Source organism: Nicotiana tabacum, chromosome 21 (genome assembly GCF_000715075.1).
Source record: "Nicotiana tabacum cultivar K326 chromosome 21, ASM71507v2, whole genome shotgun sequence".
Lineage (NCBI taxonomy): Eukaryota > Viridiplantae > Streptophyta > Magnoliopsida > Solanales > Solanaceae > Nicotiana > Nicotiana tabacum.
In genome coordinates this window covers 12,716,291-12,788,379 of record NC_134100.1, presented here as the reverse complement: position 1 = coordinate 12,788,379, position 72,089 = coordinate 12,716,291, and the positions used below count along the sequence as shown (strand labels likewise).

Sequence of the window (72,089 nt, the reverse complement as noted above, 5' to 3'; positions counted from 1 at the left end):
GCAAAAGCAAAGGAAGTTCAAAACTGATATTAGTAACAAGATTAAAGAAGAGGTCACGAAGCAGTTGAAAGCGGGGGTGATCCGAGTGGTCCGGCACACCACATGGTTAGCTAATGTAGTCTTAGTGCCAAAGAAAAAAAGGAAGACCCGGGTATGTGTGGATTACAGAGATTTAAACAAGGCAAGTCCCAAAGATAACTTCCCTTTGCCGAACATCCGCATCCTTGTTGATAACTGCGCCAAGCATGAGATACAGTCCTTCGTGGATTGTTACGCATGATATCACCAGGTGTTGATGCAGAGAAGACAGCTTTTACTACACCCTGGGGTACATACTATTACAGAGTCATGCCATTTGGTCTCAAGAACGCCAGGGCAACCTATATGAGGGCCATGATTGCCATTTTTCATGATATGATGCACCAAGAGATAGAGGTGTATGTGGACGATGTAATTATCAAATCCAAAACCCATGGAGACCACATTCGGGACTTGAGAAAGTTTTTTGAGCGGCTGCGCAAATATGATTTGAAGCTGAACCCAGCCAAATGTGCATTTGGGGTACCATCCGGCAAACTCTTGGGATTCATCGTCAGTCGAAGGGGCATCGAGTTAGACCCAACAAAGATAAAGTCTATTTGAGATTTGCCTCCTCCGAAAACCAAGAAGGATGTTATGAGTTCATTGGGTAGATTGAACTACATCAGCCGATTTATTGCCCAGCTGACATCCACATATGAACCCATATTCAAATTACTGAAGAAAGACGCAGCAGTCAAGTGGACATATGAATGTCAAGGAGCGTTTGATAAAATCAAGGAATATCTGTTGAATCCACCAGTCTTGGTCCCACCTGAGCCAGGGAGGCCCTTGTTCTTGTACCTGACAGTCTTGGAAAATTCTTTGCGTCCTCGGGCAACACGATGTGACCGGAAAGAGAGAGCAGGCTATTTACTATTTGAGCAAGAAATTCACTAGTTATGAAGCCAAATACACTTTGTTGGAAAGGACCTGCTGCGCTTTGACATGGGTCGCTCAGAAGTTGAGGCATTATTTGCAAGCCTACACCACTTACCTCATAACCAGGTTGGATCCTTTAAAATACATATTCCAGAAGCCAATGCCCACTGGGAGACTAGCAAAGTGGCAGATCCTGCTTACGAAATTCGACATAGTATACGTCACTCGCACGGCAATGAAAGCCCAGGCATTAGCAGATCATCTGGCTGAAAATCCGGTCGATGATGAATACCAACCTTTGAATACTTACATCTCGGATGAAGAGGTAAACTCAGTTGAGGCAATATCCGAAGACATCAATGCTTGGAAAATGTTCTTCGATGGAGCGGTAAATGCAAAAGGTGTCGGAACTGGGGCAATCTTGATCTCGCCCATCGGTCAGCATTACCCGGCCACCGCTAGGCTTTGGTTTTCTACACAAACAACACTGCCGAGTACGAATATTGCATTATGGGCATGAACATGGCAATCGACGAAGATGTTGAAGAACTGTTAATCATTGGAGACTCAGATTTGATTATCTGACAAGCTCAAGGAGAATGAGAAACCCGAGATGTCAAGCTTATTCCTTATAGGCAACATGTGGAAGAACTTGGCAAACGATTCAAGTAAATAGAGTTCAGGTACATTCCTCGCTGCCACAATGAACTAGCTGATGCACTTGCCACTTTAGCCTCAATGTTGTCGTACCCAGGCAATGCCTACATTGATCCATTGGAAATCCAAATTTAGGAAAGGCATGGTTATTGTAATACGGTTGAAACAGCACCAAATACTCAACCATGGTATCATGACATCAAAAAGTTTTTGAAAATGCAAGAATATCCCGAGCAAGCCAGTGGAGACCAGAAGAGAACCATTAGGCGGAACGCGAGTGGTTTCTTTTTGAGTGGTGATGTCTTGTACAAGAGAACTCCGGACCTCAACTTGTAGAGATGTGTTGACGCGGAAGAGGCTGGAAGAATCATGCATGAGGTACACGCGGGAGTATGCAGACCCCACATGAACGGGCATGTTTTAGCAAAGAAAATCCTTCGAGCGGGCTATTACTGGATGACCATGGAAAAGGACTATTTCAGCTTTGTCCGGAAGTGTCATCAGTGTCAGGGGCACGGTGATTTGATTCATGCACCTCCCACATAACTACATCATATGTCAGTACCTTGGCCATTTGTTGTTTGGGGTATGGACGTCATTGGGCCAATCGAGCCAAAAGCCTCAAATGGGCACAGATTCATACTAGTTGCCATTGACTACTTCACGAAATGGGTTGAAACCATCACTCTCAAATCTGTCACTAAGAAAGCTGTGGTAGATTTCGTGCACTCCAATCTTATCTGCCGGTTTGGCATTCCTGCAACTATTATCACAGACAATGCTGCAAACTTGAATAGTCATTTGATGGGAGAGATATGCGAACAATTTAAGATAACGCACCGGAACTCCACTCCTTATCGGCCCAAAGCCAATGGTACCGTCGAAGCAGCAAACAAAAACATCAAAAAGATTTTGAGAAAGATGATTCAAAGTTTCAGGCAGTGGCATGAAAAGTTACCATTTGCATTATTGGGATATCGCACTACTATGCGCACATCAATTGGAGCCACCCCGTATCTTTTGCTTTATGGCACTGAAGCCGTAATACCCATGAAGGTTGAAATCCCCTTTCTTCGGATCATCGATGAAGCTGAAATTGAAGACAGTGAGTAGGTTAAAACCCGATTGGAACAGTTAACCTTGATCAATGAAAATCGAATGGTCGTGGTCTGCCATGGGCAGTTGTACCAACAAAGAATGGCCCGTGCCTACAACAAGAAAGTGCGGCCTAGAAATTTCGAAGTAGGGCAACTCGTTTTAAGGCGCATCCTTCCCCATCACCGGGAAGCAAAAGGAAAATTTTCTCTTAATTGGAAAGGCCCATACATCATCAGAAAGATATTGCCAAGGGGCATTGTATCTGGGCGATATCGAAGGGAAAGATCCCGAAGCAGCTGTAAATGCGGATACAGTCAAAAGGTATTATGTTTAGCTTTTCTGTAGTGACAACTTTGTCCGATTGGGATGACGAAGGCTTTCATTCTCTCTACCCAAACACTCCCCACCCTTTTCAAACCTATTTGAGTCGGTTACTCTTCTTTGATTACCCTCTTGGGAACCGTAAAGTGTTAAAAAAAAAAGAGAAAAGCAAGCAAAAAGCAAAAGCAAAAACAACAAAACAAATGTTTCCCTGAACTACGTTCGACTTGATTCCGAAAGGATACGTAGGCAGCCTCTCCTTGGGGTTCAGTCACACCAAAACAAAAATCCAATTTTCCCAAAAAATGAAACTACGGCAGATGTTAAAATGGTTCGGCAATGAGCCTACCTGAACGGTTCCAAAGTTGTAATTTCATCCAGATTCTTTTTACCCAAACCTTGTTCAAGTCTTTTTGATCAATCAGTAAAGGCGTCGGAATTAGAAAACACAACTATTTGGATCCGATGCAATCAAACGTGAGAAATAAAATGAGAGAGTCTTATTGGTGAAAACCCACACGGGAACCATGAGGCGATGGTAAGCAGAGAAATGAAAAATGAGAGAGTCTTGTTAGTGAAAACTCGTAAAGAGCACTATAAGGCGACGGTGAGAAGAGAAATGAGAGAGGTCGATTGGCGAAAAACCACAAAGGGCGTCGTTGATCGAAAAGAAAAAATCCCTCACCACCAATTGTATTGAAAGAGTCTTGGCAAGGTTTCTCGGTTTAAAAACACGGGTCGCAATGGGTATGTGAGAAGTTGGATAGTTGTGCGGATCGGGCATCCAGTCCAAGAAGTATGTCATGTCTATTGAAATCTGCATGCACCCCAGATAAGTCTGTCCTTCCTCCCCAAAAGGGACACTTCTCTCTAAATTCATTTTCTTGCCTTTCGCTTACTTTTCCTTGAATACCTTTCGGTCTAACTCTGTTTCCGAAACTAATACAAAGAAAAGGTGGCAACATTGGCTTTACAGGGTCCTGCCTAACAGAAGCTAAAGAAAAGTACCCAGCCTCAGCAGGTGCATCAAGTCTATCCCGACTGGCCATGATGGCTGATGCTTTGAAATCAAATTTATTGAAAAGGAAAAGAAACCCAAAGGCAAAAGCCTAAAGGCGGAATAAAGTGAAAGGGTCGAAGCCCCACATGGGTAAGCCGTCATGAAATCTTAAAAACTAAGTCCCTCGGTTTAAAAGATAGATCAATCTTCAGAAAACCACTAAGCAGCATAGGTTCTCAACAAAGGTTCGGGCAGAGATCGAGTGATTGAGACAATCAAGGCCACAAAACCAACCACCATTTCAAACTAACAATTGTTCTTTGTTTAAAATTGAAACAGGTGCAACCCAAGGCAACCGTGCAAAAGCAGGTGCAGCCAAAAGAAAAGTTGCGCAAAAGCTAGAAACAGCTTCGCAGAAACAATCATTCCAAAAGGGAAGTTTTCCTCCAAAATTCTTTTCTGCATTTTATTGAAATAAAAGAAATGAAAGGGAAAAAGAAAAAAAAAGAGAAGGAAAGAAGAAAATCTGAACAAGATGATAGTTCAGAATCCCTAATCTCAACCTTCTACGCCTTTTACCAACATTAGGGCTTCAATCCCTGAGTTGAGTCTTTTTAGACATAGGACCTCCATTCCCTAGTCGCTTTTTGCCAATATTAGGGCTCCAATCCCTGAGTTGAGCCTTTTTAGACATAGGGCCTCCATTCCCTAGTCGCCTTTTGCCAACATTAGGGCTCCAATCCCTGAGTTGAGCTTTTTAGGCATAGGTCCTCCATTCCCTAGTCGCCTTTTTGCCAACATTAGGGCTCCAATCCTTGAGTTGAGCCGTTTACACATAGGGCCTCCATTCCCTAGTCGCCCTTTGCCAACATTAGGGCTCCAATCCCTGAGTTGAGCCTTTTTAGACATAGGGCCTCCATTCCCAAGTCGCCTTTTGCCAACATTAGGGCTCCAATCCCTGAGTTGACATTTTAGATATAGGGCTTCATCCCCTGATCTTTTCCTTTCTGGATAGATGCAATCCTTATTTCATTTGATTTCGGGAAAAAAAGAAGGAAAAAAAGAGGAATAGTTTAGATTTTGTTGCAAATAACTCACGAAATTTTCCTAGTGAAAACTGAGGCAGAAAAATTTCGTTCGTTTGTTTGTTTTTGGTGTTTGAGCAGGTTTTACCTCAAGTCACAGGGTTCGAGATGACCAAAAGAATGAGTCTCAATCCAGAATAAAGAAAAGAAGAAAAAGAACAAAACAAAAAAAGTGAATTCAAAGTGCTGAGGCAGACGAAGATGCAGACTGCTCAAAACTTGATTGAAGTCACAAGCTTCGCCTGTCCCACCTTGATCCAATGCTGAAGAAAGAACCAGCACCTACAGTTTGCGAGCATCAAGATTCATATCGGGGTCCACAGCAAAATCAGCTAAGACTCAAGATCAAGCTTCAAGAGATTTATAGATAGGAATCTTGTAACTCGTAGCTGATAGGCCTAGCTAGTTTAGCTTTCGATTTTCCTTTTTGGTGTAATAAGGAGGTCAGCAAGCAGTAGCAGTAGCAGCAGCAGTGAAATCACAGCTCCTGTAGTCCCATCTACCAAAACTTCTAGAACTACACTGACCTGATTCCTTTATAGCCAATGATATGTAGGCAACCTCTGAAGCAAGGTTCGGTCAGACATTTTTCAAAAATGCTTCTCATGGAGTGTCAAGTAGGCAAAAATCCCTCATAATTGCTCATTTTATCTTTGCTCGAAAACCCTTCGTATCTCCGAGCAAAGAGGGGCAGCTGTGAGCACGTGATTTTTGCCTCGCGTGAATTACTCCTACAGAATCTCCAAAATTAGGATTTTTCTTTTTATTATTTGGGTTTTAGGAATTAATTGCTCAATTTTCGTATTTGTTTACATTTTGTGTACAACAACAACAACAACAACGACCCAGTATAATCCCACAAGTGGGGTCTGGGGAGGGTAATATGTATGCAGACCTTACCCCTATCCGAAGGGTAGAGAGGCTATTTCCAGGAGACCCTCGGCTCAAAAGAAGCAATAGGAGATGATACATTAGTACCGTAAAAATGCGTAATAAAACAGCAACAATATATAAGAGATATGAAATATGAAATACAGGATACGACAACGAAAATACGAAATAGATGGCTGGTATAGTAAAACTAGAAGGTAAAGACCTGCATCAATAGATGCCTAATGACATTCCTAGTCTAACTCCTAACTGGATAGTCTCCCTCTATTGTGCTGTAGAAATATTCACACTCTCCCCTAACCTACAACCCTAATGCTCAACCTCCATAAATACCTATCAAGGGCCATGTCCTCAGTAATCCTAAGTCGTGCCATGTCATGTCTGATCACCTCTCCCCAATACTTCTTAGGTCTCCCTCTACCTCTCCGCGTGCCCACTACAGCCAGTCGCTCAAACCTCCTCACCAGTGCATCAGTGCTCCTCCTCTGAATGTGCCCGAACCATCTGAGTCTCACTTCCCGCATCTTGTCCTCCATGGGGGCCACACCCACCTTCTCTCGAATATCATCATTCCTAATCTTATCCATCCTTGTATGCCCGCACATCTACCTCAACATCCTCATCTCTGCTACTTTCATCTTCTGGGCGTGTGAGTTCTTTACCGGCCAACATTCAGTTCCATACAACATGGCAGGCCTAACCACTGCTATATAAAACTTTCCTTTTAGTAACTGTGGAACTTTCTTGTCATACAAGACTCCCGACGCTAACCTCCACTTCATCCACCCCACCCCTATACGGTGTGTGACATCCTTGTCAATCTCCCCGATCCCTTGAATAACCGATCCAAGGTACTTGAAACTACCTTTCTTGGGAATGACTTGAGAGTCAAGCCTCACTTCAACTCCCGCTTCCGTCGGCTCAACTCCAAATTTTCACTCGAGGTATTCCGTCTTCGTCCTACTCAACTTGAAACCTTTAGACTCAAGAGCATGTCTCCAAATCTCTAGCCTCTCGTTGATGCCGCCTCTTGTCTCGTCAATTAGAATAATGTCATCAGCAAATAGCATGCACCATGGAACCTCCCCTTGAATATGATGAGTCAGTGCATCCATCACCAGGGCAAATAGGAATGGGCTGAGCGCAGACCCTTGGTGCAACCCCGTAATAACTGGAAATTGTTCAGAGTCGCCTCCTACTGTCCTAACCCGAGTCTTAGCTCCATCATACATGTCTTTAATCACCCTAATATAGTTACTCGGTACCCCTTTATCCTCTAAGCAACTCCATAAGACCTTCCTAGGAACCTTATCGTACGCTTTCTCCAGATCAATAAACACCATGTGTAGATCCTTCTTCTTATCTCTGTACTGTTCCACCATCCTCCTAATAAGGTGGATAGCTTCTGTGGTAGATCATCCCGGTATGAACCCGAACTGGTTGTCTGAAATAGACACCGTCCTTCGCACTCTCATTTCTACCACTCTCTCCCAAACTTTCATGGTATGACTTAAAAATTTGATGCCCCTATAGTTGTTACAGCTCTGGACATCACCTTTGTCTTTATACAACGGGACCATTGTACTCCACCTCCACTCTTCAGGCATTCTATTAGTCTTGAATATAACACTAAACAATGCAGTAAGCCATTCCAAGCCTGCTCTACCCACACACCTCCACAGTTCAACCGGAATTTCGTCTGGCCCCGTAGCTCTACCCCTTCTCATCTTACGCATTGCCTCCATGACTTCATCGATCTCAATATCCCTAAAATTACTTACTTCATGGTGAGTGTCGGCATTCCTCGATTCCCCAAGTATAATATCCCGATCCCCTTCTTCACTTAGAAGTTTATGAAAGTAGGTCTGCCACCTCCTCTTAATCTGGTCATCTCCCATCAAAACTTTGCCGTCATCATCTTTTATGCACCTCACTTGGTCCAGATCTCGAGTTGTCCTCTCTCTCGCCTTAGCGAGTCGGAATAACTTCTTCTCCCCACCTTTGTTCCTTAGCTCCTCATACAGACGAGCAAAAGCTGTCGTCTTAGCCTCCGTCACTGCCATCTTCACCTCCTTCCTAGCTACCTTATACCTTTGACTGTTCACTCTCTTCTCCTCCTCGTCAGTGCTCCCTACAAACCTTAGGTAAGCCGCCTTCTTTGTTTCCACTTTACCTTGGACAACTGCATTCCACCACCAATCTCCTTTGTGTCCACCATAGTGACCCGTAGATATCCCTAACACCTCTCTCGCCGCCTTTCTTATACAGTCCGCCGTCGTAGACCACATTGTGTTCGCGTCCCCACTACTTCTCCAAGCTCCCATTGCCGATAACCTTCCTTCCAACTCTTTAGCTTTATCCTTAGTTAAGGTGCCCCACCTAATCCTGGGGCGTCCTTGTACTGACCTCTTCTTCCTCCTTATCCTAATACAAATGTCCATCACCAAAAGCCTATGCTGCGTTGAGAGGGTCTCACCTGGGATAACCTTGCAGTCCTCGCACAACCTTCTGTCACATCTCCTGAGTAGTAGATAGTCAATCTGAGTCTTCGCCACCGAACTTTGGTAAGTAACCAAATGTTCATCCCGCTTCGTAAAACTCGAGTTTGCAATGACTAGATCTAAAGCCTTGGCAAAATCCAACAGCGCAATGCCCCCTACGTTCCGCTCTCCGAAACCAAATCCGCCATGCACCTCAGTGTACCCACCTGCAGATAACCCAATATGACCATTGAAATCTCCTCCTATGAATACCCTCTCAGAAGGCGGTATACTACGAACAATCTCATCCAACCCCTCCCAAAATTTCCTTTTAATATCCTCATCCAAGCCTGCTTGTGGTGCGTACGCACTAATGACATTTAAAGTACCCTCACCCACCACCAACTTAATAGTCATTAGCCTATCATTCACCCGCCTGACCTCTACCACGGACTCCCTAAGATGGCTATTTTGCATTTTAACTCTTTAATTTTGAATTTTATAGTTTTTCTTTGAATTTAGGATTTAATTATATTGTAAATATTGTGATGAGTGATTAATCTAATTGGGTAGGTTAATTTAGTTTAAAAAAATTAATTTAGGTTTTACTTAAATTTGAAAGGAAAAGGATTTGAAATTGGAAAAAAAAAAAGAAAAAGAAAAGAAATCTGATTTTTGGGCTATTACAATTGAATTTCCCCAGGCCCAAGTGTTAAACACTCATTACCCGTCCAAAACCGGCCCAAACCCGCGTCTCAACCCGGTCCGGTCACCCCTTCATCTGAAACGACGTCGTTTGATTACCCTTTGATCACGGTCGTTGGATCTCCTTAATCCAACGGTCCGGAACAGGGGAGTCAATAATATATATATACGTCCAAATGTTACCCTACCTCCAGGCTTCGTCTCCCCCAACCCCTTCTCTCAGAGACCCTCACCCAAAAACCCTAACGCCGATGTGAGATCCCACCGCCTCAGGCTGGCGACGCCACCCTAAATCACCCCAAATTAACACCGTAAAACCCTCATGGCTTCCTCTCCCCAATCCTCACTCCATTTCCCTTGAATCTTGCCGGAACTTCTCGAATCTTAGATCGAATGTGGAACCCTAAAATCCCAAAAACGCCAAATCGAAATTTCGTTGAAGATTTACGCCTATTTTGACATTATTCGTGTGTTCTTGATAAGAACACACGATTAATATCGAATTGGACCGAAAATTGAAAGATTTTGAAGACTCGGTCTTCGTTTCTTACTGGTCCGAGATTTTCTTTTAGGTATTTTTCTTTTCTTTACCTTTTGTTATTTAATTTTAATTTTTTGTTCTCTTCTCATCTTCTTCTACTCTTTCTTTTATTTTTCTGATTTTTATTTTTTATCTTTTCATCTCTTCAAATCATCTGTATTTGCATGTTAGTTTTAGAACTTGTTTACTTAGTATTTGTTTTTTGTTTTTTTTTTAAGTTTCTTTGGGCCCAAAATTGCACGAGTCTTTAAGACTCTGTAAACGAACTGGTAAAGGTCTCTGAGCTTTCAATTTCGAAATGGGGCTTCGATAAAACCAAAAGCCCAAGAGGGGATTCGACCTGAATTTACAGACCCATAACATTTGAATTGAGTCAATTTGACCCATGTGTTGTCTGGTCTCTTAAGGTAAAAACAGGGCTCATAAGGGGTGATTTAGGAATTTAAGCTAAAGGAATGATCTGTAACTAACTGAGGAAGCTTCCTAGAAGCTGGGATGGGGACTTAACTGAAAATCTGATTTTTACACTAAGGATACTTAAGCAAGAATAAAAATTCAAAAAGGGTTCAAGTGCAAAACTGAACTCATTCTATGCTGCCCTAAGGCTTGCCTATAAAGGCATTGTAACTTCATTCTCAAGTCAGATTTTGAAGAAGGACAACACTAAAAAAAGCTTTTCAAAAGGGCTGAGCTAAAAGAATTTCAAAAATTCTGGCATTTTTGGTAGAAATTGATCCAATTCTGCGATTAGTCTTTCAATCTTGAAATCTTCAAAGGATTTCTAGCTTGTTCTGAATTCAAAGATGGTGTAAAGGCTGTTGTGCATTGTTCCATTGCTTTTGAAGTATTGTTGTTGTTGACTGAACTCCTCACCTTGCAGATCTTTAAGCATATCTTCTCCTTCTTTTCTTTGCTGTAACCAGGTACTCACTGCACCTCATTGACATGTTGAAATGAAAGGCTTCGAAGCTGTTTGATTGAGCTTGAAAATTAGTGACACGTTTGTTACATAGATGTTATTTTGCAAATATTTGCTCCTATAATTAAGTAAGTTTTCTTCATATGCTTGTTTGCTCTTTTCTCTTGTAGTTTCAGGTTCTGTTAGAAACACCGAATAAGTATTTGCTTTCAATTATTTGGTTTTGGATGAGTTAATACTCTGTTCATATGAATGGTTTGTCCTTCAGTTTGTTTTGCTTGAATGAACGGAGATCTTGTTTTTATGCATGAGATATGGGTTCAGTGCAGTTATGAAGTCCAGTAGAATTAAATTTGTTTAGATCTATGTTAGTCTGTTGGGAATCAGAGTTTGTTTGTGGTGATTTGGCTTGAGTCTGCTGGAGTGATGTGCATAAGTGTGGGATAAGAATTCTTCAGTTGCAATTTATCCTAGTGAGCTATTCTGCCATTTGGAAATCATGTAGTATTTTACTTTATAAAATTATTAATGGTTTTAAAGTTAATAATTAGTTTATACTCATTTGGATAAGGAGATTGTCTAGGTGATTACTTTAAGGGTCGAGCTATTTATAGAATTACTCTTGGTGTGATTCTAAGCATGTTTAAGTAGAGTTTGATATTAAATTCAGATTTGTTTATTTGACAATCCCATAAAATTTTTATCTACTGTTGTATGTGTGGAAAAAGGGCTTAATTAAAGTTGGAATCTTATATAAATGTCCATTGAGTTAGCTGGAACTGATTTAAATCGGATGGCACGTATAGTTGTGCATCGTTGACAGCTAGTTGGGTTCATGGTTATACCTTTTAATTTTCAGATACTGTATACATGCCGTGGGGACTCGATCTCAAGTCCTGCATTCCCTAACTCTTTGATTCTGGGAAGATTCGGGTCATTCTTTGGGGCTTGGACTTTAAGGACTCCTGAAATATGAATCATGGCCCTCATCGTGTTTGGGCCTACCTTCTTTAAATTCCCTTTTAATTGTTGTAGATGGCACAATCCATTTGTTAAACAAACAGATTTGCTTTCTTCTTTAATGCAACAGTTTTTTTGTTTATGTTAGTATGAACGTTAGTTTAAAAAAGGGTAAAAAATCCCAACTCTTTTAGTGTTCAATTAATTAGATTTCCTTAATTAGTGAGGTGCTCCATAACAAATAACACCAATAGTCTATGGCCCTCGTAATTTTAAAAATAAGAATTTTGACAATTAGATTTGAGGCGCGCCATATTAAGTAAGATATAGTTTACGGCCCTCAAAAGCTTAGTTTGAGTTTCCGTTAAAAATCGGAATCGAGGTGTGCCATGCCAAACAAAATCTCAAAACCCATGGCCCTCACTTAATTAATTTTAATTCTTTAGAAATCGAGGTGTGCCATTTAGTTGAATTTTCCATGGCCCTCGCAAAGTTAACAACGCGTAGTTGCTTTACGCACGTCATTTTAATAATATTACCTTCTTAAATTCGGTGCGCATTTCATGTGACCCAAATTCAAAATCTTAATAACGTTGAATAAAATGTGTTTAGGATTGCGGGTGCATTTCATGTAGTGCGGTCCAAAGACATATTTTAGACGACGTTAAATCTTCTTTAAAATTAATTAAAAGCGGCTAATAAATCTTAAATATACCATAGGCTAAAACATGTATTAAAATCATATAATAGGTCAATTATAATAGTTTAAGCGACCGTGCTAGAACCACGGAATCCGGGGGTGCCTAACACCTTCCCTCGGGTTAACAGAATTCTTTACTTATAATTTTTGGTTCGCAGACTTCAAAAGGAAAGTCGAAATTTCTCGATTTGGGATTTTAAAATAAACCGGTGACTTGGGACACCAGAAAACAAACCATCCCAAGTGGCGACTCTGAATAAAAATGAATAAACAATCCCATGTCGAATAATGTCACTTTAATTGGAAAAACTCCCTATATATATACCCTCGGGTGTGTAAAAAAGGAGGTGTGATAGATAGAATCTGAGTCAGGGCCTCCTGAAGGCCTGAAATCACAATGGGCAAAGTTGGTGCTGCAGGAGCGTCCACAACTGGGACTTGATCCCGAACTGGGGCGGCTGGTGAATCTGCAGGTGCTGCCCTAGCTGCTGTGCGGGCCACATCCCTGCCCCTACCGTGACCACGACCGTGTCCTCGGCCAATAGTGGCCACAGCTGGTGAGACTGGTGGTCGTCCATCCTGACCGGTAGGGCATGTCCTCACCATCTGTGAGAGAATAGAATAACAAAAATTTAGTTACTCGGATCAACATATTCGCACAGCAAGAATTTCAAATATACGAAGTTTTTCCTAAAGGTTCTACAGTCTCTTGAGGATAAATACAGACATCTCCGTACTGATCTGTGAGACTCTACTAAACCTGATCATGACTCGTGAGACCTATGTATCCTAGGCTTTGATACCAACTTGTCACGACCCTAAATTCGTACCTGGTCATGATGGCGCCTATCATGAAACAAGGCCAGCCGACACAACACCCAATCATTTTAAACAATTATAATAACACAATTTAAGTCATTAACATACTAATAATCCCAAAATAAAAGTGAACTAGTAAACTTTGCGGAAAAACCAACACAGCCCAACATCAGGGTGTCGCCAGTCAAGAGCATCTAAACATATGTCTAAGAGTCTGAAAGAGTTTATACAGTCTATTAAAGAACTAGAAACAGAAAGTAAGATAGGAGGGAGAAACACTGGACTGTGAACGCCGAGCAGCTACGTAGTGGACTCCGAATAGCCTGCTGGGAGCAATCAACCCTCACTGGCGGGACCTGAAGCTCCTGAATCTGCACACAGGGTGTAGGGAGTAAAGTGAGTACTCCAACTCAGTGAGTAATAAAAATAAATGAAGACTAAGCAATAAGAAATCACGTAAAGCACAACAACATGCTATACAGAGGCAGTATAAAATCAATACAATGAAACAAAACAGTGAAAACTTGTAAAAAACACCTCAGTTCAGTAAATACCTCTTCAAAACATCTTTTAACAGTTAAACAAGTGAATGAAAAACAACGAGAAATGGTAAACACATAAAATCAGCCCCTCGGGCAATAACATGGAACAACCTCAGCCCCTCAGGCTATGTCACATATCTCACTAGGTACCCGCGCTCACTGGGGATGTACAGACTCCAGGAGGGGCCCTTTACGGCCCAAGCGCAATATCAAGTCATCCTGTGGCATAATTAATAGGCTATCGGCCTCATATCAAGCCACCTTGTTGCGTACAACTCAGGCCCTCAGCCTCATAGTCATGAATCAGTACAACACTGCAATGGCGTGCAGCCCGATCCCATAATAATCCTTACAACACAGGCCCTTGGCCCTACTCAGTCAGAAACCACTAAAAGCCACTCGGGCACAGTAAAATATGATGCTCAACCCAAAATATCATTTAAAGTGTTAAAAAATAGTAAATATGGCTGAGTTATGAAAACGGTATAATATAGCATGACTGATTACATATATAAAATTAAAACTGTGAGAAAATAGTAGTAAAAACTCCCCTAAATGTCCAAAACAGTTGGCACGAGGCCTAAATATGGCATTCAGCCCAAAACATGATGATAGCAAACAGTTTTCAATTGAATATGCAGTAAAACAATCATTCGGGATGGACTAATTCACAATCCCCAAAGGTGCACGATCCCACGCTCCTCATCTAGCGTGTGCGTCACTGCAATACAGCACAACGATGTGATTTCATACCCTCAGGACAACATTTATAATCATTACTCACCTCTATCTAGTCCAAACTCTAGCCCGCGATACCTTTGCCTCTCGAATCGGCCTTTGGATGTCCAAATCTAACCAAAATCAGTGCAAAACCATCAAAATAAGCTAACGGAACAAAGCTCACTCGAAAGAAATCAAATTACACCACAAATCCCGAAATTGGCCAAACCCGACCCCTGGGCCCACGTCTTGGAATCCAATAAAAATTACATCAATAGACTCCTTATCACTCCCTGAGTTCCTTCATATCAAAAGAACCAAAATCCAACCACAAACGACCCCCTCAAATCCCAAATTCTAGGTCTCCAATTACAAGCCCTAGTTCTTCAATATTTAGGCTTAAATTCTAGAAATTCCATGATTAATTAGGTATAAATCACATTATTATTGAGTATTAAGTCCATAAATCTCCCCTTCAAAAAGCTTCAAAATCGCCCAAAAATGGAGGAACTTAGACCCAAAATCGCGGAAATGGGATTCTACCCAGTTTTTAAATTTCCTTAATCGTGATCGTGGGACCCTCATCACGATCGTAAATAACAAGCTTCCCAGACCCCAAATTTACTCTACGCAAATGCGGATAGACCCACGCGAACGCGATGCACAAAACCTTACACCTATACGATTTCGAATAGAGCCACACATTTGCGATTCATAACTTGCCCAACTCACGCGATCGCGACTCAAGTTACGCGATCATGAAGCACAACCTGAACTTCCCCCATCAAAGCTCTACGCGATCGCGAAGAAGAAAAACCTGCAACAGCTGAAGCCAAAAATCTGCAACTTCTCACTATGCATTTTGGTCGTTTAACCACCCAAAACTTACCCGAGGCCCTCGGGACCTCAACCAAACATGCCAACATAACCCATAACATAATTCAAACTTGTTCCAACCTTCGGAACACTCAAAACAACATCAAAACACCAAATTTGCATCGGATTCAAGCTTAAGAATTTCCAAATCTTCCAAATTTCGCTTTCGATCAAAAAGTCTATCAAACCACGTCCGAATGACTTGAAATTTTGCACACATATCCCAAATGACACAACGGACCTACTGCAACTCCTGGAATTCTATTCCGAACCCTATATCAAAATCTCACCTACCAACCGGAAAATGCCAAAATTCCAATTTCGCCAATTCAAGCCTAAATCCACTCCAGACCTCCAAAACACATTCCGATCACGCTCCTAAGTCCCAAATTACCTCCCGAAGCTATCTGAACCATCGAAATTCGCATCCGATCCCTTTAACATATAAGTCAACATTTAGTTGACTTTTCCAACTTAAGCATACTCAAAAGAGACTAAGTGTCATAAACCTTACCAAAACATCTCCGAACCCGAGCCAACCAACCCAATAACGCAAAATACATCTGAAGAAGGCAATAATAAGTAGAAATAGGGGAAAGAGAGTGGTAACTCATGAAACGACGGGCGGGGTCGTTACAGGTTTGGAGCCCCGAGGACTCGGGCGAGTTTCGGGTAGGCTTCGGGATGTTTTTATTTTGTAAGAAAATTCTGCTGTCATAACAGTTTTTGGTGCATTGGTTCTCCATGCTTGTTCTTCAAAAAAAAAAGAAATCATATAATCCAACTTGGGCAGCAACCATTTTTTTTATATTTTCGAACTAAAAAGACCTAAAGGCAATTTTCTTTACACAGGTTCATCCCCAAAGTATTGGTAAACAATTCTAAACTCTTCTCTTTTGATTACCCAATGTTTTTCATCACTTTTCAATCAAAAATCAAGAATATTCTTGACAAAAATTAGGGGTTTGGATAGAATTAAAGAATTTTGTAGAAATCAAATTTTGACCTCGAATTGGGGTCGGATTTCGAAACTAATTGCATACTCGGGATCAGGGTGGATGGGTAGATGGAATTTGGTCCAAACCCCGAGTTTGGACCAAGCAGGCCCGAGGTCCGTTTTTTACTTTCTTTTTTACAAAACATAGGAAAACTATAATTTTTCAGAAAAGTTAGTTCCTTTAGTATTAATTAATGATATTAAGTTAATTATGATTAGATTCGAGTATATTGGAGGTGAATTCAAAAGGAAAAGCTATAATTGAGCAGTGAGTGGCCTGCGAATTTGAGGTAAGTGCTTGGTTTAACCTTGACTTGAGGGAATAGGAATCCACAACCTAATTGCTATGTGAATTTGCATGTGTGTGGTATATAGGAGAGGTGACGAGTATCTATGCACTACCAAATTATCTCTTAAACATGATCCCTTCCCCGTTTACAATTTAATTCATCCTTGGATTAATTATTTTATGATCATTGATGGCTATATGCTTACTTGGTTTCGTTAAATTGTTGTTAAGTATTGTTTCAAGTATTTTGGAAGTGTTTGTTGTTCCTTTGGCTTCACTGTGATACATAAAAATGGTGAGCTAGTTGACAGTGTTTTAATATATACTACGGTTGGTTTATTTGTGAAATGATAAATGATGAAGTTATAAGTGGTACGATTTACTGTTTACAATTGTTGAGGCAAAAATATTGTGAAAAGCATTGAATTGAAAGTTGTGAAATCTTTATACATAAAAGTGATATGATTGTCTGGTGGGAGCGGGTTGCACGCAGCAACAATGAGTGATAAGGGTGGACAGGTGGGATCGGGTTGCATGCCGCAATAGGAGAAATAAGGGTGAGATTTGTATATAGGGAGGAGGAATAAGGGTGGACAGGTGGGAGCGGGTTGCACGCCGCAACAAGGAGCGATAAGGGAGAATATTTATGACTTATTGATTTTTAAATATAAGGAACGGAAATCTCTCTACTTTACTCTAGTGTTTATCTCATATTTCACACATACGGTTATTTTGAAAGCGAAATTTGAAATGTGGAAGCTTATGTGAGAATTTGGTTATAGCTGAGACCTGGCAAGAGGTGGCTAAGTTATTTTATTTATTCCTATAGTTATTGTTTTTGTTTAGTTTAGAATTTCTTTCTTGCTTTATTATTTATATGTTGTTACAGGTTATATTATAATTTCCCCGCCATAGCCTCATCACTACTTCATCGAAGTTAGGCTCGGCACTTACTCAGTACATAGGGTCGGTTGTACTGATACTACACTATGCACTCTTTGTGCAGATCCAGGTACCGTCCAGCGTTAGAGACTTTAGTAGTTGTCATTCATCACTCGGAGACAAGAGGTAGATCTGCTAGCGTCCGCAGAATTCCTAGAGAATTCTCTTAGTTTTATAGAGACTATTTATTTTACTCAAAAACAGATACATTATTTCTTTCACTCATTATATGTAGTATTCTTAGAAGTTCGTGAATGTGACATCAGATCCTGGGGTAGTCTTAGAGTTATATATTTAGTTTGTGACTTGGTTTATTTATTCGTTTATTATTCATTCATGAAGTTATTTATGGAAACTAACAAATTTAGTTATTTTTAAATTGTATTAATGTGTTTTATTCAAAGGTAAATGGCTAATCAATTTATAACATTGGCTTGCCTAATAAGTATAGTGTTAGGTGCCATCATAGCCCTAAGGTTGGGAATTTGGGTCGTGACAGTGCTTTTATGGGTCCCCCTTGTCAGCATACCTCTCTCTCTCCTACATTTCTAAAGATCCTTCTAATTTTCCCATATTACCTTTGCAAAAAAGGTACATTAATACCATCATTTACTATTCCTCTATTCTTTTCTCTTCATAGTCCTTGTGCTTTCACAAATCCACTTGGTTGACTTACCCCATAAAAGAAAAAGTTAGAACCTTTGAAATATTCCAGTTCAGATCTCAATAAACCAGGCCCTAAGGGAATCCTAAAAAATGAATCTTAAACAAGAAACTCACACAATATCAATTAGCAGTAATCACTAGGTACACGCCAAAGCGTGATTGAAGGGAAGAAAAACAAGGAAAAAGAAGAGGAGAAAAAAAGGAAAAGGGTGTAACTAAATCCCTTAATTGAAGGCATTAGTAATGGATTTGGAGCCTTTTAAAGTGAATATATATATTTTGTAAACAAAATTTGTTTAGTTCAGGTAATTAACTAAACATGGACATTTTTGGTAATAATGTTTCAAATAGTGTATAGGTATGTAAAAAATGATAAAATCTAAATTTACTTGTGGATTTAAATTTAATAAAATTTTAATTGTCTACAAACCTATAATACCAACAATATAATGGGTTAGATAGTAGGAACCTAAATATTGAACTGTTAAATTTAAATTATGAATTCACGTATTCATAATAATGCACCTATTCTCGTAAAATCCTAAATCCACCTCTAATTACATAATTCAAGGATTAACGACTTACCTATTTGACCCAAAAGATATTGAGATCCTTTTGATTAAATCAATTAAAGAAGATGAAGAGGCAAATCTCAGCTAAGTATAATAAACTCTAGAAAAAAAGATACAAGGGCTGAACAAGGTGGAAAGTATTTCTTGATCTCATGAGACTGAATGATTAAGCGGCAAATATGCCAACCTAGAATGTAGAAAGATATTACAATAGGTGTTCTTAGCCCAAAGTTAGTGTGTTTTACAAGGTTTTTTACTCACTATATATAAGGGACAATCTCCTCCTGAGCCCTAAAAGACATATCATAGAAATATTTTCGAAAGTATATTCCCACTGCCTCCTATTGGGCCTATGCTACTGCAAAGGTCATGCGTCCTTTAACCACTGTCGATCATCGCCGTCTTCGACGGCCACAAGACATCGTGTCGTGAAGATTTCGTCTCTTGTCGTATTCGTCAGTTGCCACGATCGTCCAGATTTGGACCTATACAGTTAATCCCTCCGCTTGTCGAGGTTGCGGCTTGGTGGGTCCTCGATAAGAGGACATCGCCCACACCTGCGAAGAAATTTGTTTTTACAAATCGCCATGGTTTGGCTAACAACGGAAGGTTAGCGTGCCCAACGATACCCTGGGTGGTGTGTCTTATCGAGAAATGACATCACTTCCACGTACGTCATCATTATACATGTTTTCGAGATAGAGGCTGATGGTTTGTCGCTTCGATTTCAGTGCCATTTTGCAGCCTTCCGCTTCAATTCTGGCGCCACCCAATCCTATAAATAGGTGGAAGGTTTGTTTTTTCAAAAACTCTTGGCCATTTCATCTCTGGTTATTCTTTCTCATCCCTCCCGTGTTTGCTCCAACGATTTTTTTGCTTTCCCTCTTCCATTTTCCATTCTTAGCTTTTTCTATTATATTAACACATCTTCTGCCATAGAGATGCCTAGAACACACCGATCTCGTGAGGGGGTTTCTGACGCCACCTCGTTATCCATGGTGCTCCCCTCTAGTGGTGAGGACATGAAGGTGGAGAAAGGGGATAGCTTTCCCACCGTGGAGGAGTTACTGCCGAGACACCCCATGTCTCGAAGTGACTTTCTTAAAGATCCTCCTCCTACTCCCACCTCAGTATTCTTTGAAACTGAGAAAGTCCATATCGATGCCCTCCGTGCAAAATATAACATTCCGGGCTCATATTGAGATGGTTCCAGTAGGAAGGGACTTCGTAGAAGTCCATAGACCGGGGTAATGTGCTTTTTATGAGTACCCCTTTGTGATTGGTCATTCCTTCCCCCTTCTCCCGTTAGCGGAAGAATTTTGTCGATTTTATCAAGTTTGCCCGGCGCACCTTTCCCCGTACACGCTCAAAATACTCCTGTTGTTGACAAAATACGCAGAGTTGGCGGGGTGCGAAGATACCATTCACCACCTCCTACACTTGTTTTCACCCAGCTTTCATACGGGTACTATGGTGCATCTGAGGCACCGTGGTACAAAAGGGCTGGTGGTCGAAACTGATGATCGGGTGAATCACAATTTTTGGCATAAGTACTTCTTCGTCATAGTTGAACACATCGTGTCTGACCCCGCTAGATTCCTAGAGCGGTGGAACGAGAATTGTAAGTGTTGTCACTCGTTTACTCTTTCTTTTCTACTTCATTCACCTTAGTGTTTATTTGCGGCTCTCTTTTGCATCTATGGGTTGCCCACCCATCCCATTGCAGGTATAAGGGATCGGGTAGCCCGTCTGCTACCCCGTGCGGCAGAGACTCAAGACTGGACCGCTTTCGTAAAACATTTTGGGCCGAAAGTTTCATCTGGTAAGTGTCTTCTTCTGTATCACTCTTCGGCCATATAGCATTGTCTATTGATACAACTCTTTATGATGACAAGTCGCGGAGCTTCTAGGCGGAGGGCCCCAGTCCCTATATTTCGTCAGGATGTCGCCTCCACAGGAATGCAATTCACTTTGGATGAGTCTTCCCGAGCGGGTCATGATCAGTCGGTAAAGGCGAGGTGTTACACCCCGCAATATTACGACAATATTACGTCTTGCAATATCATATTACGATGATGTTATGCCTTGCAGTATTACATTACGATGATGTTACGCTTCGCAGTATTAAATTACGACAATGTTGCACCATGTAGTATTGTACGTTAAATTTGTCATAAGGTAATTGACATCAGTCTAAGGAAAAGATTATTTGGAGATTAAAAGGAATATGCTATTTCAAACAAGTGATGGGTAAATTCGTGAATGTGATAGGGAGCAAGTCAAGGAAAATGAATTTTCGTCTGAGTTTGGCATTTTGGAATAAAATACGACCCGAACTAAAATACCCGATATTTATGGACTAGTACCATACAAGGTACCACATGGCCGTGATAGCAAGGTGTATAAAGTATGTGAAAAGAGAGTAGTATTTTAAGTAAGTGGAGATAATTCTTAATTATGTGGATAATTGGTTAATTATTGGGTAATAGAATATTACCTAGTTAATTAATAATTGGTGGTGCATTAATTGAAGTCTTTGGATAAAGACTAAAGCATAAAAACGTGGAAGCCCTTTGAGATATATTAAATGACTCATATCTTGGAAGGGAAAATGTCAATTTAAGTGTCATACACATGACACATCCGTAGGATATCAAAAGTTTGGTCATCTCTATCTTATCTTTAAAGCTTATCAAAGTTATTTGTTATAAGGACATATACAAAAGTAAACACAAGGAATGAAATGAGGAATTATATATCCAGTGAATAAAGGATATGCCTACAACTAAGATGGTGTGATGTCCATGGTTTGGGTAATAAATGGGATAAACTCGTGATTTCATTATTTATGATCTGTTAGTGTTCTTAAGAGAAAGATTCTAGTTTATTAGGATGTTCCAAATGTTTCTTTACTTTAGCACATTATTGGTATACAAGATTCCAACCTTTAGTCTTATGGTATAGCACTAGTTGGAATTTTGAAATTTTTGTAAATGCATTTGAGGGAGGAAGGCGCTTAACTTGGAGGAAATTCTTGAAGATTCATATAAGACGTTACGTTACAATACCAGCGGCAATTCTTAGATTTATAAAGAACTTCATACGAAATTGCACTGCATAATAACAACGGGATTTTGCAATTCTAAGGGAGTACGGTGCAATCCTTCTCAAGAATATCATACGGATTTTTTGCTACTCCAGGTATGTTAAGGCTATCCCTTCTTTCTTTTGGCATGATCCATACAATATGAACGAAACGTGCAAATGCACACATTCCATAAGTGACTCTACTCATAGAAGTAATAGAAATATCTATGTTCTTTAATTTCCATGTGCCATAATATTTTATCATCTGTTCATGGGTCTCAGAAAAATACGAAAATTGAAAAGATGTTACTTTATGATATTGCTCAAGAGGCAAAATGGTCTTATGACATTCCGAATGATTTTATTGACGTACTTTTCATGCATTGCATTCATGTGCATTAACTCATGACCAGATGGCGTTATATATGCGTATATATGTAAATATATGTATATGGGATATGGGAAAAGGTTACGGCATTATATACGCACCACCACCTTATCAGCTGGTATATGATGATGATGTTGCCCACAGTGGCTGAAATATGATTCAAACGGCATTATATACGCATATATATGTATGTACTCAAACGACGTTATATATACGCGTATATATGTATGTATATGGGATATGGGAAAGGTTATGGCGTTATATACGCACCACCACCTGATCAGCTGGTATACGATGATGATTTTGCCTACAAGTGGCCGATATGATATGATGGGATGCCCTCAGAGGCTGATGATGTTATGAAACACGTACCTATGCACGACATGACATTCATACACATATGCATGGAGTTAAAAGTAATTTATGATTTACTAAGTAATTCAGACTTACAGGTTGAGTCATGTACTTTATATGTCTTCCATGTCTCTTATGTATTTATTTATATGTCTTACATACTCGGTACATTATTCGTATTGACGTCCCTTTGCCTGGGGACACTGCGTTTCATGCCCGCAGGTCCCAATAGACAGGTCGAGAGCCCTCCAAGTAGGCTATCAGCTCAGCAGAAGATGTTGGTACACTCCATTTGCTTCGGAGTTGCTCGTTTGTTTGGTATGGCGGGACTCTGTTCCGACCTTTATGGCATTTATGTATTCTTAGAGGCTTGTAGACATGTGTCGTGTATATAAAAGATTGTACGGCCTTATCGGCCTATGTTTTGAGTTTATAAATAATTATGTTGGCCTATTAGGCCCGTATGTCACGTGTATATGATGATGTAATAAGAAAGATACGTCACGTTGCTACTCGGTCGAGTAAGGTACCGGGTGCCCGTCGCGGCCCATCGATTTGGGTCGTGACAAAAGTGGTATCAGAGCAGTTCTATCCTAGGGAGTCTACAAACCGTGTCTAGTAGAGTCTTGTTTATGGGTGTGTCGTGCACCACACTTATAAGCAGGAGGCTACAGGGCATTTAGGATTGTCACTTTTTCTTCTTACTCTAGATCGTGTGGTAGAGCTCCCTTATAAGAATTCAAATTCTGAAATTCTATTTTATTCGTAATAAGACGATACCTACATCAGGAAAGAAGGTTGGAAATAGAGATAATTGTTGAAGAGCTGAGTCAGGGGAATTGGATTTTTGTATGATGCCTATGATAAGTAAATGTGAGGTCCTTTACAGATCATGGGTGTACTGAAAGGTGTAAGCTTCCTGATAAGAGGCTTTAAGGAAAGAATACATATCCACCTTAATGGTGAAAGATAATGAGAGATTCAGAAGATAAATACAAGTTTCAACAAGCAAAAGAAGCAAGATGAAGAAGAGTACGAGGCGCCCAATTAATGAAGGGAAACAGTGTTTATAATTCAGGCAGAGGAATATAAGCTTTTTGAGTTATATTCAACAGTAACAGAGGTATGTATAATTGGTCATACCCATCTCAATTATGCCATATGGGGGGCTAACATGTGTAGTTTAAGAAAAGGACGGAACATCAAGATCCAGCGGGGGTTAGAGTAACCCAAAATGGTGAATGGATTGTTTGTGTTAGTTGACATTGCCGAAGGATATTGAAAATGTGCTAATAGATCTCCTTGTGAGACACCTAAATGGTGTACTCCAGAATATTACAATTAGATGTGAATACTAGCATGAAAAAAAATCAGAAGATAGGCACTGAAAGCCTGGATGGGATAAATATTACCTTAATGTGACTCTCGTCCCTAGTAGATATAGGAAATTGAGCAACCCGAAGAGCCGATAAATGAAGCAAGGAGAGCTAAAAGCGAAAGAATGTCGTGTTGAAGTTTTCACAAGAAAAGGGATATGCAGAAATATTAGCAGAGTAATGAAAAGAGAGATAAGTATAATTCATAAGGTGCGATATATAGATAACGACGGTAGGAAAAAAAAGAAGAAGAAATGACGGTATTAAGAGTCTAGTCAAGTGAATGAAGAGACGAGAGGTAATAGGCCTTAGGACGACAAAAGGGTATAGGCCATGAAGTCATGTCCTCATTTTAAGAAGTAAGTTTGTGACTCTAACGTGATTACCAATAGGAAAAGCTAGACCCCAGAATAATAGAGATCAGTATGGGCCGGTGAACAAGATAAAGTAAACATGAATTAGGAATTTAGTGATTTGATAATGGGCGACATCATGAGAATTTCAAATTTTGTGCCAGCAATAATAGAATAGACAACAGAAGAAGATTCATGAGAAATTCAAAGAATGATCATTCAGGAAGACGCTTCCCTAAAGCAAGCAATGTGAGCAAAGTTAAGCTTAAGCGACTGTATGTGCCAATTACACTAAATGTCACCATCGCGAGTGAGGAATTTTGTTATCCTTGGTAGAAAAGGATTACCGCAAGTTGAGTAAGGGCTATTGATAATGGGAAAGGACACCAAAGATGAAGTGGAAAAACATTTGTAGGCAAGTCGTCATAGCTCCAAGTCTTAGCACTCCCCTAAAGGGGGAATATGGGAAAGGTTATGGCGTTATATATGCACCACCACCTGATCAGCTGGTATACGATGATGATTTTGCCTACAATGGCCGATATGATATGATGGAATGCCCTCAGAGGCTGATGATGTTATGAAACATGTACCTACGCACGACATGTCATTCATACACATATGCATGGAGTTAAAAGTAATTTATGATTTACTAAGTAATTCAGACTTACAGGTTGAGTCATGTACTTTATATGTCTTCCATGTCTCTTATGTATTTATTTATATGTCTTACATACTCGGTACATTATTCGTATTGACGTCCCTTTGCCTGGGGACACTGCGTTTCATGCCCGCAGGTCCCAATAGACAGGTCGAGAGCCCTCCAAGTAGGCTATCAGCTCAGCAGAAGATGTTGGTACACTCCATTTGCTTCGGAGTTGCTCATTTGTTTGGTATGGCGGGACTCTGTTCTGACCTTTATGGCATTTATGTATTCTTAGAGGCTTGTAGACATGTGTCGTGTATATAAAAGATTGTACGGCCTTATCGGCCTATGTTTTGAGTTTATAAATGATTATGTTGGCCTATTAGGCCCGTATGTCACGTGTATATGATGATGTAATAAGAAAGATACGTCACATTGCTACTCGGTCGAGTAAGGTACCGGGTGCTCGTCGCGGCCCATCGGTTTGGGTCGTGACACGAGGGACCCCTCTCGGGATATGGTTGTAAGGGGGGAGATCCCTTCTTTACCAATCTATCACCTCGTGGATGAGTCCTCTAATGGGTAAAAATATTCGTTGAGAAAAAAGAGGTGGATAGAGCTCGGAAAGAGCGTGGTCGTTGATACCGGCAAGAGTAGGACGGGTACATTGGAGACGGCACTGGTACCCATGTTTATGGACGATGCCATCTTGGTGGGGAGGTCTCCCCAAATAGAAGGGGTTTATCAATGAGAGGGGTCTGCGCGTTCCACTGAGGGTGGCGCATCATCCACTGCAGCGGGGGTTTAAGCCCAGAGGGCAATGGGTCAGGCTCTGACGTTGACCCAGGGGATGTTAGCGAGTTTTTGGAGCATCATACTCACGTATGGTTTAGAATAGAGGGTTCTAATCAACACATAGTCCTTCCTAGGGACTACGACTTGTTGTCGGACTATGATCAGGTGGCATCCATTTTTGCCCCTTTGTGTGTTGCCCCTAAGAGCGAGGCACTTAAAATGATGAGTGATGCGGAGTTTTCTCGGAGTGTTTCTGGCATGTCTCTACGGGTAAATGTCTTTCTTTTTATTTCATCGTTGGATATGCGTTACTATTTTTGGCTCATTTGTTCTAACTTTACTTCTTGTGCTATACCCTCATCATGGAGGTCGAGCGTGAGCATCGGGAAAGGAGGAGGATGACCATCTATGAAAAGATGTCTTCCAAGTACCAAGAATATCGCACCAAGCATCGTGCGATGGTCGACATCTACTATCAGGATCGCGACTTCCAACTGTTCCTTGAAGGGCTCAAGCAGAGGGAGGATCAACTGGCGCGTAAGGTCAAGGAGTTGAAGGAACGAGATCAAGACCTTATGAAGGCCATTTCCCGTAGCAGTGAGCCTGAGGCAACCCTCAGAGCCAGGGAAGATGAGCTCGAGCTAAATAGGGGAGTAGTGGCCAAAAATGCTGACCTTCAAGAAAAGGTAGCTAGTTTAACTACCGAACTGGATATGAATACGGTTGAGGTCAATGAGCTTAAGGGTGAGTTGAGTGTGGATGTTGATAGATTGGCCCATGCTGAGAGGGAGAGGGTGACTGCCATTTCTGAGGTGGCGGTTTCAGAAGACGCCCTATGTGTTTGTAGGTTAGAGCGGACTAAAGAGATGGAGTCATCTGCTCTTAAGACAGGAGAACTTGAGGGGCGTATTTAAGAGTTAGAGGCGGAACTGTCTGCATTGAACAAGCAAGTGGATTCTTTGAAAGCGGAGGACGTACGACGACAGTCGCAGCCTTCTACATCTTATGCTCCAGTTGACCCTGTCGTTCCTTGACATTTATATGAGTTGTGGGTTCATGTCGAGGCTCAGCTTGATGTGTAAAGGTTCTTCATGTTGATGGGATGTACGCGCCAAGGCTCGTGTAGATCGTGAGGCATGCGGGTACGATCATCTCACATCTGACGGAGATGATATTAATTTTGATGATGCGAACACACTTGCCTCTAACTTTTGGTACAAAGATATGTATGCCACCGAAAATGATGTGTAGTATTTGTTTTGTACTTACTTTTTTCTTCATGATTTTTGTAAGGGCATCTTTGAGCCATTTGTAAAGACAAATATTTGTAACATATTTGTTGTAAATGAAGGTCGTTTTGGTCGTACATCTCTGAGTCATTTCCTTTCTTTGGTTTGTTTGACAATGACTTCTCTCGCAGTTCCGTCACTCCGACGCTTTGTTGAAATACTAAACTTATTGTATTGAGTTTAGTTGAACTCTTTTCATTAGCAACGACCTTAGCTGTAGGGATATTACTTCCGAGTTGGTGCCGGAATAATGCCCCGTCGTGGTTTGAATGAAATTGAACAATTTTTTCTGACGATGGCCTTGACCATTGGGATGTTACTTTCGAGCTAGTGCTGAAGTAATATCTCGTCATGGTTTGAGTGATATCGAACTCATCTTTTTGTCGATGGCCTTAGCCATTGGGATGTTACTTTCGAGATGGCGCCGAAATAATATCCCATCGTGGTTCGAGTGATGTTGAACTCATTTTTTTTCGATGGCCTTAGCCATTGGGATGTTACTTTTGAGCTAGCGCCGAAGTAATATCCCATCGTGGTTCGAGTGATGTCAAACTCGTTTTTTGTTAATGGCCTTAGTCATTGGGATGTTACTTTCAAGCTGGCACCGAAGTAATATCCCGTCATGGTTCGAGTGATATCGAACTCATTTTTTTTTGTCGATGTCCTTAGCCATTGGGATGTTACTTTCGAGCTGGCGCTGAAGTAATATCTCGTCGGGGGGTGGCGCTCTATTTTATTTGTTGGCATATCGTGGATTCCATTTTCATTCATACATTGGAGACGCGTGTTGATTTCGTATACATAATGGAGTGATTTTATTCATATGTCGGATATACATGTCGATTTCATACATATAATGGAGATTATAGCTAGTCCCTTCATTGCTCGGTCGGGAGATGTAATCGGTAGGCGGGGCAATGAACAATACTTCGAACCTCGAAATGTCCCCCTTGTCGCCTCATTAATAACATCCCCAAGAAAACCCGATTGGTACAAAACCTGGCAAGTGAAAAAGAGTACGACTTGGGCGGTGTCTTTTTTCAGAAGTGGAAGTACTTGAGGTGGGCGACATTCCAGTTATTTTGTAATAGTTTTCCTTCCATTATTTCTAGTTGGAATGCTCCTTTACTTGTTATTGTTGTGATTTTGTACGACCCATCCCAATTTGTTCCCAGTTTCCCTTCATTCGGGTCCTTCGCTGCTTGTGTTTTGGCCTTTAGTACGTAGTCCCCGACTCTGAGTGGTCGTACTTTGTCCTTCTTGTTATAGTACCTTTCTGCTTGTTGTTTTTGGGCCACCATTCTTATGTGTGCTATATCCCTTCGTTCTTCGACCTCATCCAGGTCTTGTAACCTGCTTTCGTCGTTGCTTAATCCACTCTCATTGGAGTATCTCAGGATAGGTTCCCTAACCTCAACGGGTATGACTGCATCGGTGCCGTAGACCAGTGAATATGGCGTCTCACTTGTGCTAGTTTTCGGCGTTGTGCGGTAGGCCCATAGCACCTCCAGTAGCAGTTCCGGCCATAGCCTTTTGGCATCTTCAAGCTTTTTCTTTAATATGTTTAATATTATTTTATTAGAGGATTTCGCTTGACCGTTGCCGACAAGATGATATGGCGTAGAGAGTATCTGCTTGATATGCCATTTTTCGAAGAACTCAGTCATCTTTTTCCCGACAAACTACGGTCCGTTATCGCAACTGATTTCTTTGGGGATGTCGAAGCGGCATATGATGTTTTTCCAGATGAACGTGATGACTTCTTGTTCACGTATTTGAGCGAATGCACCTGTTTCCACCCATTTGGAAAAATAGTCAATTAAAACCAAAAGGAAGCGTATCTTACCTCGCCCTGCTGTGAGGGGCCCGACGATATCCATCCCCCATTTTATAAATGGCCAAGAGAGAGGTGACGGAATGCAAGTGCTCCAAAGTTGCTACCAAAACGTGATGTTGGTCGATTCATCGAGCAATCATAGAGTGAAGACGCAGCCCCCTACACCATTCTAAAGACCTTCAAAATGTCGCCCTACTTGAAGATATATGATGGTACTACCGATCTAGAAGACCACATCATCCACTACGTTACAGCCGTAAAAGGTAACGACTTCTCAAAAGAGCAGGTACCATCAGTGCTATTGAAAAAGTTCGGCGAAACCTTAACAGGCGAGCTTTGACGTGGTACTCTCAACTACCAGCATGCTCGATAGCAACATTCGAGGAAATAGCAGACAAATTCGTCACCGCCCATGCAGGAGCCAAAAAGGCAGAGGCAAGGGTAAATGATATATTTGCCGTCAGACAGATGCACGGCAAGTGACTCAGGGACTTCTTAGCTCGGCTCAACAGGGTGAGAATGAGCTTGTTGAATGTACCAGAAGGAATGGCGGTAGCAACCTTCTCGAATAGATTAAACAGAAACGGGTCAAGAGCGACCAAAAATTGCTAAGCAGGCTCATGAAATACCCTCCAACTACTTGGGAAGAAATCCATAACGCCTACTGCGCTGAGGTACGAGCCAATGCAGACGATCTAAACGGCCCAACCCAATGGTTGACGTCGCTTCAAACCAAAGCAAGGAAAGATCGTCGCAACGACGGTCAAAGAGATCAGTTGGGGTCCCTCCCCGGTCAGGAAAGGCATTAACCCTACGTCAGGACGTCTGCCCTGCCTCCACCATGGTGTACGGATGCTCCTCCTCGACATACGACACCATATCAACACAAGAAAGGTATGCCTCCACTCCTATCCGCTCACAATTTTTGTGTGTCTCCTTCAGAAATAGTGTACGCCCTAGAAAAACTCAGTCCAAAGGTGTAATGGCCGCAAAAGATGAGGTCAGACCCCAGCACTCGAAAGTCAAGCGCTTTCTGCTAATTTCACCAAGAAAGGGGTCACAAAACCGAAGATTGAATAGGACTACGACAGGAAGTAGTACGAATGCTAAACTAGGGTCACCTGAAGGAGCTGTTGAGCGATCGAGGATGGACAAACTTTGCCCGCGGACGCGAATAGCCCCAAGGACCTCCAAAACCGCCTTCTCCCGCTCGCACTATACAGATGATCATCGGTGGGGCCGATGGCGCAGCGATCAATTATGTCAAGTTCACCACCACACATAAACTCAAACGATCAATCACCCATGAATGGTATGATGACCTCGAAAACAGTATCATCTTCAATAAGTCAGATGCCAACGGTTTGTCTTTCCCTCATTATGATGCTCTTGTTATCACTTTACGTATCACAGATACTGATGTAAAAAGAATAATGGTAGACGACAGGAGTGGCACGTGTATTATCCATCCTCAAGTCCTCGTGCAGATGAGACTCGAAGATAAAATAATACCATGTTGTATAACGCTAATAGGTTTTAATAATGCAGTTGAACGAACTTCCGAAGAGATAGTGCTACCCATCCTAGCCGGAGGAGTCACCCTGGAAATGACATTTCATGTCATGAACTAGGACACAGCTTACAATGCCAATAGTGCGCCCGTGGATACACGCCATGCAAGCGGTCCCTTCCAGTCTCTATCAAGTGATCAAGTTTCCTACCCCATAGGGAATATTCAGCATTCGAGGGGAGCAATGCACCGCAAAAGAATGTTATCGCATCGCCCAAGATCGCGCACACGCCAACAGACGCCGCCAAATTGTTTGACCCAAAAGATATTGAGATCTTTTTTATTAAATCAATTAAAGAAGATGAAGAGGCAAATCTCGGCTAAGTATAATAAACTCTAGAATAAAAGATACAAGGGATGAACAAGATGGATAGTATTTCGTGATCTCATGAGACTGAATGATTAAGCGTCACATATGCCAACCTTGAATGTAGAAAGATATTACAATAGTTGTTCTTTCATTTGGTCACGGAGGGCCTTATTCTCATTTTTCATCTCCTCCATTTTCTTGAAAACGGCTGCAAGCATATCGTTGCCTGCATCATTAGCAACATAAGTGTTACCTGTACGGAGGGCGTCTTGCTCACCCTCGTTTATCTTGACATCTGCATGTGCCACATTCCTATCATCCCTTTGGGCGGGTTTATCAAGCATGGTGTTCAGAGCACTTGTTAGTCATTCTTTCAGCAATCTTCTTACTATCGGTGGTGCCTCTCCTATTGCAGATGTGGAGGCTTCCCTTTCGCGTGAAGCAGTCACGCTTTCGTGCAGGGGACGTGAAGTGTCTCCCCCGGGTGTGGTGTTTGGTGTTTCATTTTCGCTATCCTCTCTACTATCTTCGTTGATGGTATCTAGGAGGTTGGTTGTGACGCCTACTATGGCTTTTGCCTTGCATCCCCTTTCCCTATAATTGTTGGTTTGTACCAAGCTCGGAAGAAGTGGTTATCCCTTTCAAGAGTCTAGATGAAACTATAATCTTAGCTAAAGAAATCCCCATAGACGGCGCCAAATTGTTTGACCCAAAAGATATTGAGATCTTTTTGATTAAATTAATTAAAGAAGATGAAGAGGCAAATCTCAGCTAAGTATAATAAACTCTAGAATAAAATATACAGGGACGAACAAAGTGGATAGTATTTCTTGATCTCATGAGACTGAATGATTAAGCGTCAAATATGCCAGCCTTGAATGTAGAAAGATACTACAATAGGCGTTCTTAGCCCTAAGTTCGTGTGTTTTACAATGGTTTTTACTCACTATATATAACGGACAATCCCCTCCTGAACCCTAAAAGACATATCATAGAGAATATTCGAAAGTATATTCCCACTACCTCCTGTTGGGTCTATGCTACTGCAAAGGTCATGCGTCCTTTAACCATTGTCGATCGTCGCCGTCTTCGACGGCCACAGGACATCGTATCGTGAAGATCTCGTCTCTTATCATATTCGTCATTAGATGTGGTCTTCCAAATTTGGACCTATACATTACCTATTAGGTAAGGTTGGCGTTAAATGTTCTCAAAATGGAAATATACTGGGTAAAATCAATATAATAGACGCCTATTTGCATTGTTTTATAAATTAAAAGCAGATTAGAATCTCCTTTTGTGTTGCGGTAGAGAAGCAAATCACATGGAGCACTATAAGCAATGTAAGTAATGGAATTTGCTTTTTGGCTTGGTTCCATGTGCAGGAATTTATTTATAGACGTATGTCAACTTTGTTTAATTTTAGACATTGAGAATTCTATCCTTCATTATTTCTCGCTAAAGAACGACCTTTTTTTTTTTTTTTTGCTGAATGGATTTCAGTTCCAGTTTTGGACTACTATAAAATTATAATTTACAAAATAGGATCAATCAAAATGTAGTTGATAAAGTTGTAAAATTCCAAATAGAAAAAGTGAAAGAATTGGAGTCCATGTTTTTAAAGTTTTTTCTTTGCATGACTCTTTGATTGTGAAATGAGCTTCCTCCACCTTAGAGAAAAGGAAACTGAAGTTGACTAATTAATTAATCACACCAGTCCTCGTTATCTTTTTCTTTTCGGATTGTTATACAAATAGTCGATTAAATTTATTGTTTGCTCTTTTTAATTGATATACATGCATTGTCACATATATTACAGAGATATTTATAGTCTATTTGACTGATTTTTTTTTGGTCAAAAGTATTTTCTTTTCAAAAATAGTTTTTCTTAAAAGCAATTTTGAGAAAAAAACTAAATAAATTAATTTTAAAAGCTTGGCTAAACAGACTATTAGTATCGGTAGACCTTTTCTTTTAGTGGAGACAAGTTTTCTTATAGCTGTGCCAAAGTGAGAACAAAGTTCATGGGGGAAACTTGAAAGTCTAATATACTACTACTAATTAAAAAAAAAAAAAAAGTGCACTACAATTAAGTAAGATTTTTTTAATTTTTAGCCCGCGTCCGAAATTATTTGTATTCGATAGCTGAAAAAGTGTATAATTTTTTTATAATATTGTATATAACATACAAAATATATATACAAAAAAAGATTTTTTTTTTTAATTATTATTTTAAGAATAACTATATAATGTCATTTTCCTATTAAGGTAAAGCAAAAAAGTAAAGATAAAGTAAAAACAGGACCATGGTGCATGAGCTTGGGAGGAGAAATTGTCACATGTTGAAGGAATAGGCCAGTTCATTTATAAGCAACTATAGCAAATGTTAACACCTTATTTATTTTAAATAAATACCATTTAAAAAAATTATATTCTATAGATACCTTTTAAGGTTTATAGCAAAATATTTAATTTTGGTTGTCTCCTAGTCCTAAGCCACTAAATACGCTATTCAGTTACACTATTTTCTTTCTCTCTCTACTTTGATACATCCCAATCTCTTCCCTCATTAACTGAAAACACGATGCTCAATCTCAAAATTCCTCTCACCCACACTATTTTCTTTTCATTCCGATCAATGCTTGCACCGAATTGATGCAGTAATGCAGATAATGAAGTACCCAAATTAGCTGTTTTTAGTGATAATGTTAGTACAATTCATCTAGCAATTTCTTCCATTAAAGTGGCTCTATAGCATTCGGATTAGAAAATGTTCTAGGTTTGGCTTAATTTTTATTTTGGAAGATAATTTGTGTTTGTATTTGGTTTTGGAAGAAGAGAAGATGCCGGCCTAGTTGTTGTATAGACGCTGCTGTTAATTTCCCTCCTCTCGGCTATGCCTTCTCGCGGGATAGCTTTCTTCCCGCGTCGGAGTTCTTTACCTCCGGCGTACCTCCAACAAATTCGCCAGAAATTAGGGTTTGTTCTTGAACAAAGACGATGCAGTTTGGAGCTGAGCAACTTGATTTTCTATTAATATATTTCAATGTGTTTTCATGTATTTCCTTGTATTCATTGTCATTTTTTTCATTGTAATTCAATGTATCTCGTTGTATTCCATGTATTTCATTATATTCACTGTCTTTTTTTCATTGTATTTCAATGTATCCCGCTGTATTCTAAGTATTTCATTGTATTCACTCTCTCGCTATATGCCATGAATGTATTAATACTTTTTTAATTAATATAATTTATGTATTCAGATGTATTATATAATTTCTCTGAAGATTGCTATGTTTTTGGGGTATTTTTCGGTTGAGAATCTTTTTTATAACTGAAAATACAAAATTTGTGTGTTATAATTGAGTTTGTTGAGTTATATTAGGAGTCTATTATGTTAATTGATTTACTTTCCGTTTTAAATATAGTGTAATCCCCTATTTCACGTTGTGAATACAGTCGAATATAATAATTTGTCCAGCTGTAATCACATGTTTCACTCCATGAATACACTCGAATACAACAATTAATTAGCTGGACTTCCCTGATTCACGCCTATTTTTGCTACTGTATTCATGAATACAATAACTTAAATACATCAAACACAGCTTATAACCACAGAAAACGTATCTATAATCCGTAATATACCAAATGGTATCTATAGATGGCTAATTACTACTAAAAGATAGTGCTTTATGAAAATTTCACTAAAAAAATCAAGATTTAAGTAGCAACTTATAATATAATCGCTTAAACTAAAAATAATTCGATAAATATATAATATACGCATAACTCATGTATAATATGCATAATTAGTGTATAATCTATATATACCATTTAGGAAAAGTAAACAATGAATTCAACGTCCATTTGTGTAAAAAACTTTAAAAACAAGAGGATATTATCTCCCCTAACCAATTACAATTTGAATACAAAGGGTGTGTTTGGTAGGAAAATATTTTTCGGAAAATATTTTTTAATTTTCTCATGTTTGGTTGGGTTAAATGTTTTGGAAAACATTTTCCCCATGAACTTATTTTCCTCCAATTTGAGGAAAATATTTTCTCGATCAAGAGAAGGGAAAATGTTTTCCAAAACTTCTTCTCAACCTTCCCCGCCCTATTTCCCATCCCCACAAACCAACCCACCCCCACCCACCCAACCCAACCCCAACCCCCCCCCACCCCCTCAACCCCCACCCTAAATAAAAATATTATTAATAGTGCATTCTTTTCATGTCATAGCTAGATAGATTTTTTTTTTCATTTTGACAAATGAGTATTTTGTTTTCATGATATAAAAAAGTTTTTTTTATTTTAACGAAAAAAGTATTTTCTTTTCATGATGTAGCAAAAATATTTTCTTTCATTTCAATAAAATGAGTACCTTATTTTTCATGTTAAGAAAAAGTACTTTCTTTTTCAACCCAAAAAAGAATATTTTCTTTTTAGTTATAAAGCACAAATTTCAACGTTATTTTTGCGTAAAAAAATAAAGTAGCACATTAGTTTCTTTAGGTTTTTAGTGAATTTTTAGAAGAATAATTAAATACGTGAAGAAAATAGAGTCTTGAAAACATGAAAACATGGGGACTTGGGGGGGGGAGGGGGAGGTGAGGAGAGTAGCATAAAAAAATATTTTCTACTCACTAACCAAATATTAAAAAAAAAAGAAATTAGAAAAAATTCACTCATCAACCAAATAAGGAAAAATAAGTGATAAAACTACTCATTTTCCATGAAAATATTTTCCTTCGTACCAAACACACCCAAAGTGTAGATTGTTTTGTACTAGAGTTGTCAATTCCCAATTCCCATTTTTAAAAGGAAATCTTAAGCCGAAATCTGCGCTTTATTTAGACAACTTTTGCTCTATAATGTATATGATATGATATTTTAACTTTTTTCCAATTGGACAAAGATAAGATAGGGATTATAGACGCATATAGGCTATTGGCAACGATGGCGAAGAGATTCCGTTTTCGATTCAAATTATCCAAAATTATGTAAACAATATTTGTTTCCACTCTAACTTGCGTAAAGATTACTAATTTATCACATGCATAATTGATAATACTATCTGTTGTCAATTTTAACGGCTAATTATGAGAAATTTTAATTTTTTTTTTATATCCAGCGTTTATTTCATATTAATTATGCAAGTGCCTTACATTATGTACACGTATCACTTTGCATTTTCACTTTAGTTTTTTAATTACTAAAATTAAAAATTGCTCGATTTGGTGTCAACATAATTTTTACTGTTACATAACCAACATAACTTATGTGAAGCTTTCTTATTAACATAAAGCCAAAAAAGGTAATTCTAAAGTTCAATTTTTCTTAATTAAGATATTTAATGAAAAGACCACAAAAGGCAAGAAGAGGGTGAAAGTCTTTTGTAGTTTTTTTTAGAGTTGATATTTCTTACAAAAGAGTGAATCAACTGCTGTTTCAGTTCAAAATAGACTTAAACTATTCTAAATATCTAAATATATTTTAACATATACTTAACAAAAGCGAGATCATTAGATGATCGATAAAAACTTATAAAAATTATCTTGACCATGAGTGTTAATAATATCGTAGTTTTGATGAGTAGAGTCATCAGATATCTTCGCTCTAGCTAGTAATTCAGTGCCTAATCAAGATACCTATAAGATGGTCTATATATCACCTTAACAACGAGAAGAAAAACATATAAAATTTTGTTTATAAAAGTTAAAGGCCTCTTCTTAAAGTTTGGCTTTAGGCCACCAATTTTTTGAGCCATCTCTGATGTGAATCACCACATTCTTCAAACAAATAGAAACAGAAGAAAAAAGAAATAAGAGAACAGAAAAGTGAGGAATAAAATATAGAGAAAATGGTTAAATTTGTTCATAAACTATGTGAAATGGTACTTTAAATTTATCCCTCATTAATAGTTGGGGGTCATTACGTCTATGTCGCTGTTAAATTAGCCTATGTTTGTTCTTTTTTTTGGTTCTCACTCGGTGTCCGGTATCCGCATTAGAGCCCGATTATATCCGGATTCGCATTGGGTAAGGCTCCATTCGAAGGGAAGCGCTCCCTACCAAGGATTTTTCCATACCCAAGACTCGAACTCGAGACCTCTGATTAAGGGAGGAGTAGCCTCATCCACTGCAGTTCACTTGATGGTGCCTATGTTTGTTCTTATTAACGAACAGAACTTATTAGCACTAGAAATTGTCACGTGTCAAAGGTAATTGGGTCAAATTTGCCCTTGATGATGCTAATGGCCTAAATTAGGGGTATATATGGATCGGGTTGGTTCGGTTTTTATCAAAACCGAACCAAACCAACTATATCGGGTTAGATTGGTTCGGTTTTGGCGGATTTTTCGGGTTTTCGGATTTCTTGTTATTTAAATATTATTTCAATCTTATTTTGTTAAATTTTTTATAAGTAAACATATGTTTAGTAAAAATATAAAAAATTGACAAACATATTATCTATTAAATATTCTTACGAGAGAATCTACTTAGTAACACATGAAAGTTATTTTTTTAGTCGTCTGACAATAAGTTTTTGTTGATGTACACTTTCAAGGTTAATCGAATTTAGTAATTGAACATAAAAATCAATATGATACCTAAATAATAATAACCACTTCAAATTCGAAAAAGATATAAGAATTTAATAGATCTTGACATATGAATATGGAAGATTAAAGAGATTGACGCGTTTCAGTAATATTTGCTAAGAAAGTGATCATACAACCCATTTTTTAAGGTTAATAAATATGGAGCACTTCATATTTTATTAAATATTATATCACATAAGAGAATCCCAAATATTTCTAGATATTTTTTAAAGAAAATTCTATAAAAAATTTTGAAAGTATATATAAAAATTATATATTTATATGTCGGTTTGGTTCGGGTTTTTTTACTCAATACCAAACCAAATCAAACCAAACATAGTCGGATTTTTTAATCGGTTTGGTTTGACTTTTCGATTTGGTACGATTTTTCGGCTCGATTTGTACACCCCTATCCTAAATATACTATCCGTAAATAGTTTGGTCAATTATATCCTTGTTGTTACACTTTGATTACGTGACATAAAATAAAATTTCTCGTTAATCATTTGAAAAGAAATACAAATTGACTGACAGTTGAATCAATTGGGCAAGACTTCCTAACTTTTGTCGCACGTAGTGAAATCAAATCAATCCATCCTTTTTTCTTCCTTTTTTGGAAAAAAGTTTCTATCGTCTTTGTAATTTTAAACTTTTATAATTGATGCCTTCAAGTTGGAACATAAAGTAAAATTGATACAAATGATCTAAAATACTGTGTCCTAATTGGACAGTCTATAAGCTCGCTTCTTTCTCTTATCTCAAGAGATAAAGCTAAAAATAAATAAATAAATAAATAAAAGACAACTTTTCACACTACATATGCGACACATTATTTGGGAGCCAATCTTTTTTGTGCCTCTTCCTCAACCCTTATTTTAGAGTGGTTTTGTTGGTGACAACACCTGCCTCCATGTTTGACAATACCATGGACTTCATTACATAGGCAACCCAAGATTTAAAAATGACGGGCACCATTATGGAATAAAATTTTGAGCAAATGTTAAGGTAGGAATCGAACCAGACAACACTCTAAAATCAAATTATACCTCCAAATTGACCAATGTAGTTGCATAAGCTTTCTTTTTCGAAATTACAGGGGGCGGTGACCCCCTATACGAAGGTAATATTGAGCTAATAATTCTAGATACTCGATGGTCAAAAGAAAAACTAATTCCACTTTATATGATATAATATATTTTACGAAAATTCACTTTCATATTAATACTTATCATCACTAATATAATGTAGTTATTTCTTATAGGTATCATATTTGACAATATTCCACTCATGAACTAGTTTTCATAACTGAACTTGGTCAAACGTCTAATTTTTACATGATATTAAAGTCAAGTCCATTTGTATTTCTTGACTTGCACTATTGGCTCCTATGTTATATTGTTCATGCTACAAATATTTAATCGGTGTCACTTGTCTCCTTATATGGTGTTAGACAATACTTACCATATTAGTTACGTAACTTATAGTATTGATTTAGGTGATATATCAATTTTTATTTTTTACTTAATTTCCCTATTACATTGTTGTTGCTATTTCTTGTTGCTTTATTTTTACTGTTACTTGAACCGAGAGTCTATCAGACACATTCTTTCTACCTTTATAGGGTAGGGGTAAGGTCTGCGTACACGCTACCCTCTTGAGACCTTACTTATTGGATTAAACTGGATTTGTTGTTGTTATTGTTATACTTAATTCATACTATTATTTTTTTTTTTACATAGAGCTTTAGGTTGTCTTACCCTACCACCCCAAACCACCTTCCCTTCAACCCTCACAACAACTCCATCTGCCCACTATATATTTATAATATCCACAGCTGACTGACCTGACACTTATATATATCTTAGCTAACTCTGTCCTTTATCCTTAACGACATTTCAACTTCCTCTTGAAATATAAAACCCCTTAGCCACAATTATTACATCTGTCGCTAAATTATGACTCGACCACCTAGATTCCTGCTAAACACCACCAACTCTTCCTCCACTTCACCGCCGCCGCCAAATCCCGCTGCAGTGGAAGCGGACGCTGAGCCACCGTATTCTGTGACAGCCGAATCCGACTTCGTCGTCATCTTAGCCGCTTTACTCTGCGCAGTAATCTGTGTCTCAGGTCTCATTGTAGTAGCTCGTTGCACTTGGCTCCGGCGAGGCACGCCGGAAAATATGCCGCCGGCGAATAAAGGACTGAAGAAGAAAGTTTTGAAGTCCTTACCGAAGTACAAGTACGATCCTTCTTCTACCGTTGCGGGGAATGGTGCGTCGGCGGTCACGGCGGAGTGCGCGATTTGTCTGGTGGAGTACGTTCAGGGAGATGAAATACGCGTGCTGCCGCAATGCGGACACGTGTTTCACCTTCAGTGTGTGGACACGTGGCTTGCGTCGCACGCGTCGTGTCCTTCCTGCCGGCAGATCCTCGTCGGTACTCGTTCTCGGTGCCGGAAGTGCGGCGAATTTACTCCATTTTTCGGCGACTCTAACGGTGGTTCAATTCTACCGCCGGCCGAATCTCGTTCTTGTCATATATCTTCCAGTACAAGCTAAGTAACCTTTGGCTGTAAGAAATCCGAAAAGTAACGGAGTTAACACGAAAAGTGTACCGACTGTTATATTGTAACTGTAAACGGTAACGGACTTTTGTCCGCTGTTGGAAATGGTGCCCACATGAGCTCGAGGAGAATTGGATAAGGATGAAGATATTCCGGTTCTGATTGTAATGAGAGTCTAGAAGGCGACAAAAATGGAATAATTGACCCGAAGAAAGCTGCAGGAGTGTTACATTTATTTTATTTTAATTTTCGGCTAAAATGTCTGAAATTTATTGGTCCTTCTAGTTCGAGATTTATGTGAAATATCGACATTAATGGTGATAATTATTGTTCTGTTATAAAATAAAGACTATAAAGTAAAGACAAGTATAGAGAGAAACTGTTATATTATTCGAATTCAAATTAATGTACATAAAGAACTGAAATCTCTTCTATTTATAGAAGAAAGGAAGCTGCTGTGTAAGCTGATACTATACCAGATATGGATAATCTTCTACGGAGAGCAATGTTTATCCATAATAGAGTACTGAAAGGATAAGTTTATTATACCCGGTATGAATAATCTTCTACCGGGGGTAATATTTATCCATAACCGGATACCGAAGTGATAAGCTTCTTCAGGAAGCTTATTTTCAATAGAGTACTAAATAGATAAACATATTTACGGTGGAGTCCCATATGGATAAGTTTCTTCAAGAAGTTTATTTACAACGGAGTACTAAATGAACATCCATAATATAATATATTTATAACACTCCCCCTTGGATGTTCATTAAAAGATAATGTGCCTCATTAAAACCTTACTAGGAAAAACCACGTGGGAAAAAATCCCAGTGAAGGAAAAAGAGCACATATTTAGTCAGACGCATTGCTAGGTGCCTCATTAAAAACCTTATAAGGAAAACCCCATAGGAAAAAACCTTCGTAAGGGAAAAAGAGTGCATCGCGTATTTTACTCCCCTTGATGAAAACCTTGTTTCAAATATTTGAGTCTCCGCATTCCAATCTTGTATACCATCTTCTCAAAAGTTGAAGTTGGCAAAGATTTAATGAATAAATCTGCTGGATTATCACTTGAACGGATTTGTTACACATCAATGTCATCACTTTTCTGAAGATCGTGTGTGTAGAATAATTTTGGTGAAATGTGCTTCATTCTATCTCCTTTTATAAATCCTCCATTCAATTGGGCTATGCATGCAACATTGTCTTCGTATAAAATTGTGGGTCTTTTCTCACATTCCAAACCACATTTTTCTCGAATAAAATGAATTATTGATCTCAATCATACGCATTCCCTACTTGCTTCATGAATAACTATTATCTCAGCGTGATTTGAAGAAGTAGCAACAATAGATTGCTTTGTGGAGCGCCATGATATGATAGTACCTCCATATGTAAACACGTAGCCGGTTTGAGATCGAGCTTTATGGGGATCAGATAAATAACCTGCATCTGCATAACCAATAAGGTCTGCACTATTTTTGTTAGCATAAAACAAACTCATATCAAGAGTTCCCTTTAAATATCGCAATATATGCTTAATCCCGTTCCAATGTCTCCGTGTAGGAGAAGAACTATATCTTGCTAGTAAATTAACATAAAATGCTATGTCAGGCCTTGTAGCATTAGCAAGATACATTAGTGCACCAATTGCACTGAGATAGGGTACTTCGGGACCAAGGAGTTCCTCTTCCTCTTCTGGAGGTCGGAACAAATCCTTATTCACTTCAAGTGATCGAACAACCATTGGTGTACTCAATGAGTGCGCTTTGTCCATGTAAAAGCATTTTAAGACCCTTTCTGTATAGGCAATCACAGATTGATGGATAAAGATCCCGTCTGCTAAATGTTCAATTTGCAGACCAAGACAAAGTTTTGTCTTTCCAAGATCTTTCATCTCAAATTCTTTCTTAAGATATTCAATTGCCTTTTGGAGCTCTTCTGGAGTTCCAACAAGATTTATGTCATCAACATAAACAACAAGTATAACAAATTCTGATGTCATTTTCTTTATAAAAATACATAGACAAATAACATCATTTATATAACCTTCTTTCAGCAAATATTCACTAAGGCGATTATACCACATGCGCCCAGATTCCTTTAAACCGTACAAAGATCTTTGTAATCTGATTGAATACCTTTCCTGAGATTTTGCTTCATGCATTTTAAATCCTTCAGGGATTTTCATATAAATTTCATTATCAAGTGAACCGTACAGATAAGCTGTAACTACATCTATTAGATGTATTTCAAGCTTTTCATATAGTGCTAAATTGATGAGATATCGAAATGTTATGGCATCCATAACAGGTGAATATGTTTCATCAAAATCGACTCCAGGTCGTTGTGAGAATCCTTGTGCAACAAGGCGAGCTTTGTATCTTTCAACTTTATTTTTATCATTCTTTTTTTTGCACAAAAACTCATTTATGACCAACTGGTTTTATACCAGCAGGTGTTTGGACTACTGGTCCAAAGACCTCTCTTTTAGCAAGTAACTTCAACTCCGATTGAATTGTCTCTTGCCATTTTAGCCAATCAGATCTTTGTCGACATTCAAGATCCTCACTATCATGCATAATATTAAGCGCAACATTATATGCAAAAATATTATCCACCACTATTTAAAATTGATTTAAATTAATCCCATCATCGATCGAACTTATTAAAAGTTCATCACTCACATGAGCTTCGGGTTCATTGATTTCTTCAGGAATCTCAGAACTAATCAGATTTTGGTTCTCTTCAGGAGATCCCTTCATAGTATCGTTTTGATCATTTGTCGATTTTCTTTTTCGAGGATTTCGATCCTTAGAACGCAAAGGCCTACCACGCTTCAGGCGTGCTTTAGGTTCACTATCTCTCATGCTAGTAAATGGTCCTACTGGGACATCAATTCGGATAGGCACATTCTCTGCTGGGATATGTGACTTAGTTATCCTTTTCAAATCAGTAAATGCGTCTGGTATTTGATTTGTTATATTCTGTGAAGGGATGATCTTCTGGACCTCCTGATTACATATAGGGGTACGGGGATCAAAGTGAGATAATGATGAAATTTTCCACACAATTTCTCTTTTGATTTCTTTTTTTCTCTCCCTCTAATTGTGGAAAATTTGTTTCATCAAACCGACAATCTGCAAATTGAGCAGTAAATAAATCTCCTGTCAATGGTTCAAGATAGCGAATAATAGAGGGTGATTCAAACCCAACATATATTACAATCCTTCTTTGTGGTCCCATCTTACTACGTTGTGGTGGTGCTACTGGCACATATACAGCACATCCGAAAATTCGTAGATGGGCAATATTTGGTTCATGACCAAAAACTAACTGTGACGGAGAATATTTATTATAATGTGTCGGTCTGAGACGGATAAGTGATGCTGCATGCAAGATAGCATGGCCCCAAGCAGTAATGGGCAATTTTGTTTTCATAAGTAGTGGTCTTGCTATCAATTGCAGGCGTTTAATAGATGACTCTGCAAGGCCATTTTGAGTATGAACATAAGCTACAGGATGTTCAACTTTTATCCCAACGGATAGACAATAATCATCAAAAGCTTGAGATGATAATTCTCCAGCATTATCAAGGCGAATAGCCTTTATAGGATAATCTGGGAATTGTGCCCTTAATCGAATTATTTGGGCTAACAGCTTTGCAAACGCTAGGTTGCGAGATGATAGTAGGCACACATGAGACCATCTTGAAGATGCATCTATTAGGACCATAAAATATCTAAACAACCCACTTGGTGGGTGAATAGGTCCACATATATCCCCATGTATACGCTCTAAAAAGGCAGGGGATTCAATACCAACCTTCATTGGTGATGGTCTAGTGATCATTTTTCCTTGATCACAAGCATCACAAGAAAATTCGTCATTTGTAAGAATTTTCAAGTTCTTTAATGGATGCCCACTCGAATTTTCAGTAATTCGTCTCATCATTATTGATCCGGGATGGCCCAAACGGCCATGCCAAAGCACAAAAGTATTTGAATCCGTAAACTTCTGGTTTATGATATAGTGTGCTTCAATTGTACTAATTTTTGAATAGTATAAGCCAGAAGATAAAGTTGGTAACTTTTCTACAATGCATTTCTGGCAAGAAATATTCTTTGTAATACAAAGATATTCCCTGTTCATTTCATCTATTATCTCAACATGATACCCATTTCGGTGGATATCTATAAAACTCAGCAAGTTTCTTCGGGACTTGGAGGAGAACAATGCATTGTCTATAATAAGTTTTGTTCCCTTAGACATAAATATTATGGCTCTTCCGGAGCCTTCAATCAAGCTTATATTACCAGAAATTGTTGAAACATTTGTTTTTTCCTTATGCAAATAAGAAAAGTATTTCTGATCGTTGAATATGGCATGAGTTGTTCCACTATGAATAACACAAATATCTTCATGATTTGTCTTTGATCCAAACATAATTTGAGGGTTATCCATATTCTTCAAAATAACATAAATAAAATATATTATAGTAAACATCATTATCAAAGCATAACTTTTATTTATGTACAACAATTACATAACCATACTATCTATTACAAACAATAAAAATTAAAATATTTACATTTCTACAGATTCACTACCGATTACATGACTTGTTTCTCCTTCTGGGAGTGCAAAGTAATCAGCTACATCCAAATGCATGAAGTCTAAATTATCTTCAGAAATAAAATTTGCTTCAGCATTTTTCTCTGTCTTCTTCAGGGAGGCTTGATAAAGCTCAACCAGGTGCTTTGTCGTACGACAGGTACGTGACCAGTGCCATTTTCCTCCATATCTATAGCATGCATTTTCTGCATTTGGCGCTTGCACCGCTTCATGCTTTTGTTCCTTCCTTTTCCATTGTTGGTGGTGAGGAGGCTTTTTTGGTGCATTATTATTACCATGATTGGGGTTTCTTCCCCGACCACGACTATGACCACGACTGGGGCCACGACCTCTTCCATGTTTAGCTTAGTGGAAGTTCGTCTCATTCACTTCAGGGAATGGACAAGAACCAATAGGTCGGCTTTCATGATTTTTCATTAATAGTCCATTATGTTGCTCTGTTATAAGAAGATGTGAGATAAGTTCAGAATACTTTTTAAATCTCATCTCTCGATATTGCTGCTGCAGGAGCATATTCGAGGCATGAAAAGTGGTGAAAGTTTTCTCCAACATATCCGATTAGTAATATTATCACCACATAATTTCAATTGGAAAATAATTCTGGACATAGCAGAATTATACTCACTGATAGATTTAAAATCTTGTAGCCTTAGATGAGTCCAATCATAATGTGCATGTGGAAGAACGACCATCTTCAGGTGGTCATATCTATCTTTCGAATTATTCCACAGTATGACTGGATCTTTAATAGTGAGATATTCCATTTTCAGGCCCTCATCAAGGTGATGGCGTAGGAATATCATTGCTTTGGCACGGTCTTGGTTTGATGCCTGATTTTTATCCTTGATGGTGTCTGCCAGACCCATCGCATCAAGATGAATTTCAGCATCAAGCACCCAAGACATGTAGCTTTTGCCCGATATATCCAGAGCTACAAATTCAAGTTTAGAAAGATTTGACATTATTTAGGAAAAGAAAGTTCTTACCTCTAATACTTTCAAAGTATTTGCTCGAGATGTCAGAGTCTCGTGCTGATAACGTGTTATAAAATAAAGACTGTAAAGTAAAGACAAGTATAAAGAGAAACTGTTATATTATTCGAATTCAAACTGATGTACATAATGAACTGAAATCTCTTCTATTTATAAAAGAAATGAAGTTGTTGTGTAAGCTGCTACTATACCAGATATGGATAATCTTCTACTGAGAGCAATGTTTATCCATAATGGAGTACTGAAAGGATAAGCTTATTATACCTGGTAGAGATAATCTTCTATCGGGGGTAATATTTATCCATAACCGGGTACCGAAGTGATAAGCTTCTTCAGGAAGCTTATTTCCAATAGAGCACTAAATAGATAAACATATTTACGGTGAAGTCCCATATAGATAAGCTTTTTCAAGAAACTTATTTACAACGGAGTACTAAATGAACATCTATAATATAATATATTTATAACATGTTCCTATTAGTTCGAATTTATGTGAAATGTCTGACACTAGAAAAGGTGAAAACTCCCTGCAAGGAGTATTTTTATTAACAGTGGTTAAATTCGAAATCTCTCGTTAATTTCAACCATCTTCAACTTTTGTTTTGGTTATTTGAATTTGCTTATGAAAGTTTCACATTGGGGTACACTATTTCTTAACAAAGGTGATTCTATAACAGAACTCTGCACTCAAAATTTTTAGTTAAATATGAAAGACTACTCACCACTCTATCACAATTTTTGTTCGTACCATCTCCGATCTAATTGGTTTAAAGAAATGGTTTAACCATTAAAATTCCGATTAACGAGAGCTCTAATATGTGAGGCGTTGACATGACCATTCAAAAGATATGCCTCAATATGTGACTGATCAACTATAGGTGAATGTGTTGGGAGACGACCTCCCGCTTTTCAGTATTTCTTGCTTGAGTTTTGATCATTACTTGACCTCACATGAGAGGTACTCTCTTATGCAGTGGTGTACGATCGCTAAGAAATTCTATTGATTTCGTGCAGCGAAAGGGAAAAATTCTTGTGTTGTACCAAATATGTTGAATTGAGAAAGGTAGGAAATGGAGGATGTAAATTGGGAATCTGGAGACATTGTTTGCCCCAAGTTGAAGATTTCATTTTTATTTTTGTATTTCCAAGCACAATTTAGTTTTCCTAACGAACCAAAGCAGAGAGGCTTCTCTGTCTGTACCGTGCCTTATTTTCTTTTTTCTCTTTTGACAATCCATGTTCAAGGAAAATATTACTCTCAATTGTTGAGAAATTGATACGTGGGTCGAATTAAATCCATATTTTTGCTCTTTTAATACAAGGTTTAGTGTCTCACTATTTAAAGTCAGATTTATTAAATAAAAGTTAATAAATGAGATCATATACTCCATCATAAGAAGAACAAATATTATCAACTTTTCAGACATCGCGCAAGCAATCGCATTAGATAGTTTGCCTTAAAAGAATGAAGACATTGTTGGCCTTAAAAGACAAAATTGAGTTATGAATAAACGTAAGTAATAACAATAACAAATTCACCGAATTCTCACAAGTAGAGTCAGGAGAGAATAGTCCTAGGAGGGTAAAGAGGCTGTTTCCAATAGGTCCTTGGCTCAAGAATAGAGCAGTGTCAGCAAGCACTAACACCAGCAAGATATTAAGAAAACTGACGCGAAAGATCAATCAAACAACAGGTAGTAATAACATCTAAGTATAAGAAAGATACCATACTAACACTAGTATTATCAATTTTGGAAAAGAAAAAGAAAAACGTTTGACTACCTACTAACCTTCTACCTTAATTCTCAACCTCCACACTCATACCCTGCCTAATCACCTCTCCCACTACTTACTTGGCCTACTTTTACCTTTAGGCCAACCTCTCACACCTCTTAACTGGGGCATGTGGGCTTTCTCATTTTCACATACTCAAACCATCTTTAACTTTTTGGTAATAAAAAGATCTTAAAAAACAGACTTTAACTTTTTGGAATTGAGGTTAGTCGATTGATTAATCAATCAAACAAACACATTAGTTGAGTGTAAATGTTTTAGCATCCAGAGTCATCGATCGCCCTGGTGGTCCGGCCCTTTTCGAACCCCGCGCATAGTGGGAGTTTAGTACATCGGACTGCCTTTTTTTTTAGTCATCGATCGCCCAAAGCTAAAGATGCTTCTATACAGGAAACAATTGTAGACCAATCCCATTTCTGCCAAAAAGCAATGAACCAAAAGGATATGTATAGATAGAGAAGAAACCCACTTATCACAAATACCACCTATCATTTCATTGTGTTATAAATCAATAATTGAGCTAAAAGGCAACTAAAGTTGAATCTTCTTAACTTGTGTTGTCAATAGTCAATATCATCAACTTGTGTAGGTGAATGGAAAGTTGGAAACAAATCTAGCAAAGATTCCCACTAATCAATTATTTCAATGCAAGTAACCACTAGAACAAGCAGAAGGATACTACATATAAAAGGGGTTTGGATAATAAGACAGAAAAAGTGCATAAGATATATCAGTACCACTCTAAGACCTTTCTATATCTGAGTGAATAAGACCTGCACTAAGGTTTTGAGCTCATCACTTTAAAAACCTAAATCTCTTAACTGTTTATTTCACACTATTAACTTCCACTAGTAGCAGTTTGACAACTTCCAAACCATAAGACTACTGGTGGAAAGTTTCGTACGCTCCCAAAAAGGAAAGAGCAGACCCATTGAAGACGAGAGTGAGGTACAACATGGCCATATTTGTCCAACGATGTTACGATGTTCCCACCTCCTTGAGTGAAAGCATATATGTCAGAGATTTCAAACGCGATTGGAAAACATAACAAGGTCACCCAGTGGATAAAATATTCGAGGATCTTCTCTTTCCTTTCCATAAACAAAGTGAATGCTACTTTTAGCCCTTTCAAGAATGAAGGCCCGCACTATAGCGACATACCAAGATAAAAATGAGTGTGACGCCCGTCCCCTTTAGAAACTTGGTTTTTCCATTGCCTTTATATAAAACCAGAAACCACTCCGTGAAAAAGCTTCATTTGAGACAAGAAGCAGGGAACATTCTTGAAATGTGCCATTCCTATATGAGGTTAAATTTTTAGTGGACTTGAAATGTGTCACCAGGATTTAAGGCAAATGGGAACAGCGAGCAGAAACTCGCTGCCAAACACTGTTAAATAGTTAGACAAACCCATATACAGATTCATGAATTAGAGTTAGTGTGATCAGAATGAGTATAATCCTACTATATGTGATCCATGATCCGCCTGCATTAACACCATTTACTCTTAGGCTTGCCCACAAGAGAAAACAGCTAATTCTCATAACATAACCAGAAGTTCGATAAATATAGTCGCAGCTGATCTCATAACGTAACATACTAGACTTGCTAACAACACACACATCGTTTCTGGGAGGTAAATCTGAAAAACTACATAGAAGTCAGAACATGCTAAAAACATTTCTATCAACTCCAATTACCTCTTAGGACTCGTAAATATTGCTTTGTCTGTGGATCATAACCACACAAATAAAGCATCGGATTCTGTAGCAGAGGTCTTTGACAGATAGCTCAGTGATCTTACCTCACATGAATGCACAACGCGCTTATCAGATTCCTTTAGATTATGAACAGCTTCGTAAGAAGTGAAACTGAGGGGTATTCCTGATCAGTGAACTGTATAGGGCGTCTCCTATCAATCAAAACCTCCTTCATCGCCACTGCTATCACCAAACATGGCAGCCATTTTCATTGCCAAGTTTGCAGCCATTTCCCTCCTTTGGAAGTCTGGCATTAACCTTAAGCTGTCTCGGACGTTCCCGATCTCAGACATTAACTGTTCCAAATTCTCAAAATCAAATGCTGTTCCTTTATCATCCTCTGGTTCATCATCAGCTGCATCTACTCTGGGCATTTCTTTTCTTTCACTTTCTCCTTCCAGTTGAGATGCAGATGATGACGGTAGCATTTCTCGTCCGATTAACTCGGTTCCACTCTTTCCACTGGGAACTGATTCCTTTGTTCCACTGGTTTCACCGGGAACATCTGCAGATACCCATCCTAAATCTGTGTCATCCCAGGGATCGGCTGAGCCAGCAGATAAGATTTCGTATTCAAGTTCAAAATCAGATTCTTCATCTGACAATTCTGAAAGGCGAGCCACAGAAAAACATTTGGTCATTTGAATAGGCCCTCAAAAAAGGTACAAACAAGAAAATTGCATCATCGACAGAAAATATAAAAACCTTGTGGTTCAGGTAATGAAGGTTCAGTAATCCTATCACCAGACTTCAAGATCATTCCAGGCCACATATAAGCTGAAAGTGCCCCAAAGAGCCGTTCAACGCCCTGAGAATCACCATCCACAGAAAGACCTGTAAAAAATATTTTTTATTACTGAATTCTAAAGAATAGAAGTCAAAAAAGGTGGAAGAACACTTCCATTTCAGCTAGCATCATTGAAAAGGCAAACCAGAACCAGCTCATGAATACAATAAGAAGTGTAATCGGCATGACGCCACGATGTGACATCATGTCCCAAAGCTTTGCAGCAACTGATATCACAAAATGTGTTGTATCATGGATTTTTCGTGAATGATATTAATGTGGGCATTTAGTCCGAGGGAGTGAACTATTGGGGTATGCAGTTGACCATTACATTACAGATTTTTCCAATTTGCCTATACAGTAGATCGCCAAATGCAGATTAATACAAATGCATACCAAGGGACATATTCAAGTAAATATCTTTCTAAATACAGATTTAATGAAAACAGGCAACCTTGGTACGGCAAAAGACTCCAAGTGGATCTAGACTGCGAAACCTAATGTATAGATAATGATTGATGTTGCCATAGATCTCATAAATGGTAGTACAGTAAAATAACTTGGAATTAAAGTGAATAAAAATCTCTAATGGGAACTTTCAGACACTCCCCTTAGCAATTATATGACCAAAAAAGCAGAGTAGATAACCTTAGCCACCTAAATTCTCTTCCTTTAACTCTTTTTCTCCCGTATATAAGTGGATACAGCAAATGATTTTATCATCCAATATAAAAGATTCAAAAGAAGGGGATTAAGAAAAGTTGTGACAAAGCAGGACAGAAATCTCATGACAAAAACAAGAGACATACACTTGTCAAAATCAACATTTGATGCACAGGCTTCAACATATTCTATGTTGTGTTCGAGACACCAATCTAAGCAGGACCTCTTAATCTCCAATGATGTATCATCATCTCCTAATAAGCTGCTTCCTTCTGTTTCAGAAAATCCAGAGTCCAATTCTGTATACGGGGTACCAGAGGACTCTGCACTTTTTAACAGGCGTCGTCTGTATTCAACATGAGCTGAATGACCAGGAAGAAGGTCCACTTTGTTGCCAATGCATAACAAAATATCAAATTTAAGGATGTCGGTGCGAGAAACCCAATCTTTCAGCGCAACAAAAGATGAGAGCTGCAGATGGTGGCAGACGAGAAGTCATCATTTCTGGAAGTAGAGTCTATAATCTCGTGGATCACCCTTCAGAGAAGCTTTGGTAAAGTAGGAAATGAAACGAAGAGGAAAGATAAAGGTCAGGCTTACATCACTAATATCGAAGACCAACACCAATGCAATAAGGTGGTCAAATGCTGGCAAAGCTCCAATGGAGAAGTCCTCATGAAGATGGGCCATCCAAATAGAAACATCAGCATTATAATACTTTGTGTTGATTGTCCACCTGGTCAACAACTCAATGATGCATAATATTAACATAAAAAGAGAGTTTTAGATACTAGAGCATCTTTTACAACAATATAGCAAATAAAGGGGGAGGGGAATATACATTGTCAACTTACGGATAGGCTAGGATGTCAGAAGATGAATCAAAGGCATCTTCAGAATCTATTGAAAGTAGTCCTGCATTCAATAAAAATTGAAAATTATCTAGCAATGCAATATGAAATAGAATCACCTCCACAGATAAGATAACTTTTATAAATGGAAAACATGCACTGCGCCAGACCCCACTATGTGGAATTACACTGGGTATGTTGTTGCTGCTGTTATATTGTTGTTGTTGTTGTTATATTGTTGTTGTTGTTATTGCAATTCCCCTAATAGATCAATTATTGCATCTACATCTTGTACAATGGTAAGGTTGGACCAAAAAGCTAACAAAGAGATGCATCTATGTTAAAAGGCTAAGAATGTTTCGAATTTTGTCTTCAAAAAATCTGTTGTTTCTCGCTTTAGTCCACCAGATGGAAAGGGGTAGGATAGTCCAAGTCTTTAGGGACCTTTTGCTTAATCCCGATCTTTTCCAATGAAGTAGCAAGTCGAATGGGATTTTGGACTAATTAGCAAGTCAAAGTAGCAAGTCACATCCCTGTCTTCTTCAGGACTCGACTAACAGGAAAAATTATAAGAATTGGGTCCTTCAGGAAAACTTTAGATTGGCATCATGGACATGTATTCAGAATCCGCTCCATCTTAAGCGACTTACTTCACTAGCTTTAGACTCCCATATATAAGTGATATACCAAATAGTAGAGAATCCAAAGAACCAATAATAGACCAGTTTTAACCCCTAAAAGGAAAGTACGTTTGCATAAGGCTATTTGGTTTCCCCAGTTCATATACTTGCATAAGACTCTACTTTTATATACATCTTATGCTCGATTCTCCCCCCTTCCTGTGAATAAACCTATGGAATACATCAAAAAGACTCTTTTTTTCCACGTTCACATAATATAAGGTAAGATGATCAGCCTCTCTGTATGAATCATCTGTATTTATTCCGCTCTATTCGGCCCATTTAGTTAGAATCCAGCTAAATATCTAAGATATTCCCAACAAAAACAAATGCAACAAGAAAGATGAACTCGACCCAAATTGGAATTACCTCAACTAAACACAGATACACCAAGATCCATATAAAAAACTAAAGATTACAACTTTATGTACCGATCAACCTCTCTATATGAATCGTCCATATCTATTCTGTTTTATTCAGTTAATATTATTACAATATAACTATACATGATAGTAAAGGAAACATGGGGTTGAATTGAACTCAGAATTTTAAAAAAAAAACAATAAATGCAACAAGAAAGTTGAAACTCGACCCAAATCAGAATTACCCCAATTAGACACAAATACACCAGGATTAATAAAAAAGGATTAAAGATAAAAGGATTAGCTGGGGCCGACTATATAAATCATATATATATATACCTATTCTGCTATATTCGACCAATTTTTATTACAATTCAACTACACATAATAGCAAAAGAAAAATTGGGGTTTACTTACGGGAGAGAAGGGTACGTTTGCCGACGTTGGGAGATCCAAGAATTATGATTCCGGGTTTATTTTCCAGCGATTTATCATCAACTGTTGGAGGATTCTGCTGCTGTTGTTGATCCATTTTGGTTCCTTTACTGCGGAGAGTCCACTGCCATCGCTGTAACACACTGTTAAATTTGTTGCCCTTTTAACATAATTTTATGTTATAAAATAATGCAACTTTAGATTTAGAAATTTTTATGGCTACATACTATATTTAAGATCACAAGATTAAAAAAAACAATCTTTCTAAAATTAGATCATTTAAATTGAAATGGAGAGAGTATGATAGTGATTGACTCTAAAAATTTATTCATACCCGTAATGTAATAACATAAACTTCTTTCACTTAATTAATTAATATATAATTATTTAATCATGATAAGTTGATATAGTTAGTGTAATTATTGGATACTGTTTCAACAAAAAGTATCGGGTACAAATAAAATTTGTATCATAATTCATTAGGCACAAAATTTGAGAAAATGAAAACTTTTGTTGTATAAAGTAATGTACAACTATATATTGTAAGATGATTAAAATTTTATATCTTTATAAGGTAAACCAAAAATATAAATATTAAAGAGTTTTTGAATATAGAAAAATATGCTACAGTTATTTTTTTTCCTTCAAATTGATAAAATGAAAGTGTTATATAAAATGGAAGAAAAAAGATAGTGCATTAAGTTAGACCGTCTACATTACACCTTTAAGGTATGGCTTTTCTCGAGATTCTGTATGAACACGGGAAATCTTATTCACTAGGCTGCCCTTTAAGAAGAATGAATCGATTACTATGTCACGACTCAAACCGATGGGCCGCGACAGGCACCCGATACCTTACTCAACCGAGTACCACATAACGTATCTATGTCATACTATCATAGATAATTGAGCCGGAAAGCTGCCGTGAGATAAGTAGAATACAACATGTGATACCAACTTATACATAAAACATAATGGCCTATAAGATCAAAATAACCACTCGTATACTGAACATAGGCCGACAAGGCCATATAATCTTTTACGCATATGACATCTGTCTACAAGCCTCTAAGAATACATAATTTTCCTAAAGGTCGGGACAGAGTCCCGCCATACCAAACAATACACGTCTAAATCATACTAACCAAACAAGCAACTCCGAAGTAAATGGAGCGCACCAACATCTTCCGCTGAGCTGATAGCCTACTTGGAGGGCTCTCGGCCTGTCTATCAGGACCTGCGGGCATGAAACGCAGCATCCCCAGGCAAAAGGGACGTCAGTACGAATAATGTACCGAGTATGTAAGACACATAAATAAGTACATAATAGGTATGGAAGAAATATAGAGTAAATGACTCAACCTGTAAGTCTGGATAACTCTGTAAATCATAAAATAATTATAGTGTCATGCATATGCGTATGAATGTCATGTCGTGCATAGGTACATGTTTCATAATATCATCAGGCATCTGAGGGTATCCCATCATATCATCTCTGCCATTGTGGGGAAAATCATCAACGTATACCAGCTGATCAGGTGGTGGTGCGTATATAACACCATGACCTTTCTCATATACCTATATATACGCGTATATAATGCCATCTGGTCATGGGTCAATGTGCATGTATAAATGCATATGAAATACGTTAATAAAATCTCTCGGTACGTCATAAGGCCATTATGCCTCTGGTTAATATCATGAAACAAACTTACCAACTTACGTATTTTTTAGACCCATTAACAGATGATAGAATAATGTGACACACGGGGAATCAAGAACATAAGCATTTCTAGTATTTCTATGAATAGAGTCATTTATGAAAGTTGTGCATTTGTTTGTTTCGTTCGTGTCGTATAGATCATGTCAAAAAAAAGAAGGGATAGTCTTAACATACCAGGAGTAGAAAAAAATCTGTATGATATTCTTGGAAAAGGTTGCACTGTACTCATTAAGAATCGCAAAATCTCACGGTGTTAATTGTGCTAAGAACCTCATTGGATTTTGGTTGAAGAAATCACGTTATCAATGTAATGTTTAGAATTTGATTGAAGTGTTTTGAAAATGAAATGTATTGAAAGCTTATATAAATGGCTAACCCCCACTTCTGATTGTAATCTTTGATATGGAAAATATTTGAATGCCAAGCTTCATCCATAAGCTTTTTTTGGGCAAATTTATGCAATTTTCTCTTAGTTATACATAATCATCCTCGTAAGCCACCAACTCCTCTACACATGCCACATAGTATGTAAGTGAATAATCATCATGTGGGCTTTATATGGCTACCACATCATGCTTAAGAGTTATCCAAATCATTATTAATTATCAATTTCTTGATTAACTTGGTAATTCTCTACTAATCTAATAATTAATTAATTATCTACATAATTAAGAATTGTCTCAAATTACTTAAAATACTACTCCTTTTTAATACACTTTATACATCATATCGACATGGTCATATGGTATCTTGTATGGTACTAGTCCATAAATATCGGGTATTAACGTTCGGCCCATATTTTATCCCAACATGCCACACTTGGACGAAAATTCATTTTCTTTGACTTGCTTCCCCTCTCACCTTCACGAACTTACTCATCATTTGTTTGAAATAGCATAATCCTTATAATCTTCAAATAATCTTTTTATTGGACTGATGTCAATTACCTTACGACAAATTCAACGTACAATACTACAGGGTGCAGCATCGTCGTAATTTAATACTGCGAAGCGTAACATCATCGTAATGTAATACTGCAAGGTGTAACATCATCGTAATGTTGCGGGGCGTACCATACTATTTTGGAAAGTCAAATAACTTTTTTTAACATATTTTTATAAATAATTTTTAAATATTTTGAATTGTTAGCTATTGTAACTTGTAGCACTTTTTATGTAGTTTTTAAATATGTAAATTGTATTTCAAATTTTTTAAAGAATCTATATCGCAATTCATACCGAAAATTAGTTAATTTAACCCTCGTACTCCAAAGATTCAAACAAAATGAAACATAGGGAATATTAATTCTCATGTTAGTAATTCTATTTTGTATGAACGATTATCTGTAGTTATTTTTTAGATAATTTGGTATTATCAGCAAAAGTGTCTTTATTATTTCGGTGACTACATCATATGGACACAGTGAGAATTTAGTTAGTAGGTTCTCTGATTTATTTCTTATAGAAATAGTGAAGTTACTAGCTTGTGAGTTCTGTCTTGTTCTTCCTGTTTAACTGTCACGATCCCGGTTCGCTCTTCATGAACCATCGTGACGATACCTAATCTCTACGACTAGGTAAGCCTATATTGTGGAAGATAAACCAATTTGCGGAATAAAAACAATTTAAAAAAGAAATATAGTGATATAACAACGTTTAAAAATGCCGCCCGGCATATACAATATAAATTCTCGAAACTAATACATTTTCCCAATACCTTGAAACCCAATCACAAGCTACGAATATAATAAAATGCTCTAACTCCGGAATGTTTACATCAACAAAAAAAGATATAAGGGATGTCACTACAAGATAGAATGAAAAGGGACTTCTCGGTCTGCGGACGCAGCAGATATACCTCGAAGTCTCTAGAGCAGTCGCTTCGCCTCAAGGGTGATAGGACTGAGTCGCAGTACCTGGATCTGCACATGAAAAACATGCGCAAAAAGGGCATGAGTACGCCACAGCGGTACTGAGTAAGTGCCAAGCCTAACCTCGGTCGGGTAGTGACGAGGAAGGCCAGGGCCCTACTGAGATAAAATAAAAATATAAGGTATGACAGTATAAGATAAGTAGTACAATTGAAAGCTAACAATAAGAATTTAATACAGGAACACAAGGAATTCAATAACTGAAACAGAGGCAAAACAATCACAAGGAAATAACCGGGGATCTCTCAGTATCCCGAAGATCTCTTAGTACCCTCAATATGTGTCAGGGATCTCTTGGTATCCTGAGGATCTCTCGGTATCCTCAATATATGCTAGGGATCTCTTGGTATCCTCAATATACGTGCTAGGGATCTCTCGGTATCCCGTGGATCTCTTGGTATCCTCAATATACGTGCTAAGGATCTCTCGATATCCCGCACCTCAGCTCAAATCATAAATACGTGTAGGGAATCTCCCGAGATGTCGTCACGTAGTCCCAAAGTAAAACACACAACAACAACACAAGGAATACTCATTTAAGCTCAATTTCGTACCAAGTAAACATGTAATTCTAACCTAACATGCTTCACGTAATACAATTAAGGCAGGTTAAGCAAGTAAGCAATTAAGTCAATTAAACATGCTTTTCTAGGCTAACAACATGCTTAAATTGCAAGTAGTATAAGACAGAAAAAAGGAACACAATTAAAATTACTCAAAGAAAATCGAATTTTCAACAATTAGCTCAAGTCACCTCACGTACAAGGCATTTCAATTATCAGATATACCAAATCCTAAGGGGAAGGTCCCCCACACAAGGTTAGGCAAGTCACTTACCTCGAACCAGCTCAAATCAATCTGAAATCACGTTCTTGCCACGAGTACTCAACTCTAAATGGCCCGAATCGATTCAATTCAATTTCATAATGTAAATAACACTTCAAGTAACTGATTATGCAAAGAAATTCTAAGCTAATAGGCGAAATTAGGTAAAATGACCAAAATATCCCTCGAGCCCATGTCTTGGAATCAGGTAAAATTTACATTTCCAGAATCCTTACACTCTCACGAGTTCAGTTATATCAAAAGTACCAAAATCGGACCTCAATTGATCCCTCAAATCATCACTCAAAGGCCTCTAATTAGTCAAGCCCTAACCCTCAAATTACCACTGATTTTCCTTAATTTTTCATGCTTATAATGATAAAAATTACTCCAATAACGAGTTTAGGGACCAAAGACCTTACCCCAATGAACTCCTCTGAAAATCCTTCTTGAAAAATGCTCCCCACGCTTCTTCCCGTTTGAAAAGAGGTGAAAAATAGCTAAATTTAGTGAAGGCAAGCATTTATATGTTTCTGCCCAACGATTATCGCATTTGCGGAAGAATGTATCGCAGGTGCGAAAAGTCACTTAACGGGCTGGGTTCGCATCTGCGGTCGCTTGGCCGCAGTTGCGGCACCGTATTTGCGAAAACCCAGCCGCACCTGCGGATCCTAGAGCTCTGGGCCAATCTCGCTTCTGCGGCCACATAGCCGCTTCTGCGGCGCCGCACATGCGGTCCTACACTCGCAGGTGCTGTTATGACAGAAAACCAGCAGCTGAAGCTGCAATTCCAAACTCCAAAATCCTTCCGTCAACCATCTGAAATCATCCCGAGGCCTCCGGGACCCCAACCAAAGACATCAACAAGTCTAATACTACTGTCCAAACTTATACCAATCCTTAAAACACCTAAAACAACATTAAAACAACGAATTAACCACGGATTCTAGCCTAAAAAATCCAAAACTCAAAAAAAAATACGCTTTCGATCAAAAAGTCTATCAAACCTCGTCCGAATGACCTGAAATTTTGCACATGCGTCACATTCAACACTACGGAGCTACTTCAACTTCCGGAATTCCATTCCGACCCTCGGATCAAAATCTCACTATCGAACCCGAAACTTCAAAATTCGACTTTCGGTATTTCAAGCCAAAATTAGCTACGGACCTCCAAAACACCATCCGATCATGCCCCTAAGCCCGAAATCACCCAACGGAGCTAACAGAACCATCAGAATTCCATTCCGAGGTCGTCTTCACACTGTTCCGATTACAATCAACTTTCCAACACTTAAGCTCTCATTTAGGGACTAAGTGTTCCAAAACTCTCCGAAACTCAAAACCGAACATCCCGACAAATCAAAATAGCAGAAATAAACACGGGGAAAGCAGTTAATAGGGGATCGGGACATAAATTCTTAAGACGACCGGTCGGGTCATCACATTAACTTGCAACAAATACACAGATATCGTACACACATAAATGCCTTTTTCTTCTCTACATTTTCACTTTTCAAGTTTGATGTCTTTGATACTTCAACCAAAACTTCCACAATACATTTTTAAACTTCAACTTCAATTTTTTTTTTTCAATTTCAACCAAATATTGCAATGAATCGCCTACTTCGATTTGAAAGCAACAATAAACACAATGTAATACCACAAGTGGGGTCTGGAAAGGGTAGTGTGTAGTGTGTACGTAACCCTACCTTCAAAAAGGTAGAGAGGTTGTTTCCGGTAGACCTTCGACTAGGAAAGGTAAAAGTAAGGACAACAACAAGCACACCAATCAGAAAGCCAAAGCAAAAATACAAAACTAACACTAGGTACTCCAATTAGAAAGCCGAAACCAAGCCTACTTCAATTAGGAAGAAAGGAGAATAAATAAGTGTATCAATAAAATGTTCAAAAATTAACATCAGATGGTGCCAATGACACACTGATATCCAAATCTTGAAAGCTCTAAAGAGAGCTGAATCCATAATTGAAGCAAGCACAAAGACTAAGTACAAAGAGAAAAAAGATAGAATATGAATTACAGTTAAGTGAGTTCTCTTCTGACCACAATCTTTTTGACTGATTACTCCTCTTCCTTCTGAAAAATCACCACCATTTTCGTAGGTGCGCGAAGCACCTCAAGTCACGACAAAACGTTTGAATGCATCGACATATAGCAATGCAGATTCCACGACAAAGAAAACAGTAAGTTTCAAATCTCTATTGTAGTTATTCTCTTGCAGCTTGTTTAGCTCCAACGGCGAAGAATTCTGTTATGACTTCAAGTGGCATGCCCTTTGTTTCAGGAACCTTCAAGTAAACAAAGACCCAAGCCAAGGCGCAGACAACAGCATAAATGCCAAAGACACCTCCAAGTCCAATGGAGGTTAGCATAACGGGGAGCGAGTAGGTGACAATGATGTCTCCGAACCAAAATGTAAGAGCGCATATAGCAATGCAGATACCACGAACGCTAGTGGGGAATATCTCGGAGCAGAGGATATTTGGGATTGGACCAAAACCCATGACAAAGGTGCAAAAGTAGACCACAACACTAACGGTGGAGATCACAGCATGCATGACAGCGCCCATGCTAATAACATTGCCAATGACAAGTACGACAAGTGATGCTAACAAGACAGGCAAAGTTGCCAGCAAAAGCCACCTGGAAAAGAAAACAAACAGTTATACTTCTCTTGCATGGAATGTTGAAGAGGTGAAAATTCATGCTTTAAAAATATTTGGAATCTGTCACATATGCACTATGCAGTTCTCTCAACTTCAACATGGTCAAAGTGCAAAGTAATAATTGTACAAAGTTGTGATGAATAAGTGTTGGAAAATACAGATTTCGGGCCTAGTACACCCATAACGGGTGCTAGCTAATTAGTTGGCCATTAGTTAGTCTAACTCTAACCCTAACGCTGTCTATATAAACACCACTACAGGTGTTGGAAGACACTCTAAATTATCTAGAGAATGGCTAGGGTTAGATTTCTCTGCATCCAATAGAGGGATAATTAGGCTGTGGGATTAGGGGATTCATCCGCTACGTGAGGATTCCCAGCGACCAATAATCGGAGTCGAGATTGCTGCAGACTATCTGCTTCCGCCAAGGAGAACTAACGTAAATCTCCAAACTAGTGTTTACTCTCATTTTATTACAATAAGTTTAACCATAGTTAGGCCTCAAACTAAAGAACAAGTCTTTTTAGTAACAAAAACTAGTTTATTGAGAAGGAAACTATGGTGTATGATGAGTAAATTATACATCAAGGATTAAGATGTTATCATTTCTAGAGCTACATAAAATTTAACATTAATAGAATCAGGGATACCTTCTGCCGGCAAAGTCCATTAGTCTCATCGCAACAACAATGCTGGGAAGCATTAACAAAGTTGTGACAGCACTTATGAGGAGAGACGCAGAATCAGAACTGATGCCCATATTTGATAGCAGAACTCCTACTCCTGCTTGTTCAAGAATTTGAGGAGTGTAATAGAGAACACCGTTGATTCCAGAGAACTGCACAAGGACCAAAGCAAATCACTAGCTGGATCAAAAGTAAATGGTTTGGTTCATATGCTTATTTTCTAGACATGCTACTCCTGCTTGTTCAAGAATTTGAGGAGTGTAATAGAGAACACCGTTGATTCCAGAGAACTGCACAAGGACCAAAGCAAATCACTAGCTGGATCAAAAGTAAATGGTTTGGTTCATATGCTTATTTTCTAGACATGATGCCATACTTATGCTACATATCTAAGGTTCAAGGTCAAACAGCAAGTTCATAAAACAACTTTTACCTGCTGAAGTATTTGAATTCCAACTCCGACAATCAATGCATGCTTAACTCCTGGCTCAAAAAGTGCTTTCCAGCCTGGCCTCTTCGTAACAGCATCAGATTGTGTCTCTACTGCTTCTTCGATAGACTGTTGACCCAAGAGACTCTCCGCCCGAAGAACAGACTGGCTCACTAAAGCAGCTGCATGTATGAATTCACCTTCAGCATGAGCATCACCTGGAAGGGAAATAATGGACCCACGCCGTGATCCGGCACCTCCTTCTTCATGTAAATAAATCCTTTTGAGTGCTCCTTCCTTTTTCTCATCTTTTCTGTACGCTAGCTGCCAACCACCGCCGATACCCATACTCGCTTGCTCGCCATTTGCATGCACGAGATTGCTACCTTGTCTCATGCTTAATGAGGTTGGAGGCCCCATATTTGTTTCGGCATTTGTACCTTGACGTGAGAGCAATGGACTTCTCAGATTATCATCGGATTCAGCCCCAGAACCATCGGACATATGATGTTCGTCGTCCTTTTGGCTTTCTTCATCCCACTGTTCATGTTTCTCTTGATTCTCCGTTATATTGAACATGCTGCCAACATTTGAAAAGAGCATGCTTCGCATGCTTCCCATCTCCGGAAGCTTCTCATGAACGCTGCCAAATAGAGTGACCAACGGATCCATAAGCATGCTTTGGTTTGCCATACTCCCGTGACGTGAAGCCAGACCAAGAGTACTTTGTCCAGTCACAGGTTTGGCTATCCATGAAAGACCCTCTTCAGCTCCATATAACTTGATTTGATCTTTCTCATCCTGGTTGTCGACAAGTTCACTGTCAGGACCAATTATATATTCTTCTATAGATACTTCACCTCCAACACCTAAACCCTCCATTAGCAAGGCCATTTCACCTGTAGATTGAGAAGATTCCATTGGACATTAGAATCTTGGTCGAGAATGTTAAATCCCAAGGAGGACTGATCATGAACTTCAAGAATGAAAAAGTGTAACCTGACCTAAGAATTAAACCTTAAAGAAAAATATTATTCCCTCCATCCCAAATTATGTGGCACTCTTTCCTTTTTAGTCAGTCCCAAAAAGAATGTCACTTTTCCTTATTAAGAAACAATTTATCTCTAGAATTCCTACTTTACCATAAATGAGTTGATTTACAGCTACACAAATATCTATGGTTTGTTTTAGACCATAAGTTTCAAAATTCTTCCTTTCTTAAACTCCGTGCCCAGCCAAATACCGACACATAAATTGGGGCGGAGTGAGTATAATAATTCAATGGAAATATTGTATGCTTGACAACAAATAAATGAGAAAAAAAGAAGCAAGATTTCATTAGGCATAGAACCAACATATTATCTGAAGTGCATGAGTATATCTCCTGAAACCTAGTAAGCAACCCCAACCAAACAAAGGGCTTTGAAGCGTGTGATGAAGTTGGGACGACATTCAATTTCTTAAATCAAACGATTTGACTTTTTTCCATACATGGGATATGCAACAGCCTACAAAGTTCCTAAACTCTTTATGTTGGTTACATTTATATTAACTTGAGGTACCTAAAAGCAAAGAAACCAGTAGACTTAAGAAGCTGCTCCTCAAACTTCAACGAAATCAATAGCAAATTGGGGTACAAGCCAAACTTCTTTGTTTTGTCTGGACAAGTAAAGCTTTAAAACAAACTTCTATCTTATGCATAGTTGATTCTCGTAAACAAGGCATCAAAAGAAACATTTCTGATTACACGACAGAGAGCATCACAGATTTAGCTCAATCGTTTGTTAAAACTATTCTGAGGAGCAAATATATTCTCTCATACGACGAAGAAATAAGTTAATTGTGAACAAGGAAAAGAACCATGAGACAAACCTGAGACATCTTCCCTGCCACGTAATCTCTGTAAAACTTGTTTAGCCTCTTTCATGCGACCTTTACTGACCAGCCACCTTGGAGATTCAGGCAAGTAAAACAATGTAAAAAAGAAATACGCAAGAGAAGGAATCGAGAGAACCCCAAGCATTAGCCTCCAACTTGGCGACGGCGTCAATGACATTCCAAAAACCATGCAGTATGACAAAAACATTCCAACACAACCAGTGAACTGCGGAAATGTATTCAACTGCCCTCTTATTTCTGGCGGGGCAGTCTCAGATATATAGACGGGAACCAGTGTCACAGCGAGACCAATTCCGAATCCATCTAACAGCCTCGCTAAAAGCAACACATAAACATTTGGAGACCATAACATCACTAATCCGCTAAGGAAATAAAGTACTGATGAAATTATCAGCATTGGACGTCTGCCAAGCATGTCCGATACAGGTCCAGAGAATGTTGTGATCACTGTTGCTCCAATTAGAGACATCGCAACAATTAGCCCTTCCATTGTTGGCTGCGTTTGCAAATTGAATTCCTTCTTGATGTAAAGAACAGATCCTAAAACATATCAAATACATTTTCTTTCAGAATAATAGTAAAATGTTTCTGGAAGTTCAAATTATGTTTCGACATGAATATCATTTGATAAAAAAAGTTGTACTACCAATTACTCAATTTCAGTATTAGCAAATGCTGGAATATTATAAATGGACAAACTTTTTCATATGTAATAGAATTTGGGCAGACAATTGGAGAAATGTGATGTTCACAATATACTGAAACTGATGGCAATGTAATAGAATCAGGGATTACTATTAACTTTCAAGAACAGTGCAAGACATGTTTCTCCTAGAGGAGAAGACTAAACACAGAAGATAATTAAAGAACAAAAGGAGTGTAATGAGGTATAACCTGCGATCGTCGCATTGTCCCATCCTTGCAACAAGTTGCCAATAGCTGCAGCAAGTGCAATTAGCACAGCTCCACTCATCCTTAATAAATCAAATTCTTCCTTTTATGTATAAAAAATGAATGTCCAACTTTTCCTAATTGCAGAAGCACCTGCAATCAGAACATGTAGAAGATTAGTCTGAATCTTGAAAAACACATCTATGTTTAGATATGCATAATTGCCAAAAGATCCAACATGATTAATTTAACTAGTCAATGCAAACACAGGATCTTGTTCCTGAATCAGAACAAGAACTAATAGAAAGATCCTAACTTTAGACTTCAGTAAATGTCCTATGCTACATTTGGAGCCATAAAACAACAAAAACAATAACAACTACGCCACAGTCCCAAACAAGTGGAGGGTGGGGCGGATGCAGCTTGAAAGTACCGGGTTCATTTCAACCCGGTAGTTTCGACGCGGAGTGAAAATTTATGTATAAAAAATCACTAAAATTGCAATAAATAGTATATATATATATGACCCCATAGACCGTAACTTTAAAAATATAATAGGTTCGATGCTAAAAACCTTAAATGTTGAACTCATAGAGCTTAAATTCTTGATCCACCTCTGAGCGGAGGTCGGCCATACGAATCCTTACCGACCATGTTCCCCATTTAAATACATCTATTTGGAACCATAGAAAAACTAATAAAATTTCAAACCCCACTTTCATAAAGATTCAAAAAATGATATACTTCAATCAGGAAAGAAACATACACAGAGTGCATAGTCTTTGAATCTTGAAAAAGATCAAACAATCCCTTAAAAAAAGTAACTTTATCAGATCTAACTACATTACTCAACTGCATATCTAACCATTCCCAAATTTCCAAAATGGTACTTTTACACTAGCAAAGAGAACTGATCTAAGAACAGATTTTGGATATACAACAATAACAACAAACGCAGCGTAATCCCATTCGTGGGGTCCGGGAAGAGTAGTGTGCACACCTTACCCTATCTTATAAAGGCAGAGAGCCTATTTCCGACAGACACTCGGCTCAAGGAAGTGAAACGAATGGCATACAAAAGCAACCAAATAGATTACCTGCTAAATTCTTTAAAGAATCAGTTAAAGGCTCCCAAAACTGGAAAAGCCTGCTAAATTTCACATGTAAAGCTTAAAATTTCAAGAAAGACTAAAACTTTATATAGAGACAAGACAATTGGTTTGGAAACATTCAAACCCCAATTGCCTTAAAGAAAAACAGAACTATATGCACTTTTGAAAGGGCAAGAAAAATGGGGTAAAGTGAGTAAATGTAGCAGGCAAAAAGACAGACCTGAAAATGACACAAATGAAAGAGAAAGAAAAAAGAGAAGAAGGGATCTTAAAACCAGTTCAAAAAAAGGGGATGATGTGTAAGATGTGATGTGACCGAAGAACGTGGTTAGCTGATCTGTTAACATAGCCAACTTCCAAATTATATACTTATTATTCTATGTACAATCTTTTGGAAAGATTCAGAATAATTTCTGTGTTTGGTCAGTCACTTATTGACATGATCAGTTGGGATCTGTAAATTTTTTTTTCTTTTCTTTTCTGAGTAATGATGATATCACTTCCCATATTTATCAAAAATCTACTTTAAATATTGATTTTGAGCCGTTTGGACAATTTTAGAAAAAGTCTTTGATGTGTTTTTATAGTTAGAGAAAAAAGATTCAAATTTATTTTCGTATTATTAATAATTGCTGAGTAATCCCTTTGGAAATGGCCAAGTAGGAGGATGGTTATCCATACATATGACAACACCATGTAACCACTTTAAAGGGCTGTTATTTAAGAATTAGCCAATATATCCTAGATTTCAGTTTTTCAGTTTAAATTTTCAGGGCAAAAATGTCCTGAAATTAAGATTTTTAGTTTAAAATTTCAGGACAAAATAAGTACTGGCTAATCTTTAAATAACATCCCTAAAAAATGACTATCTATGCACATGCCCCTATAGATGACCTGAGATCAATTCCCCCTCAATGCCTTCAAGGTCTAACATATCACACAGGACTTGCCTAGTATTGTTTACGTCCCATATATGGTTTGCACGCTATTACACAATGGGGATTTACTTAGTGCTCACCCGAAAGGCAGAGGCTGTAGCGGCTGCGGGTTTTCTGGGGTTCCAAAAAAAAATTAAAAATAGTTTCCGGGAAAAGGTCCAAATTAGTGTTTTAAAAAGCGTGGGCGAAGAACGATGCATTTTATTTATCAGGGGACGAGACAAAAGCTTGGAGGCGCAGGACGTAAGCCCCATGTGTATTTAATTTTTAATATTTTATAATTTATAAATTAAATATATAAATAAAAAATTCAAAAAATAATAGTAGAAAAATGTATATATCTATTATAAACATGCTAACATGTGCATGAAATATACAAAATAATATTTTTTTCTTAAAAAAGTGAAAGACGTAATGATGCATTACACCTGTAACATAACGAATATACTTAGAGCTATAAAAAATGATATTCTAGTTCCTGATCAAAGAATAAAAATGACAATAATATAAAGTTAAACAATTTTTAAAAAGTCTTTAATGTGTTTTCATAGTTAGAGGAAAAATATTCAAATTTATTCTCGCATTATTAGAAGTTGCTTAATTTTATCATCGTTAAACTTTTGGTCCTTGACCGTTAGCAAATTGTTTTATTTTACTCTTGTCATTAATAGAGCGCTAGCGTAAAATGAGATGAACTTTGTGTGTCCAAATTCTTCGGAAAAAAAATAAATTTACCTCTCAACTCTTAGTTGTTGATTTAAGATTAAGGAGATTTATTTTCACATTCAAACGGTAAAGAAATTAGTATTTCCCAAACATAAAAGATTAAAGGAGTTAAATGGAATTTACTCAAAATAATGCGACCCTACTCATACCGATTAATTACTACAACAACATGCAACATAATCAATGAAATCTCACAAGTGGAATACGAGGAATTGTATAATATATGCAGACCCTACCCCTACTTTGTGGAGGTAGATTGACTGTTTTCAATAGCCCCCAAACTCAAAAAAAGCGATTCCAAAATAGGTTTGAAAAAAGAAAAAAGAAAACTATGTCGAAAGTGCTGACAAAAATAATACGATCGTACTAGTAAAATGCCAATTAATTACTCAAAATAGTTAATATTCTTTCATTAATTATATGATTTTTTTTGTGGGCAGGGGGGAAGGGGTTTGGGATATTTTTTTACACACAAACACAATGGAAATATGAACTTCACATTGAAAAAAGTTGCGAAAAGTATCTTGGAAAAGAAACAAAACTTACAGATATTCTAAAAGAATGTGGACGAATAAAATCCACATAAAGATCACATCACATCAAGAAATATAAAATAGATAGGCTAATTTATTGACGTTTTGAAAAAATAAGATTTATTAGATTCAGGTTAATCGTACTTTAGTCTTTGTATCAAAGCCAATAATTTTAACTAAAAGCTTCATTGAATAAAAAGAGAATATATAAAATACTTAACCACATTAAAAGAATAAAAGATCTCATCATAAACATATATTTTATATTAATTATTTTTGTATGAAATACGGATTAATTTTTTCTCTTGTATTTATTTAAGGATGTATGCCTTTTCCCGGACTTCGAGCATAGCAGAAACTTAATATACCGGGCTGTCCTTTATTTGTACTGTTAATGGACCTCTTGCAAATATATATGGTAAGACTGTCTACGATAGACCCTTGTGATCCGGTTATTCCCCAGACCTCACACATAGCGAAAGTTTAGTGTACCGGACTGCCTTTGTTTGTGCTTTTAATGGTTTAGTCAATTTCTTACAAGATTTTGTCCTTTGCCAAATTACAATAATAGCTGCTCATGACTCATCACTCGTGCAAACCAAACTTTGGAATTAAATGCTCATCTTTTTTCCAAGTACCACATGTTTCTTGCAATCGTGAATCGTGCACAATAAATTATCATCATCTTTTTTTTCTTTTGTTAGGCCATGCATAAGAAAAAGGTCTAAATTATATACATTGTAATTAGCCTAACGAATTACTTTTTTTATTCTTAATTTTCTGCTATTATTTGTTATTTCTTTCGCTTCAGTTTTTTAAATGGTCTGCTGGTATTGCTATTTGTTGTTACTCATTTTTTCTTATCTGAGTCGAGGGACTATCGGAAACAACCACTTTACATTTTTAAAGTAAGAATAAGGTCTGGGTGTACACTCTACCTTTTTCAGACCCCACTTGTAAAATTACAGTACTGTTTTCTTTTTCTTTTTCTTTTTTTGGGTATTAGATCATTCAAAAAGATATTTTTAGGTATGCCTCCTTACATGTGAGATTTCTAAATATGAACATAAGATAAGTAATCTGCAAAATGACATGATAGATATAAAAATTTCTTATACTAACGTTGAATAACATTTAATCTCGACTAAAAAGAACAATTGAGACAAGAGGGGTTGCTATGATGGTAAGCAACTTCCACTTCCAACCAAGAGGTTGTGAGTTCGAGTCATCCCAAGAGTAAGGTGGGGAGTTCTTGGAGAAAAGGATGCGGAAGATCTATTTGGAAACAACCTCTCTATCCCAAAATAGGGGTAAGGTCTGCGTACACACTACCTTCCCCAGACCCCACTAATGAGATTATACTGGGTTGTCAAGCATACATGGAATGATAGCTTCAATGTCACAATCAAACTAGCACCATATTACATGTGACATTGATGACATAATTAGGAAAATAAAGAAAACAACAGGTTTTTAGTTTGTGGCTAAATAGGAAGAAACCTAAAAACAGGTTTTAATAAATTTGTGGCTGAATAAGAAGAAGCCTTTGTTCAAAGATTTTGATAGCCTCCTATGCCTTGTATAAGCAATTCTTTTAATTTTTATTTTTTTGTATTCTTTGTTTGATATCCGTTTTGGTTCCGATTAATTTGAATTCACACGGTGTAAGACCTATTTATTAATGAAGTGTTCTCTCTATCAGGACTTTTTCATTGATACGACCCGAACACAAGACCATTTATTAATAATAGAAAAATCTTATTTATTCCATCATAATTATTGATGAGATTTTTTTTTAAATATAATATTATATACAACGAATTTTGTTCTTACATACTACAACCAATTCAGGGAGAATATGTAAATAATGCTCCAAAGAACATTAGGACAAAGAAAATTTAATAATGCCACAAAATGACAGTCCTTTTAAAATAACTTTGGTAACAATATCGTCAAAGACAAAATAGTTGTGTTCATTCATCTTTGTCGCTATTATAACCATTCTGTTTATAAATGTTGGATTTCTTCTATATTCATTGAATTTTTATACAATCTTAAAATTCAATATATTGTAGCAGATTATTTGTTTTAATTTCAGGTTTTAATCCCTCGTTATGAATTACTATCTTTATAGAGATATAATAGTATAAAAAATATTACTACCGTCTATAAAAGTTAAACTCATAAATGTTTGCGATCATCGTATTGGACGAAGCTAACAACATAATAATAATTTACAAACAAATGCTAACTATATTGTATTTTTTCCTGTCTTGGCCGACAATAATTATGGCTCTATCGATCAGTTTCGGATCAAATAAGAAAAATTAAAAAAATATTATCCTTGGAAAATGCCTACAAAGGATGTGGTGCCTCTTCCCTTTAACCAGCAGTTTCGGGTTCGAACCTTGAGTATGGTAAAATATTTGGTAGGGAGCATTTTCCTCCGAAATTAAAGGGATTCTACCTGGCGTGAATCCAAATATAATTGGATTTCAATGTAAATACCAAACACCGAGTGAGAAACCAAAAAAATCGTTAGTTCTCGTTTCCTCGATTGCACATGCATGGCATGTTCATAACGTGAGTTCACAACAAATTATGAAACTCTTTCCTCTTTTCCAAAGTAATTTCATAATTTAAAAATTAGAATATTGGTAATGACAGTACAGCTATAGAAAATCTGTCTTTTATATACTTTGTGAATGTACTTTTACATCATCACTATTATTATTATGAATATATTTAAAGAAAAGCAGATGCTGGTCGATCTTGACCCTCATTTTTGACTATGTCCCTGACTTGACTTGTAAACATTATTGAATATTTAATATTAGTTGTTAACGATTTATATAAAGCATATAGATCGTGATGTGCTGTTGACAAAGACGTGAACATGTTTCACACTTTCATTCATCGCAAAAAAGAAAAATTAAGGACCCGTTTGGACATTAAAAAATTTACTTTTTTCAAAAAAAAGTATTATTTTTTTTCGAAATCAATATTTGACTACAAAATTTTCAATCTTTATTTGAAGATAAATTTCAGAATTTTTTGAAAATTTTCACAATGCTGTTTTTCAAAATTTTCACTTCAGATCACTCACAAATTTCAAAAACAGCCCAAAATTATATTCATGTCCAAACACAACTCTAGAGCCCGTTTGGACATAAGAATTTTTTCACTTTTTTTTCGAAATTAGCATTTGATCATAAAATTTCAAATTTTCACTTGAAGATGCATTTTGTAATTTTTCGAAAATTTAAAAAACTCCGAAAAGCTATTTTTCAAAATTTTCACTCACAAAACTTCAAAAACAACCCAAAATTATATTCATGTCCAAACATAACTCTAATTTTCAAATACTATTTTCACTTGAAAAAAAAATCACTTTTTTTTAGAATTTTACAATTTTTATGTCCAAATGCCTATAATTTTCAAATACCATTTTCATTTAATTTTTTTTTTTTACTTTTTTCAAAAATTTACAATTCTTATGTCCAAACGCCCGCTAAGAGAAGACAACCTGAAATATGTAACATCGTAAAAATAATTAATTACTGTAAAATATAGGAACACCAAGAACTTATTTGGAGCTTACTCATCCAAGTTCAGCTATATATGTATATACGTTTATTCAATACATATAAACTTATTTTGTGACTTCATTATGTTGGTTCAGAATTTAAACTTTGTGCGTTCTAAATTGAGAGAGCCAATATCGATATGTAATTATAACTTTGTCTCTACTAGTTTTTTTTTTTACATATATATAGAGTTTCGACGTATTGGGTTCTACTGAACTTGTATGGATCCCTGCTAAATCAACTACTGTACGTTATGAATTTGTCATTTATTTGGCAGGTTATTAATACTTGATTAATTATTATAATAAGGTTAGAAATCATCAATTGATGATTATTGTTTCAAAATCTAAATGTTGGAATTACGTGGTGCCAAATCAATGACAAGAATGTGAGGCAGACCAATTCATTTTTTGGATACTTGTATTTATGCAACAAAATATTGTAATACTGATATATAATTTAGTTGTTGGCTTCTTCTTAGTGGTTAGATCAAATTTAAATTGGATCTACGTGGATATGACCAAGAGTTTTTGATTTATAATTTAATTCTATTGCATCTCTATCTCTTGGGGGAGCCACATTTATCAAAGGGGAGTTAATTGACACCAAAAATTAAATTATAATACGTTGTGTAGCTAGGTATCTTTTTTACTTTTTTTTTATATTTTGATTCCTCGTAGTGAAATTCTTGGCTCCTGCCACTGATTATGACGTCATGATTTTTGTAAGAAGATTGATATGCGAATCTGAATAATAATTTTCAAGACCAACAAAGGTAGTGATATAATGGTAAGTATTTCTTCATCCTTAACCAGATCTGGGTATGGAGTTTCGCCTTTGTTAGGAAGCACTTTACCCTCAACGTGGAACTTTCAGATGCGAATCCAGATTTAATCGGCCCCAATGCGGATATCGAATACCAGGTGAGAAACCAAAAAAAAAGAATAAAATTTCCAGGAACTTGTCACTGTTTGGGTTTCAAATCAAACCAGGAAGACGTGAATATGCATGCCTAATTCTTCGTTTCCATTTGATAATATTTATGATTTTGTGGACATAATAGCTACATTATCCTAACAAGTTGCTTAAAGCAAATGCTGTATTTAGTTTTTCAGTCTTTTTATAAGGATGATTGAATAGTTCTATAAGTAGAAATCTAGCTATAATTGTTATAAAGAAGTATATAGATCGTGATGGGCTATAATTATATTTATGAATATTGGTTTCGTGAATATAATAGCTA

At 37.7% G+C, this 72,089-nt stretch overlaps 3 protein-coding genes across 6 annotated transcripts; 1 reads left to right on the top strand and 2 right to left on the bottom strand.

Moving 5' to 3' along the window:
• The first annotated feature begins 39,185 nt into the window (after positions 1 to 39,185).
• On the top strand, positions 39,186 to 40,417 carry LOC107807258 (RING-H2 finger protein ATL8). The gene has a single exon (XM_016631609.2). The coding sequence runs from the start codon at positions 39,307 to 39,309 to the stop codon at positions 39,910 to 39,912; it is 606 nt and encodes a 201-aa protein (XP_016487095.1). The 5' UTR covers positions 39,186 to 39,306; the 3' UTR covers positions 39,913 to 40,417.
• An 8,437-nt stretch (positions 40,418 to 48,854) lies between these two features.
• LOC107807255 (uncharacterized) lies at positions 48,855 to 53,127 on the bottom strand. 2 transcript variants are annotated; one of them, XM_016631602.2, is made up of 6 exons: positions 52,862 to 53,127; positions 51,406 to 51,466; positions 51,152 to 51,287; positions 50,698 to 51,022; positions 49,807 to 49,935; positions 48,855 to 49,708 (listed from the first exon to the last, which is right to left on the bottom strand). In XM_016631602.2, exons 1-6 carry the CDS (start codon positions 52,974 to 52,976, stop codon positions 49,257 to 49,259), a joined length of 1,218 nt encoding a protein of 405 aa, XP_016487088.1. In that variant the 5' UTR covers positions 52,977 to 53,127; the 3' UTR covers positions 48,855 to 49,256. The 2 variants fall into 2 exon arrangements, with proteins under 2 accessions (XP_016487088.1, XP_016487089.1); XM_016631603.2 differs by having other exon boundaries at positions 51,393 to 51,466; positions 52,862 to 53,024.
• A 6,070-nt stretch (positions 53,128 to 59,197) lies between these two features.
• Positions 59,198 to 65,219, bottom strand: LOC107807257 (monosaccharide-sensing protein 2-like). Of its 3 annotated transcripts, none has more exons than XM_016631606.2 (6): positions 65,048 to 65,219; positions 63,954 to 64,103; positions 63,033 to 63,599; positions 61,164 to 62,059; positions 60,695 to 60,882; positions 59,198 to 60,021 (listed from the first exon to the last, which is right to left on the bottom strand). In XM_016631606.2, the coding sequence occupies exons 2-6, from the start codon at positions 64,030 to 64,032 to the stop codon at positions 59,586 to 59,588; spliced, it is 2,166 nt and encodes a 721-aa protein (XP_016487092.1). In that variant the 5' UTR covers positions 64,033 to 64,103; positions 65,048 to 65,219; the 3' UTR covers positions 59,198 to 59,585. The 3 variants fall into 3 exon arrangements, with proteins under 3 accessions (XP_016487092.1, XP_016487090.1, XP_016487091.1); XM_016631604.2 differs by having other exon boundaries at positions 64,956 to 65,190; XM_016631605.2 differs by having other exon boundaries at positions 64,951 to 65,189.
• Between the last annotated feature and the right edge of the window lie 6,870 nt (positions 65,220 to 72,089).

Bases quoted from the DNA above. Each gene is read 5' to 3' on its own strand.
- LOC107807258 (XM_016631609.2), top strand. From the start codon at position 39,307: ATGACTCGACCACCTAGATTCCTGCTAAACACCACCAACTCTTCCTCC.
- LOC107807255 (XM_016631602.2), bottom strand. From the start codon at position 52,976: ATGGATCAACAACAGCAGCAGAATCCTCCAACAGTTGATGATAAATCG. The intron at 51,467-52,861 runs GTAAGTAAACCC...TATTGAATGCAG, and splicing joins CAAACGTACCCTTCTCTCCC to GACTACTTTCAATAGATTCT. The intron at 49,936-50,697 runs GTATGTCTCTTG...TATTTTTTACAG, and splicing joins AAATGTTGATTTTGACAAGT to GTCTTTCTGTGGATGGTGAT.
- LOC107807257 (XM_016631606.2), bottom strand. From the start codon at position 64,032: ATGAGTGGAGCTGTGCTAATTGCACTTGCTGCAGCTATTGGCAACTTG. The intron at 63,600-63,953 runs GTTATACCTCAT...GATATGTTTTAG, and splicing joins GGACAATGCGACGATCGCAG to GATCTGTTCTTTACATCAAG. The intron at 62,060-63,032 runs GTTTGTCTCATG...CTCAATCTACAG, and splicing joins TGGCAGGGAAGATGTCTCAG to GTGAAATGGCCTTGCTAATG.